This window comes from Dreissena polymorpha, chromosome 8 (assembly GCF_020536995.1).
Source record: "Dreissena polymorpha isolate Duluth1 chromosome 8, UMN_Dpol_1.0, whole genome shotgun sequence".
NCBI classification, from domain to species: domain Eukaryota; kingdom Metazoa; phylum Mollusca; class Bivalvia; order Myida; family Dreissenidae; genus Dreissena; species Dreissena polymorpha.
In genome coordinates this window covers 36,562,429-36,625,369 of record NC_068362.1, presented here as the reverse complement: position 1 = coordinate 36,625,369, position 62,941 = coordinate 36,562,429, and the positions used below count along the sequence as shown (strand labels likewise).

Sequence of the window (62,941 nt, the reverse complement as noted above, 5' to 3'; positions counted from 1 at the left end):
CGAGTCATGATCAATCTACCTATGAAGTTTCATGATCCTAGGCATATGCGTTCTTGAGTTATCATCCGAAAATCATTTTACTATTTCGGGTCACCGTGACCTTGACCTTTGACCTAGTGACTTGAAAATCAATAGGGGTCATCTGCGAGTCATGATCAATCTACCTATGAAGTTTCATGATCCTAAGCATATGCGTTCTTGAATTATCATCCGAAAATCATTTTACTATTTCGGGTCACCGTGACCTTGACCTTTGACCTAGTGACCTCAAAATCAATAGGGGTAATCTGCGATTCATGATCAATCTACCCATGAAATTTCATGATCCTAGGCGTATGCGTTTTTGAGTTATCATCCGGAAACCATTTTACTATTTCGGGTCACCGTGACCTTAACCTTTGACCTAGTGACCTCAAAATCAATAGGGGTCATCTGCGAGTCATGATCAATCTACCCATGAAGTTTCATGATCCTAGGCGTATGCGTTCTTGAGTTATCATCCGGAAACCATTTTACTATTTCGGGTCGCCGTGACCTTTACCTTTGACCTAGTGACCTCAAAATCAATAGGGGTCATCTGCAAGTCATGATCAATGTACATATGAAGTTTCATGATCCTAGGCCCAAGCGTTCTTGAGTTATCGTCTGACAACCACCTGGTGGACGGACCGACCGACCGACCGACAGACAGACCGACATGAGCAAAGCAATATACCCCCTCTTCTTCGAAGGGGGGCATAATAATCGATCATCCAAAAGCTTTGCATATAAAGTATATACAATGTTAAGTTACTTCAGTGCATTTGAGCTAGAATTCATTGCATTTAATGGGGGCAGTTGTTTAAAATTCTTCTATTTATACTTGAGACCATATTTGATGTAACAAATAATAACCTCGTACACATGTGTTTACAACAGCCGAGTTAGATGCTACCGGCCAACGATTAAAGTTTTAGGACAATACACCTTTAGTATTACCTACATATCAGAAGTGTTCACTTCCGATGCCTATAGAATGAGCATTAACCCATATGAATAGATCATATCTACAGGCCACAATAAATAGTATTTGTGTTGGAATTTGGCCAACCACTAGAATATACAACTTATAGTTTTGTCAGTTTATTATTTCAGGATAATGTCGACTTTTTAATTCTGTTGTGTCGATGAAGTCTCCGCTTCCTGAACTGAACTGTCATACTAGTCATAAACGAACTATTATAAAGTTCTAATCCATCCAGTCCGTCAAACGTAAGAATGTTACATTTAAAACCATCTTACCATAGAGATTTTATTACCATGCATAACCCATAGGCTTAAGTCAGTATTATCATCGATGTTGAACAGTTCGCTTCAACAACGAATGACAGCTGATAAAACACGAATTGAATTTTTTATTACAGTGTAGGGTCCATGTCGGTTGTCGGCGGTAACATAGACGCATGTTATCTAACTTCAAAGGGAAGTGTTGACATTTCTTGGTACTTATGAGGTCTGACACTCGATATACTCAATAGACAGTAAAGCCGTATGAGTCGCAAGTACAATAAAAGCGAAATAATGACATATTCATTGTCTCCAAAAATGTAATTTTACTGCTGGTATGAAAACTTAAATATACTCAGAATGGGAAGGATACAGTAATTTGAGTTTTGGGCAATCCAATTAACGATGCGTTTGTTTAGAAAAAAAATACCAATCTCAATAAATAAAATTGAAGATGAACACATTGATAACTAACTATTATTGGCTATTATTGACTTATATGACAAACAGTTTTACCTTATCCACAATATACGGAACATACACAGATACGCCCATCTTTTTTTACAGACCACTTTAATAAGCAACATTTTAATACTAATAAATTCATTATATGCGGAGACTTAAATTTTGCATAAGACGTGAACTAACATAATCGTAAGTAAACATCAATTAACAATAATAATAACGCAAGAAAAACGCTGCAATATATACTGGGAGACGGTTAACACAATTGCAGCAAGGAAGAAATAATATGTTGTTACTACAATTAATCAAACATATATAAATATAAAATATACTATTGTTTCAAATTATAAATCAGAGCATTCCTTTAAAGATCTTGAAATACGTTTTAAGGATAAAGCACATGGAAAGGGGCTAAGAAAATTTAACAATTCATTGTGAAAGGATATTGAATATTTAAATTTTTTCTTATTTAATACGTTAAAAAAATAGTAAAACAACAAAATTTTATTCCAATTCGCAACTTAGAAAATATTAAAAACATATAAAACAATTGCATACAATTTGTTATAAATGACCAATTATTCATAGAAACATTAATTATGGAAATCAGACGAAAAACTATTTAGTTTTCATCATATAGCTCCACTTAAAAAGGCGGAATATAATTTAATTAAAGAAAGTGATCGACTTCAAAAATCGATAAATGAAATTTTGAAGACCAATTTATTGACCTACACAATAAAATAGAAAATGTGCAGGAACAAAATTTAAAAGGAGCTCTTAATCGTTCTATAGCTAAATTGATAGAAGATGGGGAAAATCATTTACATACTTGTCCTCACTTGAATCGAAACATTATACATACACGTCGTAACAGTGTATTAAATAAACAAAGTTGCTAACTTGAATGAGCAAAGTGATATTTTAAACGAAGCTGTTTATTACTTTTAATTCTTTACCACACAATGACACTGACACGGAATACGATATAAAGGGGATTTATCTAATGTTTATGTACAAATACAGAATATTGTAATCTGAGTCATTAGAAGGACTGCTTAATATTTAACAAATATCCATAACGCTAACAGATATTAAACATGACAAAAGTTCAAGTTACGATAGATTCTTTAAAGCAATTTGGAATAAGTTACGCTATTTATAGAAAAAAGGATAAATTATTATTTTATTACAAACTCCTTGTCTATTCCACAAACACATGAACTTACAACTTCAACCCCCAAAAAACAAACAACCGAGATTTTATCTGAAAAACCTAAGACCATAAACGTTATGTAATGTTATTGAAAAGCTAGCATTAGGTTCAATCGCAAAAAGATTAATAAAAAGAGTACTCGATGTTTTTATTAACAAATATAAAACTGGTTTCATTAAAGGTCGATTTTTTAAAAGAAACAAAACGAGATCACTTTATGATAGCTTGAAATATGCTGACAATAGATTTCTAAAGCGCTTTCGCTTTTTTGTCTTTTAAGTTTTTAGAAACAACTATTAGTTGTGTTCTTCTTTTTAAGATTTCGGACCAATGTTTCAACATTTTAGATATACAAATTTTTGCATAATACTTTGTCCTAAATGCAAATCATTAGATTCTTTTCGATCACCTTTTGAGTAGGGTTGTCGGAAAGGATACCCGATCAGCGACGCTTAAATTTTTATATTTGTAATTTATTATCCCCCGCCATAGGCGGAGGGATATTGTTTTGGCGTTGTCCGTCCGTCCGTCCGTCTTTCCGTCCGTCCGTCCGGCACTTTTGTGTCCGGAGCCATATCTTGGAAGTGCTTTGGCGGATTTCAATGAAACTTGATATGAGTATATACATGGATGAGAGGATGATGCACGCCTAATGGCATTGTACACCATCTGTTAATAAGAGATTAATGGCCCTTTGTATCTTGGAAAAAATGCTTTTTTGTGTCCGGAGCCATATCTTGGAAGTAATTTAGCGGATTTTAATGAAACTTGGTATGAGTATATATATGGATAAGAGTATGATGCACGCTAAATGGCATTGTACACCATCTGTTAATAACAGAGTTATGGCCCTTTGTATCTTGGAAAAATGCTTTTTTTGTGTCCGGAGCAATATCTTAGAAGTGCTTTGGCGGATTTCATTGAAACTTGGTATGGGTATATATATGGATAAGAGGATGATGCACGCCAAATGGCATTGTACACCATTGGATGATAAAGGAGTTATGGCCCTTTGTATCTTGAAAAAATGCTTTTTTGAGTGTCAAATATAACACTTTTGTGTCCAGAAGCATATTGGAGGGGGAAATCAATTCAACGAATTTGCTTGATTATATAAGTTCGTATATGTGTAGAAAGTTTTGCTATAAAAAAACAGGAAATGCAAAGAAATTAAAAGTATAACAATAAAACACATAGACTGTAACGTTTCTAAATATGCTGATGATACATCTTTACTTCTTGACAGATCTGGGGGCCGTTTCATCAATAATTACGTATTTTTATACGATCGTAAATTATGTATCGAGATTAATGTAGTCGTTTACGATTTTACATAAACTCCGTTTCATCAACGAAATCGTAAATGCAACATACATAAAATACGACTACTTAAATATACGTATTTTGTAACCGAAAAAAATAGTGACACAGTCTGAAAAATTGCATGACGTAATTTTCGCGCGTTCTGTCAGCTAAGGCAAACATCGCACAAAAAAACATACTCCTATAAATATGAGGTCGAATTACGTCTAATTATTTGGACTAACAAAAACAATGCTAGTTGTGAATCGAAACAAAAACAAACACTGGAAAACGACGTGTAGACCGGTGTGGAAGGCTACCGATTGCTGTTTGGCCGACACTCGTTCCGTTACTAAACGCAAAAAGAAGTTATTTTGGATGGAGACGGTTGAAATGTGAGTTGAGAACTTGTTGGTTATGAATGAAGACCGCTGAAATAATTCGCGTTCAGGATAAATCTGAACACGAATTATTTCAGCCAAGTGTCTGCCAAAGCAAAAATCATCAAAAGACTCTAAGGCGGCAATTGATATTGACAAGAATGAAGATTTTTTGCTTATTTTCTTTATCCATGAATAAAAATGTATTGGTAAGATTAATTGTTTTGTTAATTCTATGCAGAAATGTGACTGTGGTGTAGATCAATTAACAGTTTAATAATATAATTTAATAGAGACCAATCGGAATTCAGGCTGACAATAACAAGACATCGTGGATTGAAAGTTTGTCATGTCAGCATTTTTGTGTTCAATTATCAAATATTTTATTTCAATAAGGTATTAGATTCACATGACACAACATGTTTAGTAATCACAAATGTCATATCATTGAGAATGCTATTTGTTTGTCTATTATATAGGGGATATTTGTTGGATTCGGTGGATCATCGTTTTTAATTCACGAGTGATCATAGACAATGATATTTTCACAAGTGGCGCAGCCACAAGTGAAAATATATATTTTCTATGATCACGAGTGAATTAAAATCAATATTTCACCGAATCCAACAAATCTTTTTATTTTATGCTTTTTTGGCAGTTTATATACATTGTTAAAGAGTTTTACTTAAGAATGTCGTTGGGATTATGTCGTCATTTTGTCAAATAAATGACGCCATTTCACATTAAGCAATGAAAATTATCGATAATTCTCACTGATAATTTTCATTGTTTGAAATAGTGAAATTATCCGTTTTAATCCACCGATATTTCTCTATAAACCACCGGAAAGCATTAAATAAATATCATTTTCCACAATAATTTATTATAGTGTTGATTCACAAGATGTAAATAATCATCATTGATTTATATTGCTTTCTCTGCAAAACTGTGTTACATGTAAAGATCACAAATGCAGTTTTCATTTCTTTGTTTTTCCAGAAAAGAAAATGTTATTACTGGCTGAAGGACCAAAATTGAATGGACAGAGAACACGGTTGACAAAACTCAAACAGAAGTTGTGTCACTCAGCTACATTAAAACATAAAACTGAAGGCAGAAGCAACAACTAGTAATTATTTATTTTTTCTATAGATTATAGTAAAGCTGACTGCTAATTATTTCCTACAATGAAAATGTAACAATTTATGTTTTCAATTTAAAGCTGGGCTGTTTTCGGAGAAAACCCAAGGTATTGTCATAGCCAGCGTGTTGTGTCGTCCGTGTCATGCTCAGTCCTTAACATTTTGTCAATGTATTGAACTTTGGCCATAAAATCAAAGTGCTTCCACCTATAACTTTGAAACTTCATATGCAGCTCCACCTTGACGAGTTCTACACGCCTCACCCATATTTGGGTCACTAGGTCAAAGGTGAAGGACCTTAAAATAATTCTGACAAGCTTTTATTCGTTAAAAAATGCACCCGTAGCCGAGCGTTCACACCTGTTATGCAGTGCTCTTGTTTTTCATTGTTCTCTGTTTTATGGGGATAAAGTATTGCTGCATTTTTTCATTTAACTTTATTACCGGTAACCTATTTACCAGGGTATGAACTTGTGTGTCAAGGTATTTTTTATTTAATTCTTTCGACATCCATGTACTTAAAAAAGAAATTGGAATGTAGAGCATTAGTGTCACACACAAATGTTGAGTTTAAGTTCAGAAAGCTAGGTTAATTTTGCAATACAAAAACCAACTTTCAGAAACAAAACCAGGTCATGTAGGCATGCTTACTTATTATGAACATAGTGTCATATGTTGTGTATTTAATATTTAGTTCTGTTAAATGTATAAACTAGTAAATTTATCTGCTTGCAGCAACATGTGAAGAATGAAGCAACAGCGTAATAAAACTCGGGAGGAGATGTTGATGGCGTCAAGGGGAAGATATGCCATTCAGAGGGACATAAGCAATAATCATGAGGAACTGGTTTCTCTTTAAAAAAAATGAAATTCTAAATTGCTCAATTGTTTCTGGAACTTTTAATTAATTTTACATGTGATGGTGTTCAGTGAGTCCATGAAACTTATTATTACACATACTATCATGTAAGATATAAATTGTCATATGAATTATAATACCATGCCCAGTTAATATATTTTACTTCCTGATTAATAATAAATATTTGTGAATGTTCTTTGTGTTTTATTCATTGAAAACTAGTGTAATAGCAACTGTTATCAAATACCATAAACATTATTATCATAAACATTTCAATAAAAATACAAAAAAAAATGCACAGGTAAACAACATTTTAACGGTAGATGACTAAATAATTGAACAGAGACTCATTAAGGGGTAAAGTTTAGTAAATACATTCGGAAACAATCTAATATATTGGAAAACTTCTATTTTTTATGACAATAATATCCATATTTATAGACAGCACACTTATTATTATAAAGTACCGTTACATTTACAAGCCCACTTTTTATGCCCCCCTTCAAAGAAGAGGGGGTATATTGTTTTGCTTGGTCGGTCTGTCCACCAGATGGTTTCCGGATGATAGATAACTCAAGAAATCTTAGGACATAGGATCATGAAACTTCATAGGTAGATTAATCATGACTGGCAGATGATCCCTATTGATTGTCAGGTCACTAAGTCAAAGGTCAAGGTCACAGTGAGTTGAAACAGTAAAATGATTTCCAGATGATGAATTAAGAATGCTTACGCCTAGGATCATGAAACTTCATAGGTACATTGATCATGACTTGCAGATGACCCCTATTGATTTTCAGGTCACTAGGTCAAATGTCAAGGTCACGGTGACTCAAAATAGTAAAATGGTTTCCGGATGGTAACTCAAGAATGCCAACAGCTAGGATTATGAAACTTCGTAGGTACATTGATCATGTCTGGCAGATGACTCCTATTGATTTTCAGGTCACTAAGTCAAAGGTCAAGTTCACAGTGACAAAAAACGTATTCACACAATGACTGCCACTACAACTGACAGCCCAAATGGGGGGCATGCATGTTTTACTAACAGCCCTTGTTTTAATGTGGCTTTGAGAATGTTCATTACAGAGAACACCTTTTAGAGCGAAAGTCAGTGGGTAAAATATCACTTGAATAATTGTTAATGGGGAAAAGTACCTTGAGTATATGATCTTTTCTGGAGCTCAGATAACTGTTCAAATTTCAAGGGACCTTTTCCAGTTTTGGTAAATTGACTAAATTAAAAAAAATAAGTTTAAGATTCGCAAACATTTGTTGTAGTTATGATATTTGTGAGGAAACAGTAATACTGAACATTTACCATGCTCTAAAATATCCATTAAATGCAACTTTTGACGATTTAAAAACTTGAAAATTTTAAAGCGCTGCAACTATCTGCTGCAACACTCGACGATTGAATAATTTGTAGAGTTTTGTTACTTTTTATCTTTCTTTAATTGTATTCTTTTTTTACTGGAGCTTTTTAGATCCAGTGTTTACATGTATCAATATAAAAGCGTTTAATGAAAAACTTGAATATCTGCCAAAATTTAGGAAAAGTTCCCTTTAAAATAAATATTAAATCAAGCACTTGGTAATACCTAACACATAACTTTTTTTATTGGTCCTCAGAACATTGACATTTTTTTCTTTCACAAACCTATAACCTTGAAGTAAATATTAGACAAATTATGCATACACAATTATAAAACATGCAAACATCAGCTGTTGTAACTATTGTGTCTAGACGACCAGGAATACCAATCCTTCCAAATCAGCTATGACACAACTTTACGCCATTTGGCTGAGTAGTGTAGCTCTGCCTATTCAGAGAAGACTCGAGCCATCTATCACTTTATAACATTTATAACTATAAATTTTTAACACATTTTATGAAACAGTTTGATCAGCTGCTGCCTCTTATCACATGCTGCTCGATGTACTGGTGTGTTGTTCATAACTTCCGGTTCCATCACATTTCCAACCAATTCCTCTATCAGTGGAACGTTTGAATCCAGACACAGGTTATGCAGGGGCATGTACACAGTTGATATTTCACAGCACTTATTGGACTTGAAAGGCCAACATCCACCAGTGGCATGCAGATATCTAAACAAATATCAAAAGTATTTCTTTAACATAGACATTTGTCTAAGTGACTAAATTGTCCTGATACCATTGACATTAATTTAATTTCAATATAAATTATATATAATATATAGCCTACAAAACACTTTATTTGTGCCTGTATTCACTATTAATGCACAATATCATTTAAATGCACTAGTAAACAATATTTCATACATAGAGTCTGATGATAAGCAAAATGAATTTTTAAGATTTAAAATAAAATAAATAAATCATCAGTTTATTTAAACGGACATTTTTTTATGAAACATCCTATTTACACATGCAAACAACCCTCAGTTATTATAAAAGTTAATTTACATATAAATTCTAAAATTTGATTATTAAAGTTGTACTTTATCAAGCTTTAAAAGTTACGTTTGATTTAAGACACTGTGAGAAAGAGATTGGCACTAATACTTCATTTAAATACTGTGTGGTAAGTTGATCTCGCACTAATAAGACTTATATTTCACAACCTATATAATATGTTACCAATCTCGTGATTTCAACACTCCAAATGCCCTTTCTACTACCCACCCTCTACATAGATGGTCATTGTAGGCCTGTTCCGCAGCATGGGAGGGATGAGGTTAAGGGGTCATCAGATTAGTCCTTAACGGATACCCACTATCTCCCAGCAGATGACCCTCATCATTGGTGCTCAGATATTGCTGTAAATTGAAATATTTTATTGGGCAGTTGCTTTGTCTTTGATAAAACAGCAGTCCACAGCTAATATTGTTAGATTAAGGTAGGAAAGCATCTCAATAATTTTCACAAAACTAGCTTAAGTATTATCAAATCACTATATTTTAGTTACCTTACCTAGATGAAATAATGTAACTTAAGACAATATTTAAAGATAATACTGATAGCTGCATTGGCTAACACATAAAAGAACAAAAGCTTGATCACACAGTGCTAATGGTGCTTATTGTGGTAGTTAATGATTTTTGCGCATGTACGTAACTAATGATTATTAGATGTCAAAGATGATAAGCATTACGCTTATTTCAACCTTTTATGGTATTTATCTGCTTTTATACCAAATTTAATGATAAGGTAATGAATCATAATACTGTATTTACATTTACCTCATGCTGGCATCAGCAACAGCCTGCATATTAATGGCATGGAATCCTCAGTAAACATCTCCCTTGGCAATATGCAATATGCCAAAATCTATAAAAAAATAAAAGTTATTCATTAACATGAAAGTGCTCATCATTTCATGTTCACATTACCAACACAAAAGGGAGGAATGCAGAAAAGGAGTAAATAAATAAAAAAGCCCCATCAATATGCACGAAATAAATTTTTTGGATGGGGGGTGCATATTTATAGCACTGCAGAATTGAATTTGACAAATAAATAAATTGTAATCAAATGGAAACAATATAGAAATAAATAAGGTAATTGTTCTGCAATTATTAAAGACATAAAGTACAATCTACTTTACTCACGCTCGATTGGTTAATCACAGCTTGGGTACTACTTACATGTACCCCTGGTATCATTAAGCATACTTGCATGTACCTCGGGTAAGGTTAATATACTAAAACGTACCCGGTCCTTATTAGACTGTACCCGAGTTGTATTATTGCCCAAAATTCGATGTGGTACAGTGCACTACAGATAAATGTAAAGCCATATTGTTTATCTAAATTAAACTTACCTTTTGAAAAAACTGCATCAACATGCTTTTTGAGTATAAATTTCGATGATATAAAGACTATTTGAGAAAAAAAATGACATAAATGTGAACATAATTAAAAAAATTAAGCCTACAACAACCCATTTAGCATTAAATTTCCGGCTATATTAAAGTATATTAACTGTAACAGGGTTAGCTCTACATGTAAGTATACTTAAAGAGTACCCGGGGTACAGGTAAGTAGTATCCGAGCTGACAATGACCAATCGAACAACATTGTAGATCTAATCAAATGAGAACAATATAGAAACAATTACCGGTAAGGTGATTTTTCTACAATTATTAAATACATAAGGTACCATTACTCAGCATCTACTTAACTAACCAATACAATAACTTGTTTAAAAATAGCAAACACAAACAACATCATGATGTCATATTCATTTTCATGATCACGATGTTATAATCAACAATTTCGAGGTAAAGTATTGTTCAATCATAACATTTGGAAGTAGAACAACTACAAGTTCAACATTAGCGGGTGGGGTAAATCAGTCTGCACTTAAAGTCATCGATAAGTACACGTCGACACAAAATAGAATGAGTTTAACATAAAGTCATTTGTAAAGAAACAAAACAATAAATGCTTAAACTAATAACGGTAATCATCGAATGCTTTTATTAAGAAAAGATACAACAATAACTTATTCTTCAACCATTTTGCAAAATCCGAGTTGTCAAATGCTAAGTAAACAAAGGGCAACTACTCTCAAGTTTTTGGGTTAAATGCTACTTATTTGCTATTTGAAAATAAATACAATTTTATAATTATACTTGTTTAAATCAATGATTTCTTCGCCTTATTTACATACCTAAGCGACGGAATGAAAGGGATGAGCTCGCCGGCAAGTTGGTGCTATGTCTTCCCCGATCAAAACCAATAATCGCTCTATTCCGAGCTTACTTAGACGATATATCGAAGCAATGTTCTCATCTCTTAGGTTTTCGAGAACAATCTCTCCCTTAAAAGCCTTGGCATTGGTAATTGTTCGTCTCCTGCCATCTTGGATGACAAAAACGACCGCCATTACGTTAATTTACGGGTGCCCTTACCCAGTCGTATATTTATGTATGAAATTTATGTAATTTTAATTTACGATTTGCTTGATGAAACGCGATTTCATTGAAACATCGTAATTTATGTAAATCGTAATTTACAACTAGTCGTAAATCGTTGATGAAACGGCTCCCAGAATCATCCTTTAATTGTATATTTTACATATTTAAGTAATGTTTAGGGTACTCTGGACAAAACATAAACATACACAATACATGTTCTTTGGATAGGCTTAATGAAGTATAGTACCTTACTAAATCAATGAAAAACTAAATACACACCTACATGGGGAGCTACTTCTTTTAAAGTCATTGTAATTTTTATTTTATTTTAGCTTTCAAAACACGGAAGCAATACATTTTAAGAACAAAATCGAAAGTATTTAATTTTCTGTAAGACATTGGAATCGTAGATATATAACCTCGCTAAGAAATATGACAATCATCAAATTATTGCTGCTACCTTTACTAACACATTTTTTTTGTATCCCTGCCAACATAAAAAATGGACACCAAGAACAATATTTATCAACAATTTTACGACTTTATTTGGGAAGGACCAAGCTACTTTCATTATTAAAGAATATAATGAAGGGGGGACTGAATATGATTAAAATATGTTCTTTTAAACAAGAGGGCCAAGACGGCCCTGAATCGCTCACCTGACTAACCTTGCAACATCAACTTAAATTCTATCACACCCATATACAATCCCAAGCCAGATTTCATTAATTAATACATTCTGACAAAATTGCATTAAGACGTGATGAAAACTGTGACCTCTAGGTTTGTTTTTCAAGATAAACAAGAGATGTGTTTGTCAAAAACACAATGCCCCCTATTTCGCCGCTTTGAAGCCATATATTTGACCTTGACATTTTACCACTCAAAATGTGCAGCTTCATGAGTTACTAGCAACCCCTGTTAAATTTAAAAATGTGTAAAACAATTGTTTTATTAATTTAGCTAGATAGATATTCCAAAAAGCTTTCCAAAACAGTTTGAATTGTTAAAATATCCACACCGGAAGAGAAGTTATGAACTATTTTTCAGAAATTGTGTCGATTCAGTGGAAAATATTGGTACTTATTACTACATAGTAAATGCGTTAAATCACAGCATCTTCGCCTTATGTTATTACAGAGAAATTTACATAACTTTTGTTATAAAGAAGATGTTTATTACTATAATCATAATGTGTGCATAACAAAAATAAACAGTTTACAACAAACCATTAATAGAAGTACATACATCATAACTCAAGCACATGTTCACAAAATAAGCATATGAGTAATTTACATTACATGAGCTCATGATGTCCTGAACATACATTTTAGCAGAAGGCCATAATCCACATCATGTGTGCGTAACAAAAACAACAACAGTACAACAAAACATTTATAGATATACACACATCATAACTCAATCAAATGTTCATAAAATAAGCACATGATAAATTTACATTACATGAGCACACATTTTAGCAGAAGGCCATAATCCGCCTCAACTTCAATCCAGCCCAAATCTTGAAAGCCCGTTTGAAATCAAACTTTTCCATTGGTGGGCTGTCTATGGACAAAATCAACAAGTTCTCCAAGTTTTCAATTTTAATAGAATTTCTGAGGGATGTTGAATGTCAATTTCCTTTCTACCAAGCCAATTAACTACATTCTCATATATGCTCTCTGCATTTGCTCTTTGAAGTTCAGCCACACCTAAAAAGTATGTATGTGGCAAAGCCATTCCAAACTCATCAGTTTCCAAAAGTCTAATATAGGTCTCTAAATTTTGCTTCACTGAAATGTCTGTACTCTAATCGATCATGATACTGTACTTGCATGATGTCTGTATCTTCTGGAGAAGATCACTCCTCAGAACGTCTGTCATACAGTTTTGAAATTCCGACACACTGGAGCTGTGTTCATATGACGTGTTAATGTCCACTCGAAGGTCATTGAGCTGGGTTGCACCCTGAAAATATATATTAATACGAATTTGCATCCTGAAATATAATTTATGATTTCAAGTATATTTTGCTCAATGTTTGTAGCAAACTTAAACAAAATCAAATTTTATCAATCAATTTAAAACAAATCAATTTGTTTTAAAGATGTTTTATTTATGTTTTTACCTGCAAGACACACAATCTGTTCAGGTCTGGAACCAGCGATGATGCGAGAGTATGTTGTGCAGCAAAGTACACATTAGTCATAGCCGACACTACAGCCGTATCACATTTGGATATTGCTGCAGCCTGCGCATTTGTCATTGATGTTTTCAGACGTCAATCTTGTGAGGCCTCTCTATGATCTGAAATAAAATTAAATATGCTTAATTTCAAAACAAAAGCTCATTTTGAAAAGTGTCAATATATATTTATTATGAACATAACAAAATATTATTGCTATTTTTAACATATTATTAATAATATAAAAATTGTTCCTGTTTATTCATTTTAATATTGATTGTCATTCTGATTTATTACCTTTTGATTTTTCGTGTTTTGAAATGTTGTCTTTTTTTCAAAATACTACACCTAAAGTGAATGAATTTGATTTTTGAAACTGTATGCATATTTTGCAATACATCGTTTTTGATTTTGCATTATAGTCTAACCACTACAATTCCGAAAGCCAAACATCTTTGAATGATCTATTATCAGATTTGATTTTTTAAGACCGTGTCATGAGTTTCATCAGAGTCCAAAGAACGCTTATTGCCTTTGGTCGCCATAATGGCAGTCGCAATTTCCGACACTTTCGCCGAAAATGTCAAGGGTTTTATACCCGTTCATCTATCGTCATTCACAATTGTAACACATTTAGCCTTTAATCATTACAAACATTACGAACTTCTCGAAATTAAAATCAATTATCAACTTCTTTACTTACGTTCATTGTGTGACTAAGTTGATAATTCGCTAACGGCTTTTACTCAAATTGATTGAAATTTGCAGCAATCTTTAATCTTTAATCAGATGTAATTGTTATTTAAGCCGATAAGATGTACGATTACATCATTGTTTTGTTTTCACACCAGTCATTTTCCTTTGTCTCGATGACCGGTTCTGACCGGTGTTTATGCCGACTGCGTATCAATTTTTCGGAGCAATAACACGGCGATGTATTGAAGCACAGTCTACAGCTGAAAGAGTTTATTATCTGGGCCGGCATTTGTCAGGAAAAAAATCCGATTATTTTATTCGCTGAATTTGCTAAATTTTCGTCATTGGCGAATCTGGCGAACGGCAGCGGGAGCCCTGTAACGATTAAAAATCAGTTATTATCAGGATAAACATTCTGACCATATTTCATTAAGATCAGATGAAAACTATGACCTCTATTGTCTACACAAGGTTTTTCTATGATTCGACCTAGTAACCTAGTTTTTGACCCTAGATAACCCAAATACAAACCCAACCCAGATTTCATTAAGATAAACATTCTGACCAAATTTCATAAAGATTGGATGAAAAATGTGACCTCTATTGTCTACACAAGGTTTTTCTATTATTTGACCTAGTGACCTCGTTTTTGGCCCCAGATGACCCAAATACAATCCCAACCCAGATTTAATCAAGAAAAACATTCTGACCAAATTTCATAAAGATTGGATGAAAACTGTGACCTCTATTGTGTACACAATGTTTTTATATTATTTGACCTAGTGACCTAGTTTTTGACCCTAGATGACCCAAATACAATCCCAATCCAGATTTTATCAAGATAAACATTCTGACTAAATTTCATAAAGATTGGATGAAAACTGTGACCTCTACTGTCTACACAAACAAATTGTTGACGGACATAAGCACACACGCACGCACGCACAACGGACGCCGGACATCACACGGTCACATAAGCTCACCATGTCACTTCGTGACAGGTGAACTAAAAATACATGAAACTGAAATGGCATAAAAGGAAGATGATATTCATTAGTTAAGTCGATTATATATTTCCAAATAATATTTAAAACTTGAAACTTGAACACAAAATGTTGGCTTTCTGTTTTGAACAACTATATATTTTACATTGAAGGCTGCTGATAATAAATTGATATAATGTTTTGTATATACCTCTTTTATCTTATAATAATTTGAACACTTACAAAAACCATGTCTTCAAAGGTATTCTTTATTTGAGAGATATTATGATAGAATGAAATTGATTTATTTAAAAATAATTTGTGTACAAAGATCTCGGAACAAACGTAATTTGTAATGCACCAGTGATTAATTAACATATAAGGTAAATACATTGTATATTGAAAATTTTTACGACATGCCATTTTTTACAACAAAACTCAAGGGCATATTTAACCAACATAAATTGAGGAAATAGTAACCAGCCCTAAAGATATCCGGATTTAAAACATGAATTACAACACCAAAATGAATTATTTTAAAATTGTTTGTATATCTGGATATTAAACGGTAAATGTTTCATTGTCAGACATGATAGAGGCAGCAATCTAATGTACAGCAGAGTTTCAGTTTCAGTCAACATTAGTAGTATCCAAATTTGTGCTACGTGTCATTATAATTATGTTCGATTCTTTCGTTGAAATGTGGCTTCAATTGTATTGATCCCCATCGGCTAAAACTGAATGTGGACGCCATTTTGTTCAGTTAAAGGGGTGTTGCTGCAGTTTTGCTGATTTTTTTCCACCAAATAGATTTTGTTCAAAATTTATATTCAAGTACTATATACAAATGCTATATGAATATGAAATAAAAATATAGGGTCACCGGCCTTGTTTTGATTTTATTCACCATTTTATAACATGTACTTTTTAATTTAAACTGGAAAATCTCTAATTGCCTCAAACCAATTAATAACCTATGAAATAGACAACATATAGATATTATATAAGCTGAGATACATAAAATACCATAAAATTAAACAACACAATGCAAAAAAAATGGAGAACACAAATTAAAATATAAAAAAATATGAATCGCGCCATGAGAAAACCACCCTTAATGACTTCGACGACGTCATCGGTAAATCGTCACTTTCATTACGTCATAATTTTCTGCGAAAAATTAATTTGCATTTGTGCGTGAGATATGTATTTACACGTGTGTTTTATATCGTTCGGAATTTAAAGGGACCGTCAACCAGATTGACGAAAAAAAGAAAAGTTTTAAAATACCTTATTTTTTTACAATTATTAGTTTAAATTAATTAAAATATCACCACTGGTATAAAACATTACTTGAAAAATGTTGCTAAGTTTTCATATTTTAAGTATATTCGGTAAGAAAGTTTGTCTACCAGGTAACTACCAGTAAACCATAAATAACGCAAGAAGATTGATCATCATCGTCACGTGGTAAACTCAGGATTGCAAAATGTGCATGTGAAGTGATTTGTATATTTATAAATATATAGTGACCAATCTACTTGCATTATTTATTGTGTGTATATAGTTATGTCACCTATTTTCGAGATGTACTTTCGATTTCACGTCGCGAAATTTTATTACTGAATTACGGAATACCGTTAGTGCCATCGTGGTTACACATTTAAATCCAGAGGGCGACAATGTGATAGTGTAATAGTACGATGACGACAGTGCGACAATACATGGCGACAATGCGATAGTACACTGGCGATGGTGCGATAATACGATGACGAAATTGCGACAATACGATGACGACAGTGCGACTATACGATGGCGACAGTGCGATAGTACGATGGCGACAATGCGATAGTGAGATAATACGATGACGACAGTGCGACAATACGATGATGACAGTGCGACAATACGATTGCGACAGTGCGATAGTACGATGGCGACAATGCGATAGTAAGATAATACGATAACGAAAGTGCGACAATACGATGACGACAGTGCGACTATACGATGGCGACAGTGCGATAGTACGATGGCGACAATGCGATGGTGCGATAATACGATGACGACAGTGCGACGAAACGATGACGAGAGTGCGACAATACGATGGCGACAGTGCAATAGTACGGCTGAATGGGTCAAGTTCCTCCCGGGTACTTCTTCCCCGTACCCCGGGTACTTAGAAGTATACTTCACCGTACACCGATTTTCAAATGATACTTTTGGGTACCCCGGTATACTTACAGGTACCCCATCTTTCCTAATAAAAAAATTCGTACCCAAATTTTTTTTCGTACCCAACATTTCCGTACACAATTTTTTTTTCGTACCCAAAAATGTCGTACACAATTTTTTTTTCGTACACACATTTTTGTTCATACCCCAATTTTTTTTGGCACAATTGTTTCGTTCCAATAATTTTAGTATCAAATTTGTATTTCGTACCCACATTTTATTTCGTACCCAAATTTTTTGCGTCAAAATTTTTTCATACCCAAAATTGGCGTACCCACATTTTTTTTTGCGTACCCAAAATGTTCATACCTACACTTTTTCATACCCAAAACTTTCGTACCCACATTTTTTTCATAACGAAAATTTTTGTACCCACATTTTTTTTCATACCCAAAATTATCTGGGTTTTTTCGTAAACATATGTAAAAAAAATGTGGGTACGATAATTTTGGGTACATAAAAAATGTGGCAACGAAAATTGTGGTAACGAACAAAAATGTGGGAACGAACATTTGGGTACGAAACAAATTATGCCAAAAAATTAATTTGGGTAAAAACAAAACTTGGGTACAAACAAATTGTAGGTACGACAATTTTGGGTACGAAAAAAATGTGGGTACGAAAATTGTGGGAACGAACAAAATGTGGGTACGATTTTATTTTTTTTTGGAAAGATGGGATACCTGTAAGTATACCGGGGTACCCAAAAGTATCATTTGAAAATCGGTGTACGGTGAAGTATACTTCAAAGTACCCGGGGTACGGGGAAGTAGTACCCGGGGGGAACTTGACCCATTCAGCGATAGTACGATGGCGACAATGTGATAGTGCGATAATACGATGGCAACAGTGCGACAATACATTAGCGACAGTGCGATAGTACGATGGTGATAATGCGATAATACGAAGGTGAGAGTACGATATGATTATCGCATTGTCGCCATCGTACCATCGCACTGTCGCCATCGTATTGTCGCACTATTGCATTGTCGTCATCGTACTAGCGCGTTGTCGCATTGAAGCCATCGTACTATCGCATTGTCGCAATCGTATTGTCGCACTGTCGTCATCGTATTTTCGCACTGTCGTCATCGTACTATCGCATTGTCGCCCTCTGGATTTTAATGTGTAACCACGATGGTCCTAACGGTATTCCGTACCGAATATACTGAAATTATGAAAAATTAACAACTTTTTTCAGGTAATGTCATAAACCAGTCGTGATATTTTAATCAATATAAACTAATGATTGTAAAAATACGGTATTTAAGAACTTTTCTTTTTTCGTCAATCTGGTTGACGGTCCCTTTAAGAACTTGTGAAATGAATGCCGAACTTGAGGTAAGAACCTTAATACTATATTCATTCATTTTAGATTATGATTATTTTGCAAAATTTGTCACTGAATAAATTGTTTAAAGTTATTTATTAAAGCCTCCTATTGATAATTAAACCACGTAACGTATTGTTTTTGCACTGAATCATTGAAAGACACTGTGGTTGATCGTAGAATATTTTCAGACAATTACTTTTTTATTTTTTATTTTTTAAACCATGATTCACTGTCTAATATGTGATGTTCTATCTAAATTGTATGAATGTTTAGTTCATTATTAACGCCTCTTAATATATTGCTGCTTGCGAAGAGCGAAGTGTACGGTAAATTCATAAATAAAACCATACTTCGTAAATTTACGCACTGTTAAAAATTTTCAGACATTATTGGTAAATTCGTATTCTTAGCAATACCATACTTCGTAAATTTACCAACTAGTAAAACTTTTCAGAAATACTTCATCAATTCATATATTCTCAACCAAATCTTACTTCGTAAATTTACGCACTATTAACAATTTTCCGAAATATGAGGTCAATTCATATTTTCTTAACAAAACCATACTTCGTAAATTTACGCCCTATTATATATTTTCAGAAATACTTTGTAAATTCATAGATTCTTAACCAAAAAATACTTCGTAAATTTACGCACTATTAAAAAAAAAACAGTCATAGATTCTTAACAAAACCATACTTCGTAAATTTACGCACTATTAAAAACTTTCAGAAATACTTGGTAAATTCAAGATTCTGAACAAAAACATACTTCGTAAATTTACGCACTATTAAAAACTTTCAGAAATACTTGGTGAATTCATAGATTCATAACAAAACATACTTCGTAAATTTACGCACTATTAAAAACTTTCAGAAATACTTGGTGAATTCATAGATTCTTAACAAAACATACTTCGTAAATTTACGCACTATTAAAAAATGTCAGTATTTTGTGAATTCATAGATTCTTAACAAAAACATACTTCGTAAATTTACGCACTATTTAACATTTTCAGAAATACTTGGTAAATTCAAAACCATACTTCGTAAAATTACGCACTATTAAAACTTTTCAGACATAATTGGTTAATTCATATTCTTAATAATACCATACTTCGTAAATTTACGAACTAGTAAAACTTTTCAGAAATACTTTGTCAATTCATATATCCTTAACAAAACCATACTTCGTAAATTTACGCACTACTATTTTTTTTCAGAATTACTTTATCAATTCATATATTCTCAGGAAAATCTTACTTCGTAAATTTACGCACTATTAACAATTTTCAGAAAAATACCAGGTCAATTCATATATTCTTAACAAAATCATACTTCGTAAATTTACGCACTATTATATATTTTCAGAAATTCTTTGTAAATTCATAGATTCTTAACCAAAAAATACTTCGTAAATTTACGCACTATTAAAAAAAAAACAGTCATAGATTCTTAACAAAACCATACTTCGTAAATTTACGCACTATTAAAAACTTTCAGAAATACTTGGTAAATTCAAGATTCTGAACAAAAACATACTTCGTAAATTTACGCACTATTAAAAACTTTCAGAAATACTTGGTGAATTCATAGATTCATAACAAAACATACTTCGTAAATTTACGCACTATTAAAAACTTTCAGAAATACTTGGTGAATTCATAGATTCTTAACAAAACATACTTCGTAAATTTACGCACTATTAAAAAATTTCAGTATTTGGTGAATTCATAGATTCTTAACAAAAACATACTTCGTAAATTAACGCACTATTTAACATTTTCAGAAATACTTGGTAAATTCATATTCTTCTACATAAAACCATACTTCGTAAATTTACACACTATTAAAACTTTTCAGACATAATTGGTAAATTCATATTCTTAATAATACCATACTTCGTAAATTTACGAACTTGTAAAACTTTTCAGAAATATTTTGTCAATTCATATATCCTTAACAAAACCATACTTCGTAAATTTACGCAATACTATTTTTTTTCTGAATTACTTCATCAATTCATATATTCTCAGGAAAACCTTACTTCGTAAATTTACGCACTATTAACAATTTTCAGAAATACCAGGGGGCCGTTTCATCAATAATTACGTATTTTTATACGATCGTAAATTATGTATCGAGATTAATGTAGTCGTTTACGATTTTACATAAACTCCGTTTCATCAACGAAATCGTAAATGCAACATACATAAAATACGACTACTTAAATATACGTATTTTGTAACCGAAAAAAATAGTGACACAGTCTGAAAAATTGCATGACGTAATTTTCGCGCGTTCTGTCAGCTAAGGCAAACATCGCACAAAAAAACATACTCCTATAAATATGAGGTCGAATTACGTCTAATTATTTGGACTAACAAAAACAATGCTAGTTGTGAATCGAAACAAAAACAAACACTGGAAAACGACGTGTAGACCGGTGTGGAAGGCTACCGAATGCTGTTTGGCCGACACTCTCCTTCCGTTACTAAACGCAAAAAGAAGTTATTTTGGATGGAGACGGTTGAAATGTGAGTTGAGAACTTGTTGGTTATGAATGAAGACAGCTGAAATAATTCGCGTTCAGGATAAATCTGAACACGAATTATTTCAGCCAAGTGTCTGCCAAAGCAAAAATCATCATAAGACTCTAAGGCGGCAATTGATATTGACAAGAATGAAGATTTTTTGCTTATTTTCTTTATCCATGAATAAAAATGTATTGGTAAGATTAATTGTTTTGTTATTTCTATGCAGAAATGTGACTGTGGTGTAGATCAATTAACAGTTTAATAATATAATTTAATAGAGACCAATCGGAATTCAGGCTGACAATAACTAGACATCATGGATTGAAAGTTTGTCATGTCAGCATTTTTGTGTTCAATTATCAAATATTTTATTTCAATAAGGTATTAGATTCACATGACACAACATGTTTAGTAATCACAAATGTCATATCATTGAGAATGCTATTTGTTTGTCTATTATATAGGGGATATTTGTTGGATTCAGTGGATCATCGTTTTTAATTCACGAGTGATCATAGACAATGATATTTTCACAAGTGGCGCAGCCACGAGTGAAAATATATATTTTCTATGATCACGAGTGAATTAAAATCAATATTTCACCGAATCCAACAAATTTTCTTTTTTTGCTTTTTTCGCAGTTTATATACATTGTTAAAGAGTTTTACTTAAGAATGTCGTTGGGATTATGTCGTCATTTTGTCAAATAAATTACGTCATTTCACATTAAGCAATGAAAATAATCGATAATTCTCACTGATAATTTTCATTGTTTGAAATAGTGAAATTATCCGTTTTAATCCACCGATATTTCTCTATAAACCACAGGAAAGCATTAAATAAATATCATTTTCCACAATAATTTATTATAGTGTTGATTCACAAGATGTAAATAATCATCATTGATTTATATTGCTTTCTCTGCAAAACTGTGTTACATGTAAAGATCACAAATGCAGTTTTCATTTCTTTGTTTTTCCAGAAAAGAAAATGTTATTACTGGCTGAAGGACCAAAATTGAATGGACAGAGAACACGGTTGACAAAACTCAAACAGAAGTTGTGTCACTCAGCTACATTAAAACATAAAACTGAAGGCAGAAGCAACAACTAGTAATTATTTATTTTATCTATAGATTATAGTAAAGCTGACTGCTGTTTTCGGAGAAAACCCAAGGTATTGTCATAGCCAGCGTGTCGTGTCGTCCGTGTCATGCTCAGTCCTTAACATTTTGTCGATGTATTGAACTTTGGCCATAAAATCAAAGTGCTTCCACCTATAACTTGGAAACTTCATATGCAGCTCCACCATGACGAGTTCTACACGCCTCACCCATATTTGGGTCACTAGGTCAAAGGTGAAGGACCTTAAAATAATTCTGACAAGCTTTTATTCGTTAAAAAATGCACCCGTAGCCGAGCGTTCACACCTGTTATGCGGTGCTCTTGTTTTTCATTGTACTCTGTTTTATGGGGATAAAGTATTGCTGCATTTTTTCATTTAACTTTATTACCGGTAACCTATTTACCAGGGTATGAACTTGTGTGTCAAGGTATTTTTTATTTAATTCTTTCAACATCCATGTACTTAAAAAAGAAATTGGAATGTAGAGCATTAGTGTCACACACAAATGTTGAGTTTAAGTTCAGAAAGCTAGGTTAATTTTGCAATACAAAAACCAACTTTCAGAAACAAAACCAGGTCATGTAGGCATGCTTACTTATTATGACCATATGTTGTGTATTTAATATTTAGTTCTGTTAAATGTATAAACTAGTAAATTTATCTGCTTGCAGCAACATGTGAAGAATGAAGCAACAGCGTAATAAAACTCGGGAGGAGATGTTGATGGCGTCAAGGGAAAGATATGCCATTCAGAGGGACATAAGCAATAATCATGAGGAACTGGTTTCTCTTTAAAAAAAATGAAATTCTAAATTGCTCAATTGTTTCTGGAACTTTTAATTGATTTTACATGTGATGGTGTTCAGTGAGTCCATGAAACTTATTATTACACATACTATCATGTAAGATATAAATTGTCATATGAATTATAATACCATGCCCAGTTAATATATTTTACTTCCTGATTAATAATAAATATTTGTGAATGTTCTTTGTGTTTTATTCATTGAAAACTAGTGTAATAGCAACTGTTATCAAATACCATAAACATTATTATCATAAACATTTCAATAAAAATACAAAAAAAATGCACAGGTAAACAACATTTTAACGGTAGATGACTAAATAATTAAACAGAGACTCATAAAGGGGTAAAGTTTAGTAAATACATTCGGAAACAATCTTATATATTGAAAACTTCTATTTTTTTATGACAATAATATCCATATTTATAGACAGCACACTTATTATAATAAAGTACCGTTACATTTACAAGCCCACTTTTTATGCCCCCCTTCAAAGAAGAGGGGGTATATTGTTTTGCTTGGTCGGTCTGTCCACCAGATGGTTTCCGGATGATAGATAACTCAAGAAATCTTAGGACATAGGATCATGAAACTTCATAGGTAGATTAATCATGACTGGCATGATCCCTATTGATTGTCAGGTCACTAAGTCAAAGGTCAAGGTCACAGTGAGTTGAAACAGTAAAATGATTTCCAGATGATGAATTAAGAATGCTTACGCCTAGGATCATGAAACTTCATAGGTACATTGATCATGACTTGCAGATGACCCCTATTGATTTTCAGGTCACTAGGTAAAATGTCAAGGTCACTGTGACTCAAAATAGTAAAATGGTTTCCGGATGGTAACTCAAGAATGCCAACAGCTAGGATTATGAAACTTCGTAGGTACATTGATCATGTCTGGCAGATGACTCCTATTGATTTTCAGGTCACTAAGTCAAAGGTCAAGTTCACAGTGACAAAAAACGTATTCACACAATGACTGCCACTACAACTGACAGCCCAAATGGGGGGCATGCATGTTTTACTAACAGCCCTTGTTTTAATGTGGCTTTGAGAATGTTCATTACAGAGAACACCTTTTAGAGCGAAAGTCAGTGGGTAAAATATCACTTGAATAATTGTTAATGGGGAAAAGTACCTTGAGTATATGATCTTTTCTGGAGCTCAGATAACTGTTCAATATTCAAGGGACCTTTTCCAGTTTTGGTAAATTGACTAAATTAAACAAAATAAGTTTAAGATTCGCAAACATTTGTTGTAGTTATGATATTTGTGAGGAAACAGTAATACTGAACATTTACCATGCTCTAAAATATCCAATATATGCAACTTTTGACGATTTAAAAACTTGAAAATTTTAAAGCGTTGCAACTATCTGCTGCAACACTCGACGATTGAATAATTTGTAGAGTTCTGTTGTTGTCGTAATATTTTGTGACACGATGAGGATTGCTTATATAAAGTGTAAAATACATCACTCATTGTATCAACATGGACGGACAAGTGGTCTTAGTGTGAGGCTTTTACTTCAGGGGTCAGTGGTTTGAGCCCTGTAGGAGTTACTTTTTATCTTTCTTTAATTGTATTCTTTTTTTACTGGAGCTTTTTAGATCCAGTGTTTACATTTATCAATATAAAAGCATTTAATGAAAAACTTGAATATCTGCCAAAATTTAGGAAAAGTTCCCTTTAAAATAAATATTAAATCAAGCACTTGGTAATACCTAACACATAACTTTTTTTATTGGTCCTCAGAACATTGACATTTTTTTCTTTCACAAACCTATAACCTTGAAGTAAATATTAGACAAATTATGCATACACAATTATAAAACATGCAAACATCAGCTGTTGTAACTATTGTGTCTAGACGACCAGGAATACCAATCCTTCCAAATCAGCTATGACACAACTTTACGCCATTTTGCTGAGTAGTGTAGCTCTGCCTATTCAGAGAAGACTCGAGCCATCTATCACTTTATAACATTTATAACTATAAATTTTTAACACATTTTATGAAACAGTTTGATCAGCTGCTGCCTCTTATCACATGCTGCTCGATGTACTGGTGTGTTGTTCATAACTTCCGGTTCCATCACATTTCCAACCAATTCCTCTATCAGTGGAACGTTTGAATCCAGACACAGGTTATGCAGGGGCATGTACACAGTTGATATTTCACAGCACTTATTGGACTTGAAAGGCCAACATCCGCCAGTGGCATGCAGATATCTAAACAAATATCAAAAGTATTTCTATAACATAGACATTTGTCTAGGTGACTAAATTGTCCTGATACCATTGACATTAATTTAATTTCAATCAGGCTTTTTCCGCTCCATTTTGGGAAAACGCCACACTGGAATTTTGGGAATTTCGCGTCGTGAAAAAGCCCATTTTGGGAAAAAAATTATTCGCAAAATTGGCTCAATTGGGAAAAATTATTGCATATAAATAGTGTTTCTTATATTTCAAAGAAGCCATTAACTGGTAAATAACGACTATTTGGATAACTTATTTTTAAAATTTTACAAAATATTATGAACATGTGTGATAAGTGCAGGTTTTTTAATCTTAATTTGGTGAAAAGGCTTGGCCTTTTATGAGGTGAAAAAAATGGTGCGAAGCGCCGGATTTTGAGGAAAATAAGGAAAGTCTTAAATAATCATTAACATATTTTACAGTTTTTAAAACAAATTCAAGGCAACAGATAATTTAATTATGCAATACTTTCTATTTTCTACACCAGATCAGGTCAACTTATATATTTTAAGGGTAAAAAAAAAAAAAAAAATTTTTTTTTTTTTTTTTTTCAATTGGGAATTTTTTTTTTCAATTGGGAAAAAAACAACCAGATTTGCATTGGGAATGGGGCCGAATTTCGGACCCGTGGCATAGGGCGGAAAAAGCCTGTCAATATAAATTATATATAATATATAGCCTACAAAACACTTTATTTGTGCCTGTATTCACTATTAATGCACAATATCATTTAAATGCACTATTTCATACATAGAGTCTGATGATAAGCAAAATGAATTTTTAAGATTTAAAATAAAATGAATAAATCATCAGTTTATTTAAACAGACATTTTTTTATGAAACATCATATTTACACATGCAAACAACCCTCAGTTATTATAAAAGTTAATTTACATATAAATTCTAAAATTTGATTATTAAAGTTGTACGTTATCAAGCTTTAGAAGTTACGTTTGATTTAAGACACTGTGAGAAAGAGATTGGCACTAATACTTCATTTAAATACTGTGTGGTAAGTTGATCTCGCACTAATAAGACTTATATTTCACAACCTATATAATATGTTACCAATCTCGTGATTTCAACACTCCAAATGCCCTTTCTACTACCCACCCTCTACATAGATGGTCATTGTAGGCCTGTTCCGCAGCATGGGAGGGATGAGGTTAAGGGGTCATCAGGTTAGTCCTTAACGGATACCCACTATCTCCCAGCAGATGACCCTCATCATTGGTGCTCAGATATTGCTGTAAACTGAAATATTTTATTGGGCAGTTGCTTTGTCTTTGATAAAACAGCAGTCCACAGTTAATATTGTTAGATTAAGGTAGGAAAGCATCTCAATAATTTTCACAAAACTAGCTTAAGTATTATCAAATCACTATATTTTAGTTACCTTACCTAGATGAAATAATGTAACTTAAGACAATATTTAAAGATAATACTGATAGCTGCATTGGCTAACACATAAAAGAACAAAAGCTTGATCACACAGTGCTAATGGTGCTTATTGTGGTAGTTAATGATTTTTGCGCATGTACGTAACTAATGATTATTAGATGTCAAAGATGATAAGCATTACGCTTATTTCAACCTTTTATGGTATTTATCTGCTTTTATACCAAATTTAATGATAAGGTTATTAATCATAATACTGTATTTACATTTACCTCATGCTGGCATCAGCAACAGCCTGCATATTAATGGCATGGAATCCTCAGTAAACATCTCCCTTGGCAATATGCAATATGCCAAAATCTATAAAAAAATAAAAGTTATTCATTAACATGAAAGTGCTCATCATTTCATGTTCACATTACCAACACAAAAGGGAGGAATGCAGAAAAGGAGTAAATAAATAAAAAAGCCCCATCAATATGCACGAAATAAATTTTTTGGATGGGGGGTGCATATTTATAGCACTGCAGAATTGAATTTGACAAATAAATAAATTGTATTCAAATGGAAACAATATAGAAATAAATAAGGTAATTGTTATGCAATTATTATAGACATAAGGTACAATCTACTTTACTCACGCTCGATTGGTTATTCACAGCTTGGGTACTACTTACATGTACCCCTGGTATCATTAAGCATACTTGCATGTACCTCGGGTAAGGTTAATATACTTAAACGTACCTGGTCCGTATTAGACTGTACCCGAGTTGTATTATTGCCCAAAATTCGATGTGGTACAGTGCACTACAGATAAATGTAAAGCCATATTGTTTATCTAAATTAAACTTACCTTTTGAAAAAATTGCATCAATATGCTTTTTGAGTATAAATTTCGATGATATAAAGACTATTTGAGAAAAAAAATGACATTAATGTGAACATAATTAAAAAAATTAAGCCTACAACAACCCATTTAGCATTAAATTTCCGGCTATATTAAAGTATATTAACTGTAACAGGGTAAGCTCTACATGACGTAAGTATACTTAAAGAGTACCCGGGGTACAGGTAAGTAGTATCCGAGCTGACAATGACCAATCGAACAACATTGTAATCAAATGAGAACAATATAGAAACAATCAAGGTGATTTTTCTACAATTATTAAATACATAAGGTACCATTACTCAGCATCTACTTAACTCACCAATACAATAACTTGTTTAAAAATAGCAAACACAAACAATATCATGATGTCATATTCATTTTCATGATCACGATGTTATAATCAACAATTTCGAGGTAAAGTATTGTTCAATCATAACATTTGGAAGTAGAACAACTACAAGTTCAACATTAGCGGGTGGGGTAAATCAGTCTGCACTTAAAGTCATCGATAAGTACACGTCGACACAAAATAGAATGAGTTTAACATAGTCATTTGTAAAGAAACACAACAATAAATGCTTTAACTAATAACGGTAATCATCGAATGCTTTTATTAAGAAAAGATACAACAATAACTTATTCTTCAACCATTTTGCAAAATCCGAGTTGTCAAATGCTAAGTAAACAAAGGGCAACTACTCTCAAGTTTTTGGGTTAAATGCTACTTATTTGCTATTTGAAAATAAATACAATTTTATAATTATACTTGTTTAAATCAATGATTTCTTCGCCTTATTTACATACCTAAGCGACGGAATGAAAGGGATGAGCTCGCCGACAAGTTGGTGCTATGTCTTCCCCGATCAAAACCAACAATCGCTCTATTCCGCCCTTACTTAGACGATATATCGAAGCAATGTTCTCATCTCTTAGGTTTTCGAGAACAATCTCTCCCTTAAAAGCCTTGGCATTGGTAATTGTTCGTCTCCTGCCATCTTGGATGACAAAAACGACCGCCATTACGTTAATTTACGGGTGCCCTTACCCAGTCGTATATTTATGTATGAAATTTATGTAATTTTAATTTACGATTTGCTTGATGAAACGCGATTTCATTGAAACATCGTAATTTATGTAAATCGTAATTTACAACTAGTCGTAAATCGTTGATGAAACGGCTCCCTGGTCAATTCATATATTCTTAACAAAACCATACTTCGTAAATTTACGCACTATTATATTTTTTCAGAAATACCCCGTACTTTGTCAATTCATTTATTCTCAACAAAATCATATTTCCTAAATTTATGCTGCATTAAAAATTTTCAGAAATACAAAGTCATGTACATGGTCAGTTCATATATTCTTAACATAAGTCGAACATTTACACACTATTATATATTTTCAGAAATACTCGGTACTTGGCAAATTCATAGCAAAACCAGACTTCCTTAATTTACGCATTATTAAACAATTTCAGAAATACTTGGTGAATTCATAGATTCTTAACAAAACCAGACTTCGTAAATTTACGCATTAAAAAAAAACAACAGAAATACTTGTTTAATTCATAGATTCTTAACATAACCATACTTCGTAAATTTACGCACTATACATTTTTTTCAGAAATACTTGATAAATTCATAGATGTCATCATTGTTGGTATTTATACGAACATTTTCAGGGAAAAGGTCTTTTTTTTGCATTAACAATCAACATTTTTGATATTTCGTATTAATACGAACTATTATTAACTGTCATCTTTGTTCGTATTAAAACGAACATTTTCACAAAAAAAGTCATTTTTTGCATTAAAAATCAACATTTTTGATACTTGTATTAATACAGCTATTATAAATTGTCATCATTTTACATATTCATACAAACATTTCCAGGGATAAAAATTCAGTTTTGTCACTAAATATAGTCAGTCGCGAGAGAGCCTAGTCTTTTTTAAGGAGAAATTTGCACAGATTTTCTCCCATATTAGTGTCAGATACTGTTTGATTGTTTGTGGATTTCTTGAACTAGATTGTCAGGTTTTACAACAGGCAAAGTTTGCAATTTGAATTTAATGTCTGGTGCAACATGACTTTCTGACCCATCAGAGCCTTCGACATCATGCTCTTGTAGTACCTTTACTTCTGCAGCGTCGGCTTCAAAAGCTTTTTGCTGAGAAAGAACTTGAAGATTCGCTTCTGATTCAGCCTTTTGTTTCAAAAGAGCTGCTTCTTGTTGAGTATATTTCAGTGTTATCTTGGCAGATTCGGCTTCTGCTTTTTTCAATGCGATGAGTTCACTCCTACGGCTAGAGGATCTCGAACTGTGTGTCTTCACACCACCATGGACAGAGTTTGGCTTCATGCTGGATATGACTTTTTTTAATATTGATAGTTTATTTTGGTCAATCTTTTCCAGCGCATGTAACTTTGCTTTTTCCTGTAGCGACACATCTGTAGTGAGAGCCGATAATTCTTTAAGACTTGCTTCACTTTTCACATTTTTTTAAGTACACTTCAAATTCGTCTTTAACTTTTACGTAACTTTCATAGGTAATTGCTGTTCAATCAGGTTAATTTCACCAACATTACTCTCATAAGTTAAACTACTTACTATGCACAAACTTTCAGTCACTTTGCGCCATGAAGCAGAACAGCGCTTCCTAAAGTCATCAATTCTCTCTTCATAAAGAGCCCTTCCTTTTGCAGAAAACGGACGTACATGCTGTGTTGACATACAATAAACTTTCTTAAGCCAGTTGAAATACAGACGAGACTTTAGTGCGACCAATTTTGAACGTGGATTTAGTTCGATGTCCAGTACCAGTCATCTCCATCTGCTACTAGCAAAGTGTAGGTCAATTTACTTTTCTGTTCTGGAAACAGATAGCGGACCGATCGTGTCGAAAAAGAACACTGTATGTGGTGGTATTCAGTATTTATTCTTAGATTCAACTCGATGTATGTGGTAAATTGCTGCAATAAAACAAAATAAAAGATGTTCAGTTCTGCAGTAAAGAACAATGAAAATGATGTATTGTAATCAAAAAATACTTTAAATGACTGAAAAAAGGTAAAAAGTATAGCCTATACTTAAGTAATAAACAATGACATAGTTACGAAAGAAAAGCTTTGGAAATTACCCTAACATATAGCCTCAACTGGGTCGAAAGGGTAGGTACGACGTAATTTGGGTACGAATAGCATTTACTGAGAAAACCTGAATGAATGAATATACCTCATAAATAATTACTGCCTTAACAAAATACAAGTTATAGAGCATTGATAACATGTGGAAACTTACACCATGCGGGGCTATTAATCGGTATAAACGTCTTGAGAAAATGTCGAAATAGCAATATCGGCAAACGCCTCGATTTAAAATTCGTAGGTGAACAAACACTGATATATCCAAGGGAAGTAAGCAGCGCAATATTATACGGTTACATATGATCACGGACTCTAGATAACTCCGTGCATATGATCGATATAGCCAGCACACAGGTTTTGTAAAAAATGTATACAAATTGCTAGAATAATTAGTTTGTTTCTCATTGATTGTGTTTTGTTGTTTGACAATACATTTTTAAAAGGATAAAAAACAAAACAAAGAAATGACATAGAAAAACAAATTTTGCTTTCGTGTTCGCTGGGTCGTCTGCACTATAGCGTCCATGACCTTAATTTATGGAAGACAAAATTGTAAATATCTTTGATTCTTATCAGTTTTTTGCCAAAAATTATATACATGTACTTAAATTAGTATTGAATTCAGTATTTATGAAGATGGCTGGTCTTCTGATAAACAAGAATTGTAATCAGGCCTTCTTGTATAAATTAATCATGTTAAAATTGCCAGAAACCAGCTTTTTATGGCTTTGTACTTTTAAATAAAATCTACCAATTAATCGCTACTTACAAATAATGTTTGAAATTAGCAGGAAATGATTTTAAGTGCGCAAATATTATGATTATGCATTAAATAAGTGCAAGACATATATTGAAGTATAAAGAATAGGCAATAAATATATATTGCTCCATTTTTTTCTATCTATAATGAATAGGCAAGAAATAGTGCTCGATTTATTTCTATTTAAACAGGGGCGTAGATAATGGAGGGGCAGGGGGACGGCCGCCCCCCCCCCCCCCAATATTTCGGCTAGTCATCGTTATATAAATCAACGTAAAATCCCCAAAAAATCGCCCCCCCCCCCAAAAAAAAAACAAAAAAACAGTATTTTTGTAATCACGCGCCGTCAGTGCAGAAGCCATGTGCCCCCTCTCCGTCTGCTCTGAGGTTGCCAATAGTGATGTGTCATTATCCCTTGTAAGGTGTCATAAACTAGGGGCCTGGGTAAATGTCATTGCGTTAATTGTTTTATTGTTCTTTTCCGTGATTGCACTGTCGGTGTTTTGATTAGAGACAGGCGATTCTTTTAATTTTAATTGATCGCTTTAATTCAAAGGTAAATGCCACTTTAAACAATTTTGAGTAAATATACGCGTGAAAAACAGTAATTAGTTTGAAAATATGTTTGTTCTCTTAGTACATCAGTTATTATTTGATTAGACATCATTGAAACAATATCATATATGTAATTGTTTAATGTTCAAAATGAGTATTCCTAATCAGCCTCGAAATTTTGCGTTTCCTAAGCGTACATTCGGGAAGAAAAAGCCAGAACAGCGTTCATTTCAATCTTGTTGGTTTGATTCCTTCACATGGCTCCACTACGATGAGGTATGTATATAAGTATTAAATTTTAATTTGCAATCGTTCTTATCTTTTATGAACCTAACGTTGATCTAAATACAAACGAAATTTAGAAAAAAAGACACAACATACAAAAAATACTCGTATTGTAAAAAAAATTGTTGCTTAATAATGTTTCTTATTATTATCATTAATATTTAACACACAATTTATTACAAGGTTATTCTTTACAGAGTCGGGACCTTGCGTTCTGCCATCTCTGCATGGCGGCCAAGAAGTTGGGCAAGATCGGCAACACGAAGGTGGACGGCAGCTTCATCAGTGACGGCTTCTTCAACTGGAAAGCGGGTACCGAGAAGTTCCGGAAGCACGACGAAAGCGAGTGCCACAAGGAGGCGGTCGAGCGACCGGTGACGCTTCCCGCCACGACGCGTGACGTGGGAGAGATGCTGTCAGCGGGGCACGCTAAGGAGAAGGCCGACAAACGGAAGCAGCTGCTGCAAATCCTACGCATCATACGGTTCCTCGCATGCTCGAAATGTGGATACATTATTTACTAATCATGTCATATTGTATTGGTTGTTGTGTATTTTCATGTGGACGAATGTCAAACGAACCTCTTTATATTCCCAGTACAGAAACTGGACCGCCCCCCCCCCAATGTTGGGAGGTTATCTACGCCCCTGATTTATAATGAATTGGCAATAAATAATGTTCTATTTTTTTTATCTATAATGAATTGGCAATAAAAAGTGCTTGTCTTTTTATATATAGTGAATTGGCAATAAATCGTACTAAACTTTTTTCTGTTACAATGGATTGGCAATAAAGAGTACTCAATGTATTTTCTTTCTCAAATAAAGTGTACAGAAATCGGGACTATATAATGAGTTGACAACATATAGGGTTAGGGCTTTCACTGAAGAAACCAGTTTATTGCTTATTCGTTAAATGAATTGGTAAAAAATGCTAATGAATTGGATTTCTCTGATTTATTACCAATTTATTGGCAATTTTGGTACAATTTGCTTAAGATTTTTTTTGTTTGGGATAGTGTGTATTTCTCTCAAGTTACAATTCTCAATTCGTTTTTTTGTTTGAGTACAATTGCAAAAACACAACAACTCAGCTTTGTTAAAATAATCAAGTATGATATAAACATTACTGTGTCCGATTATTTTAACAATTACGTTCCCAATTATATGAAAAATCCGAATTTATATAACGCGACCCTGTAAACTTATTTCCATTTTTAGTAAAATATACTTGATATTAATTATTATTTAATTGACAAATATTAAAGGCCACTAATAAAAAAACAGTTATCAAAGGCAAATTAACATATTAAAAATAACAGTGACCAAATAACAACATGAACTCACCACAGAAAGATTAAACAACGATATTTATTCGCTAGTTTATCAAGAACAGAACAGAACAGAATATTTATTTGACTTAAGCATAACAAGCTCATCGTTAATCGTTCTGTTCAGTTTATCAAGAACACTGTTTGTGTGGTATTCATGAATTAATTAAAGCGCATGAAATTGTAACGTAGCGGTTTAGCACAAATTGTTAAGATACTGTTTCTTCGAAATCACATCCTTGTATACCAAGAGTCTATGTCATAGATATGTTCTGTTCTGTCCGTTATATAGTACTATAACGACTGTACAATCAATTATCGCGTGACATTAACCAAGCTCGTCTAAACGATTTAAACTTCAAAAGACTCGAAGCGACTTCGATCCAAACAAACAAGACTTTGATTTATTATAGCTCAATAAACCCTCTACTGCCATTACTAACTTATACTCAACAGCCACACATCTACACTCACTCACTCACTCACTCACTCACTCACTCACTCACTCACTCACTCACTCACTCACTCGTATTCATATCACCTACCTTAATCCCACTCTCACCACTCTTATTTACACAATGATACTCACTCATTCACTCACAGAATACATGCACTATGTTTTACCATAAATGTGTTCATTGTATTATATTGGATTTTTATTGTCTCTTATAATTCAAATTTGAATGGCCATTTACAGTTGTTGTAATATATGTGTTTTTATATCTTGTATATACTTGTAAATGTAAATGGATGAGACTGAAATAAAATAAAATAACAAAATGTAGTGTACAAATTGTAACCGGGACTACGGAAGCGCTTCGAGCCATCAGAAAATATGACCCTTGCGAATCCTAGAAAAACGACCAAAAAAATTGAATGTATTACAATAAAAGCAAATGGTACTTCGAGGAGACTTTGAGTCAATCGGAAATTCGAGCGAATTGATTACAAGCCAACGAGATTCGACTTTAATTCTTTAATTTTGTTTATTCGCATCGAGTATTGTACCTGTTTATCAAACATTAAAGTTCAGATTGTTATCTATATATCTTGTATGACGGATAATTCGGGAAGACATACAGTTTTATGAGGGCCATAAATAATCAAAGTTCGCAAGCTATTACAATCCTGGGTCCGAGTTCCTTAAGAACTCCACATGCCTCTTATCCACAAAAAGTGGCGCACGCACAAAGTGAGCTGATAACATCGATGATGTCTCGTGATCTTGGAAACGGAGTGTTATTTAATTCTTTTGACACAATCTCTTAATGTTTTGTGTCTCCAACTTAATTTTTTTATAGAATGTGACCACCTGAAATATGTTCACATCTTTTCTTAAATAACTTATCTAAATAATCTAACTAAATAATTTTTAACATTTTTCATTTCATAGATCACAGTTTGAATACTTTTTTAAAATATTAAAACTTATATACCTTGATTGTTTTATATGATATTATTTACAACCGATATTGAATATTATGTAAATGGCTGAAATGTGTGCCTGACACATATATTAAGACTTGGACAGTGTACTGTTCTTAACCTGAACAGATAATATCTGCAATCAACTTATAACTGCAAATATTGAGTAATGCAAACAAAAAAATAAAAATGTACATGCAAACTTGTTCACACTTCGTTTAATTGTCGATTGTTTCCTATTTAAGTGTGGGAATATTTTATATCTCAATTAAGTTAATTAACCTGTAAGTAATTTTTGACCGTGATACAGGTACGTCCACTTGTAAAACCAACGGTTTTTATCTGTGGTTTGACAACTTCACATTTTTTCTGTTAAAATGGAATTTATTTGACGTGCGCCTTCCAATGAAGGTGCATTATATATATAATAGAAAATTTGGAAGATTTCCACTGTATATCGAGAGTTATATTAGAATGATTAAAAACGTTTTGACACTTTACTCGGTTTAACATGAAAATAGTATTTTAAACACCATTTAAATGATCAGTTGAAGAACATTACTGTTAACCATTCTCGTACAAACTGGGCCTCACTGGTAATATCCTCACTCGGTTAAGATAGAAACATTCAACCATAAGGAATGTTGTCTGTTGTGACTGAGAACCGATATCCAATCACCAAACGAGAGTTGCATCCTTTTTTTCACTTGATAACCCAACAATGATATTCAGTTGCAAAGCAAGTATCAAAAATACACTAGCATCGCGTCAAGTCGTCTAAGAAAAGCCACGTCCTCCTTGTTTACCAAACTTCAAATTAAAAATAAAACGCTCTTTCGAAATAATGACAAATGTTTAAATTCACACTTAAAGTTTTAGTAATTTTGCATCAATCATTTACTTATTTGTGCCAGTGCATTTACGTCGCTAACTATAAACGTGATGTTTACAATATTGACAGAGCGCGTAACATGCTTCTGAGAAAGCTTCACGCTTCAATGGCAATATATATTTTTTTCTTGATGTACAATGCAGAAATTCGCTTTGCATCAACATCACCCTTTGCAAAACATGTTTCGCGGTAAATATTTTGTAATAACGTTTAGATGTAAACAGACAGACCACAAAAACATATTAATCAAATTTTATTTTTAACAGGTTGTTATGGACAAATGTTTAATTTCGTAGCTATTTTCAAGTGCACCAGGGAAGAACGAACTGCTGAACAAAAACGTGCATCCTGCACGACATTGCCTAATTTATCATTCGTTGTTTTGCTTTGAGGTTAGAAGCCTGCACAAGATTACGACATTGTCTAAGTAATCATTCATGGTTTCGTTTTGTGGTAGGAAGCCTGACAAATGATGTGCGGTAGTCGGGCGTATCTGTTTCTCACTGTCACTGATTTGATTTATTAAAGTTGCACATTTTACATTTCATTACTATTCTTGGAACATAACGTTTTGTTATTGAAATTTACGAAACGATTTACGAAAAAAACAAAAACCAGACACGTGTAAATTGGTTCATTAACGGATAATCATCATTCGAAATCGGTAGAATAATAATCCGTTTATAATGCTAAGTTGCAAATTCGTCGTGTTAGTAGAGCGGTTATGCTTTGCACATAATCTGGAAAGGCTGCTTGGAAGCGAGGTAGATTTTGCTTCTAAAGGAACCGGGTTAGAATCCGGTGAACAACAATATTGTGTATTCAACTAAACTTATGTTGCTATTATATTTAGTGAGATTGTTTCCAAAATACGACAATCCGTGGACAAGTCCGTTTAAATTGATTTTATTTACAAGAAACACGTTTCTTACTCACATACAGTTTGATGTAGCACTACCACCACACCAAATATCTTACAAACGCTCCTCAAAAATTGAACCCGCGACTTCCCGGTCTCAATGGGGAGCACAACTACACAATTGCTCCGAAATAAAATGTTTGTACTTTATTAAATGAATTCGATTTAAACTATCGTATTTAAGCTATCCCAACAGCGGTCGAGCGCAGATTCATGCACTTGGCCGCTAGATGAATAATGTTATGCAGTTATTCTGGGCAAATTTATAATTTCAAAACATTTTAGTTCATGATTTTATTCACGTTCAATAAATACATCAGCCTGCTACTGTGCTACAAATGTGTGTCTTATGCCGTTCATAACTACATGATAACTGAATTTGTTAACCGTCCGCAATAATAATAGCGCCTTCAAGCGTTCCATAAATAAACTGTGAAGGAAACACATTTTTTGTTGAATAAAATGGTCGAAAATCAATGATCACTGTGTTTGAGATGTTTTTTTTTCCATAAAATAACTTCAGTGTCGTATTCAGTTAAATCGTGAACGGCGCTACTTTTCAAACCGTATACCCTTAATTTGTATTTGACAATTGTAATCAATATGATAAAAAGTGTATTAGCAACCTGCTTATACACATGTGTCATCTTGAGTTTCCTTTGAGATTTAATGTCACATCAAAATGAAACACATTGCCGCTTCAAATTGTGAGCTTTTGGAAACAACAATATATATGTGCTATAACCGTATGCTTCTAATTATTCGGCTTTTTCTTATTAAGTTCTCAGTAATCTGCTCTTTAAATATAGGTCTCGATTATTAAAGACGGCGCTTATTACTTGTGGAAGGTGGAATATAATTTCTTTAGCGCATTACACACTGTATGTGTCAATTGTTCTTGTGCTTGAGAAAGAGTGTGCTCGGGCTGTTTTTTTTTCAGGTGTTAAGTATCTCATTCAATGCAAGTGAATGGTTGACTTTGTATTATTGTGCACAAGAGTGACGACAAATAAAATAACACACGTTTATTTATTTTATTCATTTCATAACAGAAATACTCTTTTTATAACTAAACAATCACTACTGTGAGGGATGCAACATGTTTTTAAACAATTAACCGGTTATATAATTTTTGACATCCATTAATTGAGTCGCGTTTTGAGAAAACTGGGCATATTGCATGTGCGGAAAGTGTCGTCCCAGATTAGCCTGTGCGGACTGCACAAGCTAATCTGGTATGACACTTTACGCACATGCAATATGCCCAGTTTTCTCAGAACGCAACTCAATTAATCCGTTAACTGAAAGACTGAAAAAAACTAGCTATTCGATGTACTGCTTTTAAGTCGGGTGGTTGGAGTGCATAGGTAACAGGAAGCCCATTTCCTTTCACCTGAAACACATACACATGCAAATTAATAAAAAATATTTTTGAGAAAAAAAAAATAATAATAATGTATCATCATATTAATCCTTTACGGATGTTAACAAGTATTGCGATCTCAAACGCTTCCAATAACTTGTTTAAACGTACCGTAGTGCGCAACTGTAAATTAGTTCGATAAATACTACAAATAATCTACCGATACCGAAAGCGCGCGCTTTCGGTAAATCTAGTAACCGCTTTCTTATTAGCTCAATACACAGGCACCCGGCTACTGTACTGGAAAAATTGGATTTACTGCCAAAATAACTGATTTCATTTATTTCTAAATTGTTGTGTACCTTAAAAATACTTCAATAAATAGTAAACGCTCTACCATTGTCTTATATTTATACCGTTTGAAATATTTAACGACAATTATTGCAAGCGTCCGTTTTTTTACCATTATTATTTTAAATACGCTTTCAATGGCAAATAATACAGGTAAAATCATTATTTGATGTGGATATCAGTACAGTTAATAAATGTTAATAAATGTCTATATATTCTAACCATATCATACGCAATTGTATAATTCCGAACTAATATTATTTACTTAAATATGATCGAGCTAGAATCAACATCAACATGGATCAACATCACCGTTGTACTTTTTATTTAGTTTTCAGTAATCTGTCCTTGAAATAGAGGTAGCCTAATTAAAGACAGCGCTAAGTGTGAAAGTGGAGATTAAGAAATAAGATCTATTGCATCGCACTGGCGATATAGCATGTAGTCTTAAATAAGACACATTTAAGACATGAATAAAATACAAATATGACACATATGAATCTTTCATTTCTTCAAAAAATAAGCACGTAGTCACATATAAATAAGACACATTTAAGACACAGATACAATATAAATAACACACATTTGAATCTTTCATTTCTTAAAAAAAGCATGTGAATCTTTAGAATACATGTATTACTGACACATTATTCTCAAACAACATGTTTAATTAAAAAAAATGTTTCCGTACAATACTCAATATCCTTTTACAATGAATTTAACAAGTTTTCTTGAATGACCGATTCATCAAAGAAACACAAATTCCCAACCATTAACAACATGTTCAATTAAAAAAAAATGTTTCCGTACAATACTCAATATCCTTAAAAAATATTGCTCAAAAATCTGTTTTACTATATAACGTCTGGCATTTTTACCTATGGCATTTTTACCACTTTACCTCTGGCATTTTTACCGCTGGCATTTTTACCTATGGCATTTTTGCCTATGGCATTTTTACCTCTGGCATTTTTACCGCACACCGCCTATTCTTTATACTTCAATATATGTCTTGCACTTCTTTAATGCATAATCATAATATTTGCGCACTGAAAATCATTTCCTGCTAATTTCAAACATTATTTGTAAGTAGCGATTAATTGGTAGATTTTATTTAAAAGTACAAAGCCATAAAAAGCTGGTTTCTGGCAATTTTAACATGATTAATTTATACAGACTGTTGTCTAGGGTCACACCGGGAACGTGGCATTTTGTGTCAATTGTGTATTTTTGCCATGCTCCTCGTCTAAAACCCGTTGTGAACATGTTCATCAAACACTTCCGCTTTCTTCATACAGCGACACGGACTCTGCTGAAAACGCGCCACCTTGTGTACCTACAAAAACAAATTTGAATGTGAATGTGTGTTCTCATACGCCTGACAATCATGTTAATCTTTCGATAGGATCATTAAATGTATGTGGTCTGAAAACAAAATCCAATTATCCAGAATTCCAAGAATTAATTTCAAATTATGATATTTTATGCACCCAAGAAACAAAACTTGATAAATTTGACAAAATTGACATTCCTAATTATACATTTTTATCTAAGCCACGGCTTGAAAATTATAAGCGAAAATCAGGCGGCTTGGGATATTTTATAAAAAATGAAATTATGAATAAACTTTCGGTAACAACACCAGAATCTAAATGCGAGTACATTTTTTGGCTAAAAATAAGTAATGGTCAAGAAAATGTAACTATCGGTAATGTGTATATACCCCCAGAACAATCAAGATTTCACAATGATGATGAACTCTTTCTACTAGAAAATGAAATCGCTAATACGTGCACTCAATTCGATAATATTCTTTTAACGGGCGACTTTAATGGCTACACATCAAATTTACCAGACTACACCGACCTCGATAACTTCTTATCTCAACACTTTCAAATTGATGGAGGTACGATGAACGCGTGTTACCCATCACAAATATTGACCCAACTAGGAATCCCACTCCAACGTAATTCACAATGTAATAAAACAAATAAAACGGGACATAAACTACTAGAAATATGCAAGTTTAATAACTTAATTATTACGAATGGTCGCTTTGGTAAGGATTCAAATATTGGGAAACATACTTTTAGAAATACCTCAGTGATTGATTATGCCCTATCGTCCATCAATTTACTTTATAAATTAAACGAGTTCGAGATAATTGACGTTGACGGACTTTTATCAGATGGTCATAGCCTGTTATCTATCACAGTTAATTTACCCTTTGATAAAACCCTAACCCCGATCCCAGAAATAAACACTAAAAACACCCCCGCCCCCCTAAATGGAATCCTAATAAACAAAACGACTTTGTTTCTAATATAGACAATACAGAAATAAATGAAATACAGGAATTGCTGAATAATCGTCCAAATAATGACATACAAACATTCTTAAATAAAATTACCAATAAAATCTCAAATATCTTCCTACAGTCTGCTCGCAAATCGTTCCCTCACCAAATTAATAAACAAAGAAGTAAAACTTCTCATTTAAAAGCTACACCAAAACCATGGTTTGGGCCTCAATGTCACAAGGCACGAAATAAATACAATCACGCTCGTAAAGCTTACCAATTACACAAATCCACACTAAATAAACGTAACCTAGATTCGGCCAGCCGCCACTATAAACACGTTCTCAATACGTATATAAACAAACATAAATATACTGTAGAAAATAAGTTACGGTCAATGAACGCCTCAAACCCCAAAGAATATTGGAAACTTTTAAACAATATAAATAAAAGTAAAAAGGAAAGTGAAAGCCCAAATATCGAACAGTTTTTTAAATTCTTTAAAGATACTAACGCAACTATACACCCAGATATATTGCCACCAGACCCGGATGAACATGGTACACCGGATACATACAATGTCGAAGCCTTAAATACACCTATCACCTGCAACGAAATAAATAAAGTGATTATAAAATTAAAGAATGGCAAAGCGCCATCACAAATTGACAATGTTTTAAATGAATTCATTAAGAACACTTCTTTCAAAATGCTCCCAATATATTGCAGTCTTTTCAACACAATTTTAGACACCGGAATCTTACCTGAAGCTTGGTTAATCGGTGCAATAAAACCCATATTTAAAAATAAAGGATCTAAGCTTGATCCTAACAATTACAGACCGATTACAATTTTAAGTTGTTTAGGCAAGCTATTTACAGCTATAATTAACAAACGAATAAACACTTTTCTAGAAGACAATAACTTACTTCATGAGAACCAAGCTGGATTTCGCTCAGGTTATTCGACATGCGACCATATATTTACATTAAATATGCTTATTTAAAAATTAAGGGCCGCTAAAAGAAAATTATTTTGTTCATTCATAGATTTTTCGGCTGCATTCGATTCTATCTGGAGAACAGGTCTGTGGCATAAAATACTTAAACTTGGAATTCAAGGTAAAATATTCACCATTATCACAAATTTGTATTCTAATATTAAATCCTGTGTTTCTCTCAATGGTGAACTATCCCAAATGTTTTTTAGTACTTTAGGAGTGAGACAAGGAGAAAACCTATCTCCTATACTTTTCTCTATGTACATGAACGATCTTGATGCTTTCTTACAACAAACGTGTAATGGAATAAGTCTAGAAGTTAATATAAATGATGCCATCCACTTCCTAAAATTACTTATCTTACTATATGCAGATGACACCATAATCCTCGGTGAAAATGAAGAAGAATTCCAAAACAAACTGAATTGCTTCTATAACTACTGCACGACTTGGAAATTAAATGTCAATTATTCCAAAACTAAAGTTATGGTTTTTGGGACAACTAAAACCTCCAAATATAAATTCTACATAAATAACCAATTGCTCGAAACAGTCAAAGAATACAAATATCTAGGTGTCTTTTTCTCTTCATCTGGAAGTTTTTTAAATTGTAGAAAATATCTCGTAGAACAAGCCAACAAGGCACTGTTCCACGTGTTCACAAAAATAAATAATCTTAATTTACCAATTGACCTGCAAATCAAACTATTTGACCAAACTATAGTCCCTATTTTGACATATGGTTGTGAAGTATGGGGATATGAGAATCTAGACATAATCGAGAATGTCCATTGTTCTTTCCTACGAAGAATCATTAAAGTTAAAAAATCTACGCAAAGATATTGCTTATATGCAGAACTTGGAAGATACCCGCTGGATATAATTATAAAAACAAGAATGATAAGGTTTTGGAACAAGATAATAACAAGCAAACACACTAAATTTTCCTTTTTGATGTATAAATTTATGATAAACTCACATATAAACAATAAATGGACTAACTTTATTGCCAGCATCTTAAACTCTACTGGCCTTTCATTTTTATGGTTACAGCAAGAGATCATTTCGACAAATAACATACATAAGCAAGTCAAGACAACTTTAACTGATCAGTTTATCCAGTGTTGGAATGCGCAGATACAATGTTCATCTAAAGGCAAAATGTATGGATTATTTAAAAATAATACCAACTTTGAACATTATCTTACAGCCTTACCTCAATCACTACGATTAAGTATGCTGCATTTCCGCACCGGCAACCATCTATTCCCAGTTGAGTCTGGCCGCTTTTCTCAAAACTTCATACCCCATGAGAATCGAAAGTGTAACCTATGTAATACAAACGACATTGGGGACGAAATGCATTACCTTTTATTATGTCCTCACTTCAAAGACAAAAGAACAAAATTAATCCCTTCTAATTATACGCTCCGTCCAAACGTCATTAAATTCCATGATTTAATGTGCACTAACAATCCTGTCACACTTAAAAACACAGCTTTATTTATGAAACACTTAATCAATGCCTTTCGGCGCTCGTAATAAAATAGTTGCATACACGTACCTAAAGACACAGTATTTTCTTTTGAGAAGTATACCTCTAATACTCTAAAATTAATGACCCACATAATAATATAAAACCTACCTCGCTATGGCGCACGAAATAATCCAATTGCCATTTTTAAAAGTTCCACTCTATTACGTTTACAAACAGTCCAACTCATCCATCAATGAAATATTACGCTACACTGTCTCATCACGTTTATATAACACTCCCGTCAATGAAATGCCAGTTATCGCTTCTATCGACAATCCACACAACGCAGGGGCACCATAGAGGGTTGTACGCTTATTACCGTTTACATTTTATGAACTGAAATTCCTGATAATCGTCTACCCGAACTATTTAATTGCTTAATAGTTCCACGACGGTTACCCTCCCTCATTTTATTAGACGGGAGAGTACTCTATTTATACTAGGAAGACCTACCTACGTTCAACCATAAAATCACATTAAAAATGGATATTGCAAAAATTAAAACTCACTACTCGAATGCATGTTCTTGTATGTATTAAATAAATAAAATGTCACGTAAAAAAAAATAATTAAAAATAAATAAATAATAATATAAAAAATGGTAGAACTATGTTCCCTGTCTTATGGTAAGTGTAATCGTAATATTTGCTCTTCCTAGCTTTATAATCACCACTATCATAATCATCATGGCCATCACCATTGTCGTCATCTCGATCATCATCATGATTACTAGTATCATCATTATCAGTATTACTATCATTATTAGCATCGTTGTTGTTGTTGTTACTATTATTAGAAGTATTATTATAACTAACGCTGTTGTTGTAAATCATTAATCCTACTCTTTAATATGGAGTGTATCCACATAAATATTCCACCACTAACTGTTAACTATTTAATGTTGTTGTTTGTGTTACTTTTGTAGAAGTACTATTATAACAAATGTTGTTGTTGGTGATCACTATACATTATTTTGTAATTAGAACGAATTGACATACGTACTTAACTATTAATTATCCAACACCTACGGGTTCGAAACCCAAATTTTCTTTTGTTTGTAGACAATATATTGTTTAAATAACCATTATGTTACTGACCCTCTACTGGAGAATTTTCACATGACAACCACTTTCCCAATTGATCTACTATGATTTATCGTATATAATACTGTTTGTTTGATATCTGTGTAATTATCTTATACATATGCTCACATGTTATTACAAAATGTCATTGTTTTGTAACCTGTGAAAACAAATAAAGTTCTGTTCTGTTCTGTTCTGTTCTACAAGAAGGCATGATTACAATTCTTGTTTATCAGAAGACCAGCCATCTTCATAAATACTGAATTCAATACTAATTTAAGTACTGTACATGTATATAATTTTTGGCAAAAAAACTGATGAAGATCAAAGATATTTACAATTATGTCTTCCATAAATTAAGATTATGGACGCTATACCTTCCTCAGTGCAGACGACCCAGCGAACACGAAAGCAAAATTTGTTTTTCTATGTAAATGAACATTTCTTTGTTTTGTTTTTTATCCTTTTAAAAATGTATTGTCAAACAACAAAACACAATCAATGAAAATATTGCGCTGCTTACTTCCCTTGGATATATCAGTGTTTGTTCACCTTCGAATTTTAAATCGAGGCGTTTGCCGATATTGCTATTTCGGCATTTTCTTAAGACGTTTATACCGGTCAATTGCCCCGCATGATGTAAGTTTCCACATGTTATCAATGCTATATAACTTGTATTTTGTTAAGGCAGTAATTATTTATGAGGTATATTCATTCATTTAAGTTTTTTCAGTAAATGCTATTCGTACCCAAATTACGTCGTACCTACCCTTTCGACCCAGTTGAGGCTATATGTCCTATATGTAAGGGTAATTACCAAAGCTTTGCTTTCGTAACTATGTCATTGTTTATAACTTAGATATAGGCTATACGTTTTACCTTTTTTCAGTCATTTAAAGTATTTTTTTATTACAATACATCATTTTCATTGTTCTTTACTGCAGAACTGAACATCTTTTATTTTGTTTTATTGCAGCAATTTACCACATACATCGAGTTGAATCTAAGAATAAATACTGAATACCACCACATACAGTGTTCTTTTTCGACACGATCGGTCCGCTATCTGTTTCCAGAACAGAAAAGTAAATTGACCTACACTTTGCTAGTAGCAGATGGAGATGACTGGTACTGGACATCGAACTAAATCCACGTTCAAAATTGGTCGCACTTAAGTCTCGTCTGTATTTCAACTGGCTTAAGAAAGTTTATTGTATGTCAACACAGCATGTACGTCCGTTTTCTGCAAAAGGAAGGGCTCTTTATGAAGAGAGAATTGATGACTTTAGGAAGCGCTGTTCTGCTTCATGGCGCAAAGTGACTGAAAGTTTGTGCATAGTAAGTAGTTTAACTTATGAGAGTAATGTTGGTGAAATTAACCTGATTGAACAGCAATTACCTATGAAAGTTACGTAAAAGTTAAAGACGAATTTGAAGTGTACTTAAAAAAATGTGAAAAGTGAAGCAAGTCTTAAAGAATTATCGGCTCTCACTACAGATGTGTCGCTACAGGAAAAAGCAAAGTTACATGCGTTGGAAAAGATTGACCAAAATAAACTATCAATATTAAAAAAAGTCATATCCAGCATGAAGCCAAACTCTGTCCATGGTGGTGTGAAGACACACAGTTCGAGATCCTCTAGCCGTAGGAGTGAACTCATCGCATTGAAACAAGCAGAAGCCGAATCTGCCAAGATAACACTGAAATATACTCAACAAGAAGCAGCTCTTTTGAAACAAAAGGCTGAATCAGAAGCGAATCTTCAAGTTCTTTCTCAGCAAAAAGCTTTTGAAGCCGACGCTGCAGAAGTAAAGGTACTACAAGAGCATGATGTCGAAGGCTCTGATGGGTCAGAAAGTCATGTTGCACCAGACATTAAATTCAAATTGCAAACTTTGCCTGTTGTAAAACCTGACAATCTAGTTCAAGAATTCATCAAGAAATCCACAAACAATCCAACAGTATCTGACACTAATATGGGAGAAAATCTGTGCAAATTTCTCCTTAAAAAATACTAGGCTCTCTCGCGACTAACTATATTTAGTGACAAAACTGACTTTTTATCCGTGGAAATGTTTGTATTAATATGTAAAATGATGACAATTTATAACAGCTGTATTAATACAAGTATAAAAAATGTTGATTTTTAATGCATAAAATGACTTTGTTTGTGAAAATGTTCGTTTTAATACGAACAAAGATGACAGTTAATAATAGTTCGTATTAATATGAAATATCAAAAATGTTGATTGTTAATGCAAAAAAAAAGACCTTTTCCCTGAAAATTTTCGTATAAATACCAACAATGATGACATCTATGAATTTATCAAGTATTTCTGAAAAAAATGTATAGTGCGTAAATTTACGAAATATGGTTATGTTAAGAATCTATGAATTATACAAGTATTTCTGTTGTTTTTTTAAGTGCGTAAATTTACAAAGTCTGGTTTTGTTAAGAATCTATGAATTCACCAAGTATTTCTGAAATTGTTTAATAATGCGTAAATTTAGGAAGTCTGGTTTTGCTATGAATTTGCCAAGTACCGAGTATTTCTGAAAATATATAATAGTGTGTAAATGTACAACGTATGTTAAGAATTCAGTGTTTTTTTCACCTAAAGGGGAATGGTGGCGGGGCCCGTCCATAGGGGAAAAACACGTCGTTTTTCAGGAAAAGGGGAAAATTAAAAATTTACTCTTATATGTAATGATATTTATTATATGAATACACATGAATGCATGAATGTAATATTCACAGCTGAATGTCTTTGCCCTTTTTCTTAAATATATACCAATGATTTTTTCAACATTAGTTTCAGACAGTTCAGCCTTCATGCACAGTCTTTGTTTTCCTTGCCATTTTGAGTCTAATTGGGATTTTTTAAATCGATAAAATGTGAGCATTTTTTATCAATAAAATGGACCAAATTGGAATGTTTTTGATCAACGAATATTGACACAATATAGATACATCAGGCCTTTCCCTGGCCATTTTGGGAAAAAAATGCAATTCATGTTAAATTAACTGATTTGGGAAAAACTAACTTAATATAACTCTTTATAATAATTCAAAATCATATTAATTATAGTTATATACTTAATTAGTTGTTTATGAAACAAATTTGAGATATATCAGGGCTCAACATTAATCGAGAAACCAACTTGCCCTACCGGGCCAGTACTTCCAAAATCTACTTGCACTGAACGTAAAGCAACTTGCCCAAACATGTAATATCACATCAACTGTAAACCTCATATTGTTTAATAAACCAAAATGATAAACCACAAAACTTTTTTTATTTTTGAACATTTAACAAAATGGTTACAGCAATTGAAGTATAAATTAAATGCTCTTTGTTCTTTTTGGCACTTTTCCGGTCGGACAACTAGATTATAAAATAACTTGCCCAGACCCAACTTTTACTTGCCAGGGGCAATAGAACAACCATAAATGTTGAGCCCTGTATATTTATCATAAGACAGTTATTTTTAAAAAAAAAATATTATTTTTTTTTTTTTTTAATTTTGGAGGGGATTTTTTCTACAAAATGGGGGGAAAATATATACTCTTTTTTGAGGGGAATCGGGCCGAATATCGGCCCCGAAATTGCCATAAAAAAAACACTGCAGAATATATGAACTGACCAAGTACATGACTTTGTATTTCTGAAAATTGTTAATGCAGCATAAATTTACGAAATATGATTTTGTTGAGAATATATGAATTGACAAAGTACGGGGTATTTCTGAAAAAATTTAATAGTGCGTAAATTTACGAAGTATGATTTTGTTAAGAATATATGAATTGACCTGGTATTTTTCTGAATATTGTTAATAGTGCGTAAATTTACGAAGTAAGATTTTCCTGAGAATATATGAATTGATAAAGTAATTCTGAAAAAAAATAGTAGTGCGTAAATTTACGAAGTATGGTTTTGTTAAGGATATATGAATTGACAAAGTATTTCTGAAAAGTTTTACTAGTTCGTAAATTTACGAAGTATGGTATTATTAAGAATATGAATTAACCAATTATGTCTGAAAAGTTTTAATAGTGCGTAATTTCACAAAGTATGGTTTTGAATTTACCAAGTATTTCTGAAAATGTTAAATAGTGCGTAAATTTACGAAGTATGTTTTTGTTAAGAATCTATGAATTCACAAAATACTGACATTTTTTAATAGTGCGTAAATTTACGAAGTATGTTTTGTTAAGAATCTATGAATTCACCAAGTATTTCTGAAAGTTTTTAATAGTGCGTAAATTTACGAAGTATGTTTTGTTATGAATCTATGAATTCACCAAGTATTTCTGAAAGTTTTTAATAGTGCGTAAATTTACGAAGTATGTTTTTGTTCAGAATCTATGAATTTACCAAGTATTTCTGAAAGTTTTTAATAGTGCGTAAATTTACGAAGTATGGTTTTGTTAAGAATCTATGACTGTTTTTTTTTTAATAGTGCGTAAATTTACAAAGTATTTTTTGGTTAAGAATCTATGAATTTACAAAGTATTTCTGAAAATATATAATAGTGCGTAAATTTACGAAGTATGGTTTTGTTAAGAAAATATGAATTGACATCATATTTCGGAAAATTGTTAATAGTGCGTAAATTTACGAAGTAAGATTTGGTTGAGAATATATGAATTGATGAAGTATTTCTGAAAAGTTTTACTAGTTGGTAAATTTACGAAGTATGGTATTGCTAAGAATATGAATTTACCAATTATGTCTGAAAATTTTTAACAGTGCGTAAATTTACGAAGTATGGTTTTATTTATGAATTTACCAATGAAAATGTTAAATAGTGCGTAAATTTACGAAGTATGGTTTTGTTAAAAGTCTGGTTTTGGTAAGAATCTATGAATTCACCAAGTATTTCTGAACATTTTTAATAGTGCGTAAATTTACGAATAATGATTTTGTTAATCATATATTTCTTTAAAAAAAGAAGTTCATAAATTTATGCCACATGGTGACAAGCAATGAAAAAAACTAGTGATTTTTCTCCCTTAAAATGTTCGTAAATTTACGAATAATTTCTTAGTTGATGTCAAATGTGTTCTTTTTGCATTAAAAATGTTCGTAAATTTACGCACTTTTTTTAGGAAATATACAAGTTTGATAATTCCTGTTCATGCATTTTGATTCAAGGTTAAATTTGTGTGCAATAAAAGTGAGAAAAAAACACCTGTTTTTCTTCATTTTGCAACGAAAAAAGGGAATATGAAAGGATATTCCCTCATAGAATTCCGATGCATTATAATATATATAACTTTTCAATTATTTGAACATGCATGTGTGTATGTATTGTTTAACATGTTTAAAACTATAAGGGTAATATGTAATTTTGTACTGAAGAAAAATACTTGTTTTTATTGAATATTTACATACTATTTGCCATGTGAATGAGTTGATATAATAATTATAAGTTAGGATATACTGACCGATTATATAAACATTTCGGAACGTTTAATATTAGTTCATTTGTAATGTTTATTTGTAAAATATGTCGTTATTTTTTACCGTTGTAATTTTCACAACTGACATTTGCTATATTGGTTTCACGAGGACAGTAGCATCCGTTGAAGGTCAATTATGTAGTTTTTTTACGCAGTAAAAGAGTCAGTTGAAAACTCCTTTCAATGAACATGTGCATTACCTTTATACTGTACCCTTAAATAACGCTGGTACATGTATGATGAAATACAATATCCGATAAGCAGTATAAAGTTATACTCATTTTACGATCACCAGACAATGGACCACTGCTGAAAAATTGGTTGCACATAGTACCGTAATATTGCTAATTATGTGTATGCAAAATTGCATGACTGTATGTTTCATTATTTTATTATTTGTGGCCAATCTGTTTTTATTTACAGTCACCAAAAATTTAATATGTGCAGAGACATTTGGCGTGTGTTTCGATATTCAGCGTCGGCATTGCGACTTTTGACGTTAAGTGTGACGTAATATCGGTATAACTCAGCATGCACTACAGCATCATCAAATGTAGAACATTCGTTGCAAGCTATTTAGAAATTGCTTGATGATGAATTTAAATTCAAAACAAGCTGTCTTATGCCAAAGTTAACATTCGATCTCAAATGTGACATCAACCTTTAAGCTTGGAAAACTGGTCTCGTTCTCAAATGTGACATCAACTCTTTAGCTAGGAAAACTGCTCTCGATCTCAAATGTGACATCAACCTTTTAGCTAGCAAAACTGGTCATTCCCGCGACATGTCATTTTTTAATGAAAATATGAAGTAAAATGCACCCTTAATTAACGATTACGTTCTTGTCCGGTGAAGTTGTAGCATTACACAATCTGATTTTTGACCTATGGTAGGGACCTTGACCGTTATGCAATTAACACGACATGCTGTTTCCTCGTGGTAAACTCTCTGTTTTAAAGTCAACTTCTAATGTAAGTTATGTAAAAAGTACAAATGGATTAACATGATGCGACATGCGTGTTTCCGATGATCTTAACGTTCTTCTGGTCCTTAAACGGTCAACAAACTGAGACAAATAGGAATTATATTAATGCATAACCCTATGAATGAATCAAAGTAATACACACTAATCACATGCACTTGAAAAATTCTACACAATCCAACACATTCGCTTAATCGATTGATGTATGTATTCTTTACTGCCAATATTTTTTAAAAACGGTTATGACGTTGATGTCACTGAAAACCCATTACTCATTTTCAGGAATTAATAAAATAATACAAAGGTTAAAAAGTTGCTACTTATCGAACTTACGAACACGTGCATGCTCTTTAATCTCGCGGCGCCATCAGCTATCGCTTACTATATAACTGTATGAAAAAATGTTATCAAAACATGTTTATCGCTGTGAGCCGTTGTTTGTAGTTTGATTGGTTAGATGTTACTGAAAACGGCCTCTGCAAAGTTTTGTATTTCAGCATATAAACGGACAATCTGTTTGCGAATATATATATATATATATATATATATATATATATATATATATATATATATATATATATATACCAAATGTATATTACTTGCGTGCGTAATTATTGAAATTTACCATCTGTGCGACACATTTCTGAAAATGCTGACGATAACTCACTTTTTTGCGAAGTTTTTGTAGAATCATTTGGAGTCTGGTCATCACATTTTTTCGGGACCTTTATTAATAAAAAAGACAAGTGTTAGCATTAAACTAAAATTATCATAATAAAAAACATACACAAGTTGGCATTTCAATTTCATACATTTGCACTTTTTAATAAACCATTAAAATACAAATCAACGCTTTCACTATTTTTATAAGTTAGCAACGCAGTACTACATTAAATTATTAAAAGAATGTATAACAAACGGTTCTATGACTTATTGCTAAAATCACTGTTCCGAAGAACATTCGAGATTTTTCACGGTGTGGCAGCACGATTACTTAAAATATAGGAAACAGAAAACAACGAATGAATTTATTCTTTTAATGTTCAACATCATCATGTAATTGTTATATTCGTTGATTAATTATTAAACATAAATTAATTATCGATTATTGATATATAATTCTAAATGAATCGATTAAAACGGATTAAATTAGTATATAACATTTTATTAATTGGTGTCAACTAATTTCCAAACATTGAATTTTTATTATTTGTTAAACTGTAATCAACATTTTAAATAATAACAAAAAGGAATATTTTGCAGTAATTGTTCAGATAGGCAAAAGTGATTTGTAATTCATCAATACTACCAGACATACTGACTTTTTTGGGGTTGCAAATAGCAATCAAAATGGGCCTGCGGTTACATCTAACTGTACTTTTATATCAAAAGATAACAAATTGTACAGCTGCTACATAACTTCCATTACATAACTGTGCAGTCTTGGCTACATATCTAGAGGAATATTACTCGTAAGTTTCATTGGAAGACATAGCTGAAGGTAAACTGAAACTGTTTGAAACATTACAGCTTATGGAAAATATGCCAAATTTGAATACCGCGGAGTTCATGAATAATCCTAATCTAGTGGGTTAAAGATAATTTACTTCATGAACCTTTTCCCCTTTATACCGGTGCTGAAAAGGCTGGCATATTAACCCATTTTCTAAGAATATCATAATTGTTTGAAATGATATGAGGAGCGGCAAAGTGAATTATTATGTCCGGAGAAGACGCTTTGCAATATTGTATTGAAATTGAAGAAAATTGAGCTATGACTCCAGCGAAAGTATTATGAGATATTATGAGATAATTTGTCTCTTGTTAACTGCTGGAGAATAAAGCTGTTGTAAAATGTGCCATGCGACTTGAAGAAGACATTTTGGAAAAAAGAATTTCTCAAACAACTGAATGAAATAATAAACAAACTTGAAAAGAAACAAGGGCTGTTTGTAAAACATGCATGCCCCCAATATGGGCTGTCCGTTGTACTGACAGCCATTGTGTAAATACGTTTTTTGTCACTGTGACCTTGACCTTTGACCTAGTTACCTGAAAATCAATAGGGGTCATCTGCGAGTCACGATCAATGTACCTATGAAGTGTCATTATCCTAGGCAAACGCGTTCTTGAGTTATAATCCGAAAAGCATTTTACTATTTCGGGTCACCGTGACCTTGACCTTTGACCTTGTGACCCGAAAATCAATAGGGGTAATCTGCGAGTCATGATCAATCTACCTATGAAGTTTCATGATCCTAGGCATATGCGTTCTTGAGTTATCATCCGAAAATCATTTTAGTATTTCGGGTCACCGTGACCTTGACCTTTGACCTAGTGACTTGAAAATCAATAGGGGTCATCTGCGAGTCATGATCAATCTACCTATGAAGTTTCATGATCCTAAGCATATGCGTTCTTGAATTATCATCCGAAAATCATTTTACTATTTCGGGTCACCGTGACCTTGACCTTTGACCTAGTGACCTCAAAATCAATAGGGGTAATCTGCGATTCATGATCAATCTACCCATGAAATTTCATGATCCTAGGCGTATGCGTTTTTGAGTTATCATCCGGAAACCATTTTACTATTTCGGGTCACCGTGACCTTAACCTTTGACCTAGTGACCTCAAAATCAATAGGGGTCATCTGCGAGTCATGATCAATCTACCCATGAAGTTTCATGATCCTAGGCGTATGCGTTCTTGAGTTATCATCCGGAAACCATTTTACTATTTCGGGTCGCCGTGACCTTGACCTTTGACCTAGTGACCTCAAAATCAATAGGGGTCATCTGCAAGTCATGATCAATGTACATATGAAGTTTCATGATCCTAGGCCCAAGCATTCTTGAGTTATCGTCTGACAACCACCTGGTGGACGGACCGACCGACCGACCGACAGACAGACCGACATGAGCAAAGCAATATACCCCCTCTTCTTCGAAGGGGGGCATAATAATCGATCATCCAAAAGCTTTGCATATAAAGTATATACAATGTTAAGTTACTTCAGTGCATTTGAGCTAGAATTCATTGCATTTAATGGGGGCAGTTGTTTAAAATTCTTCTATTTATACTTGAGACCATATTTGATGTAACAAATAATAACCTCGTACACATGTGTTTACAACAGCCGAGTTAGATGCTACCGGCCAACGATTAAAGTTTTAGGACAATACACCTTTAGTATTACCTACATATCAGAAGTGTTCACTTCCGATGCCTATAGAATGAGCATTAACCCATATGAATAGATCATATCTACAGGCCACAATAAATAGTATTTGTGTTGGAATTTGGCCAACCACTAGAATATACAACTTATAGTTTTGTCAGTTTATTATTTCAGGATAATGTCGACTTTTTAATTCTGTTGTGTCGATGAAGTCTCCGCTTCCTGAACTGAACTGTCATACTAGTCATACACGAACTATTATAAAGTTCTAATCCATCCAGTCCGTCAAACGTAAGAATGTTACATTTAAAACCATCTTACCATAGAGATTTTATTACCATGCATAACCCATAGGCTTAAGTCAGTATTATCATCGATGTTGAACAGTTCGCTTCAACAACGAATGACAGCTGATAAAACACGAATTGAATTTTTTATTACAGTGTAGGGTCCATGTTTGTCGGCGGTAACATAGACGCATGTTATCTAACTTCAAAGGGAAGTGTTGACATTTCTTGGTACTTATGAGGTCTGACACTCGATATACTCAATAGACAGTAAAGCCGTATGAGTCGCAAGTACAATAAAAGCGAAATAATGACATATTCATTGTCTCCAAAAATGTAATTTTACTGCTGGTATGAAAACTTAAATATACTCAGAATGGGAAGGATACAGTAATTTGAGTTTTGGGCAATCCAATTAAAGATGCGTTTGTTTAGAAAAAAAATACCAATCTCAATAAATAAAATTGAAGATGAACACATTGATAACTAACTATTATTGGCTATTATTGACTTATATGACAAACAGTTTTACCTTATCCACAATATACGGAACATACACAGATACGCCCATCTTTTTTTACAGACCACTTTAATAAGCAACATTTTAATACTAATAAATTCATTATATGCGGAGACTTAAATTTTGCATAAGACGTGAACTAACATAATCGTAAGTAAACATCAATTAACAATAATAATAACGCAAGAAAAACGCTGCAATATATACTGGGAGACGGTTAACACAATTGCAGCAAGGAAGAAATAATATGTTGTTACTACAATTAATCAAACATATATAAATATAAAATATACTATTGTTTCAAATTATAAATCAGAGCATTCCTTTAAAGATCTTGAAATACGTTTTAAGGATAAAGCACATGGAAAGGGGCTAAGAAAATTTAACAATTCATTGTGAAAGGATATTGAATATTTAAACTTTTTCTTATTTAATACGTTAAAAAAATAGTAAAACAACAAAATTGTATTCCAATTCGCAACTTAGAAAATATTAAAAACATATAAAACAATTGCATACAATTTGTTATAAATGATCAATTATTCATAGAAACATTAATTATGGAAATCAGACGAAAAACTATTTAGTTTTCATCATATAGCTCCACTTAAAAAGGCGGAATATAATTTAATTAAAGAAAGTGATCGACTTCAAAAATCGATAAATGAAATTTTGAAGACCAATTTATTGACCTACACAATAAAATAGAAAATGTGCAGGAACAAAATTTAAAAGGAGCTCTTAATCGTTCTATAGCTAAATTGATAGAAGATGGGGAAAATCATTTACATACTTGTCCTCACTTGAATCGAAACATTATACATACACGTCGTAAAAGTGTATTAAATAAACAAAGTTGCTAACTTGAATGAGCAAAGTGATATTTTAAACGAAGCTGTTTATTACTTTTAATTCTTTACCACACAATGACACTGACACGGAATACGATATAAAGGGGATTTATCTAATGTTTATGTACAAATACAGAATATTGTAATCTGAGTCATTAGAAGGACTGCTTAATATTTAACAAATATCCATAACGCTAACAGATATTAAACATGACAAAAGTTCAAGTTACGATAGATTCTTTAAAGCAATTTGGAATAAGTTACGCTATTTATAGAAAAAAGGATAAATTATTATTTTATTACAAACTCCTTGTCTATTCCACAAACACATGAACTTACAACTTCAACCCCCAAAAAACAAACAACCGAGATTTTATCTGAAAAACCTAAGACCATAAACGTTATGTAATGTTATTGAAAAGCTAGCATTAGGTTCAATCGCAAAAAGATTAATAAAAAGAGTACTCGATGTTTTTATTAACAAATATAAAACTGGTTTCATTAAAGGTCGATTTTTTTTAAAGAAACAAAACGAGATCACTTTATGATAGCTTGAAATATGCTGACAATAGCGCTTTCGCTTTTTTGTCTTTTAAGTTTTTAGAAACAACTATTAGTTGTGTTCTTCTTTTTAAGATTTCGGACCAATGTTTCAACATTTTAGATATACAAATTCTTGCATAATACTTTGTCCTAAATGCAAATCATTAGATTCTTTTCGATCACCTTTTGAGTAGGGTTGTCGGAAAGGATACCCGATCAGCGACGCTTAAATTTTTATATTTGTAATTTATTATCCCCCGCCATAGGCGGAGGGATATTGTTTTGGCGTTGTCCGTCCGTCCGTCCGTCTTTCCGTCCGTCCGTCCGGCACTTTTGTGTCCGGAGCCATATCTTGGAAGTGCTTTGGCGGATTTCAATGAAACTTGATATGAGTATATACATGGATGAGAGGATGATGCACGCCTAATGGCATTGTACACCATCTGTTAATAAGAGATTAATGGCCCTTTGTATCTTGGAAAAATGCTTTTTTGTGTCCGGAGCCATATCTTGGAAGTAATTTAGCGGATTTTAATGAAACTTGGTATGAGTATATATATGGATAAGAGTATGATGCACGCTAAATGGCATTGTACACCATCTGTTAATAACAGAGTTATGGCCCTTTGTATCTTGGAAAAATGCTTTTTTTGTGTCCGGAGCAATATCTTAGAAGTGCTTTGGCGGATTTCATTGAAACTTGGTATGGGTATATATATGGATAAGAGGATGATGCACGCCAAATGGCATTGTACACCATTGGATGATAAAGGAGTTATGGCCCTTTGTATCTTGAAAAAATGCTTTTTTGAGTGTCAAATATAACACTTTTGTGTCCAGAAGCATATTGGAGGGGGAAATCAATTCAACGAATTTGCTTGATTATATAAGTTCGTATATGTGTAGAAAGTTTTGCTATAAAAAACAGGAAATGCAAAGAAATTAAAAGTATAACAATAAAACACATAGACTGTAACGTTTCTAAATATGCTGATGATACATCTTTACTTCTTGACAGATCAGAATCATCCTTTAATTGTATATTTTACATATTTAAGTAATGTTTAGGGTACTCTGGACAAAACATAAACATACACAATACATGTTCTTTGGATAGGCTTAATGAAGTATAGTACCTTACTAAATCAATGAAAAACTAAATACACACCTACATGGGGAGCTACTTCTTTTAAAGTCATTGTAATTTTTATTTTATTTTAGCTTTCAAAACACGGAAGCAATACATTTTAAGAACAAAATCGAAAGTATTTAATTTTCTGTAAGACATTGGAATCGTAGATATATAACCTCGCTAAGAAATATGACAATCATCAAATTATTGCTTCTACCTTTACTAACACATTTTTTTTGTATCCCTGCCAACATAAAAAATGGACACCAAGAACAATATTTATCAACAATTTTACGACTTTATTTGGGAAGGACCAAGCTACTTTCATTATTAAAGAATATAATGAAGGGGGGACTGAATATGATTTAAATATGTTCTTTTAAACAAGAGGGCCAAGACGGCCCTGAATCGCTCACCTGACTAACCTTGCAACATCAACTTAAATTCTATCACACCCATATACAATCCCAAGCCAGATTTCATTAATTAATACATTCTGACAAAATTGCATTAAGACGTGATGAAAACTGTGACCTCTAGGTTTGTTTTTCAAGATAAACAAGAGATGTGTTTGTCAAAAACACAATGCCCCCTATTTCGCCGCTTTGAAGCCATATATTTGACCTTGACATTTTACCACTCAAAATGTGCAGCTTCATGAGTTACTAGCAACCCCTGTTAAATTTAAAAATGTGTCAAACAATTGTTTTATTAATTTAGCTAGATAGATATTCCAAAAAGCTTTCCAAAACAGTTTGAATTGTTAAAATATCCCCACCGGAAGAGAAGTTATGAACTATTTTTCAGAAATTGTGTCGATTCAGTGGAAAATATTGGTACTTATTACTACATAGTAAATGCGTTAAATCACAGCATCTTCGCCTTATGTTATTACAGAGAAATTTACATAACTTTTGTTATAAAGAAGATGTTTATTACTATAATCATAATGTGTGCATAACAAAAATAAACAGTTTACAACAAACCATTAATAGAAGTACATACATCATAACTCAAGCACATGTTCACAAAATAAGCATATGAGTAATTTACATTACATGAGCTCATGATGTCCTGAACATACATTTTAGCAGAAGGCCATAATCCACATCATGTGTGCGTAACAAAAACAACAACAGTACAACAAAACATTTATAGATATACACACATCATAACTCAATCAAATGTTCATAAAATAAGCACATGATAAATTTACATTACATGAGCACACATTTTAGCAGAAGGCCATAATCCGCCTCAACTTCAATCCAGCCCAAATCTTGAAAGCCCGTTTGAAATCAAACTTTTCCATTGGTGGGCTGTCTATGGACAAAATCAACAAGTTCTCCAAGTTTTCAATTTTAATAGAATTTCTGAGGGATGTTGAATGTCAATTTCCTTTCTACCAAGCCAATTAACTACATTCTCATATATGCTCTCTGCATTTGCTCTTTGAAGTTCAGCCACACCTAAAAAGTAAGTATGTGGCAAAGCCATTCCAAACTCATCAGTTTCCAAAAGTCTAATATAGGTCTCTAAATTTTGCTTCACTGAAATGTCTGTACTCTAATCGATCATGATACTGTACTTGCATGATGTCTGTATCTTCTGGAGAAGATCACTCCTCAGAACGTCTGTCATACAGTTTTGAAATTCCGACACACTGGAGCTGTGTTCATATGACGTGTTAATGTCCACTCGAAGGTCATTGAGCTGGGTTGCACCCTGAAAATATATATTAATACGAATTTGCATCCTGAAATATAATTTATGATTTCAAGTATATTTTGCTCAATGTTTGTAGCAAACTTAAACAAAATCAAATTTTATCAATCAATTTAAAACAAATCAATTTGTTTTAAAGATGTTTTATTTATGTTTTTACCTGCAAGACACACAATCTGTTCAGGTCTGGAACCAGCGATGATGCGAGAGTATGTTGTGCAGCAAAGTACACATTAGTCATAGCCGACACTACAGCCGTATCACATTTGGATATTGCTGCAGCCTGCGCATTTGTCATTGATGTTTTCAGACGTCAATCTTGTGAGGCCTCTCTATGATCTGAAATAAAATTAAATATGCTTAATTTCAAAACAAAAGCTCATTTTGAAAAGTGTCAATATATATTTATTATGAACATAACAAAATATTATTGCTATTTTTAACATATTATTAATAATATAAAAATTGTTCCTGTTTATTCATTTTAATATTGATTGTCATTCTAATTTATTACCTTTTGATTTTTCGTGTTTTGAAATGTTGTCTTTTTTTCAAAATACTACACCTAAAGTGAATGAATTTGATTTTTGAAACTGTATGCATATTTTGCAATACATCGTTTTTGATTTTGCATTATAGTCTAACCACTACAATTCCGAAAGCCAAACATCTTTGAATGATCTATTATCAGATTTGATTTTTTAAGACCGTGTCATGAGTTTCATCAGAGTCCAAAGAACGCTTATTGCCTTTGGTCGCCATAATGGCAGTCGCAATTTCCGACACTTTCGCCGAAAATGTCAAGGGTTTTATACCCGTTCATCTATCGTCATTCACAATTGTAACACATTTAGCCTTTAATCATTACAAACATTACGAACTTCTCGAAATTAAAATCAATTATCAACTTCTTTACTTACGTTCATTGTGTGACTAAGTTGATAATTCGCTAACGGCTTTTACTCAAATTGATTGAAATTTGCAGCAATCTTTAATCTTTAATCAGATGTAATTGTTATTTAAGCCGATAAGATGTACGATTACATCATTGTTTTGTTTTCACACCAGTCATTTTCCTTTGTCTCGATGACCGGTTCTGACCGGTGTTTATGCCGACTGCGTATCAATTTTTCGGAGCAATAACACGGCGATGTATTGAAGCACAGTCTACAGCTGAAAGAGTTTATTATCTGGGCCGGCATTTGTCAGGAAAAAAATCCGATTATTTTATTCGCTGAATTTGCTAAATTTTCGTCATTGGCGAATCTGGCGAACGGCAGCGGGAGCCCTGTAACGATTAAAAATCAGTTATTATCAGGATAAACATTCTGACCATATTTCATTAAGATCAGATGAAAACTATGACCTCTATTGTCTACACAAGGTTTTTCTATGATTCGACCTAGTAACCTAGTTTTTGACCCTAAGTAACCCAAATACAAACCCAACCCAGATTTCATTAAGATAAACATTCTGACCAAATTTCATAAAGATTGGATGAAAAATGTGACCTCTATTGTCTACACAAGGTTTTTCTATTATTTGACCTAGTGACCTCGTTTTTGGCCCCAGATGACCCAAATACAATCCCAACCCAGATTTAATCAAGAAAAACATTCTGACCAAATTTCATAAAGATTGGATGAAAACTGTGACCTCTATTGTGTACACAATGTTTTTATATTATTTGACCTAGTGACCTAGTTTTTGACCCTAGATGACCCAAATACAATCCCAATCCAGATTTTATCAAGATAAACATTCTGACTAAATTTCATAAAGATTGGATGAAAACTGTGACCTCTACTGTCTACACAAACAAATTGTTGACGGACATACGCACACACGCACGCACGCACAACGGACGCCGGACATCACACGGTCCCATAAGCTCACCATGTCACTTCGTGACAGATGAACTAAAAATACATGAAACTGAAATGGCATAAAAGGAAGATGATATTCATTAGTTAAGTCGATTATATATTTCCAAATAATATTTAAAACTTGAAACTTGAACACAAAATGTTGGCTTTCTGTTTTGAACAACTATATATTTTACATTGAAGGCTGCTGATAATAAATTGATATAATGTTTTGTATATACCTCTTTTATCTTATAATAATTTGAACACTTACAAAAACCATGTCTTCAAAGGTATTCTTTATTTGAGAGATATTATGATAGAATGAAATTGATTTATTTAAAAATAATTTGTGTACAAAGATCTCGGAACAAACGTAATTTGTAATGCACCAGTGATTAATTAACATATAAGGTAAATACATTGTATATTGAAAATTTTTACGACATGCCATTTTTTACAACAAAGCTCAAGGGCATATTTAACCAACATTATTGAGGAAATAGTAACCAGCCCTAAAGATATCCGGATTTAAAACATGAATTACAACACCAAAATGAATTATTTTAAAATTGTTTGTATATCTGGATATTAAACGGTAAATGTTTCATTGTCAGACATGATAGAGGCAGCAATCTAATGTACAGCAGAGTTTCAGTTTCAGTCAACATTAGTAGTATCCAAATTTGTGCTACGTGTCATTATAATTATGTTCGATTCTTTCGTTGAAATGTGGCTTCAATTGTATTGATCCCCATCGGCTAAAACTGAATGTGGACGCCATTTTGTTCAGTTAAAGGGGTGTTGCTGCAGTTTTGCTGATTTTTTTCCACCAAATAGATTTTGTTCAAAATTTATATTCAAGTACTATATACAAATGCTATATGAATATGAAATAAAAATATAGGGTCACCGGCCTTGTTTTGATTTTATTCACCATTTTATAACATGTACTTTTTAATTTAAACTGGAAAATCTCTAATTGCCTCAAACCAATTAATAACCTATGAAATAGACAACATATAGATATTATATAAGCTGAGATACATAAAATACCATAAAATTAAACAACACAATGCAAAAAAAATGGAGAACACAAATTAAAATATAAAAAAATATGAATCGCGCCATGAGAAAACCACCCTTAATGACTTCGACGACGTCATCGGTAAATCGTCACTTTCATTACGTCATAATTTTCTGCGAAAAATTAATTTGCATTTGTGCGTGAGATATGTATTTACACGTGTGTTTTATATCGTTCGGAATTTAAAGGGACCGTCAACCAGATTGACGAAAAAAAGAAAAGTTTTAAAATACCTTATTTTTTTACAATTATTAGTTTAAATTAATTAAAATATCACCACTGGTATAAAACATTACTTGAAAAATGTTGCTAAGTTTTCATATTTTAAGTATATTCGGTAAGAAAGTTTGTCTACCAGGTAACTACCAGTTAACC

At 32.7% G+C, this 62,941-nt stretch overlaps 3 long non-coding RNA genes across 10 annotated transcripts; 2 read left to right on the top strand and 1 right to left on the bottom strand.

Annotated features, from left to right (window-relative positions):
• Positions 1-4,215: 4,215 nt before the first annotated feature.
• Positions 4,216-6,825, top strand: LOC127841146 (uncharacterized). The gene is made up of 3 exons (XR_008030722.1): positions 4,216-4,644; positions 5,629-5,758; positions 6,507-6,825. It is a non-coding gene; the product is annotated as an uncharacterized LOC127841146 (long non-coding RNA).
• A 1,400-nt stretch (positions 6,826-8,225) lies between these two features.
• LOC127841147 (uncharacterized) lies at positions 8,226-30,235 on the bottom strand. Of its 8 annotated transcripts, none has more exons than XR_008030725.1 (4): positions 28,630-28,693; positions 27,365-27,452; positions 26,808-26,941; positions 8,226-8,739 (listed from the first exon to the last, which is right to left on the bottom strand). It is a non-coding gene; the product is annotated as an uncharacterized LOC127841147 (long non-coding RNA). The 8 variants fall into 8 exon arrangements; XR_008030730.1 differs by lacking the exons at positions 8,226-8,739; positions 28,630-28,693 and adding exons at positions 25,151-25,664; positions 28,786-30,235 and having other exon boundaries at positions 26,808-26,948; XR_008030727.1 differs by lacking the exons at positions 8,226-8,739; positions 28,630-28,693 and adding exons at positions 25,151-25,664; positions 28,786-30,220.
• LOC127841145 (uncharacterized) lies at positions 21,131-23,610 on the top strand. Its single transcript, XR_008030721.1, has 3 exons — positions 21,131-21,495; positions 22,478-22,607; positions 23,292-23,610. It is a non-coding gene; the product is annotated as an uncharacterized LOC127841145 (long non-coding RNA).
• Positions 30,236-62,941: the final 32,706 nt, after the last annotated feature.